The 72,089-nt window shown below is 37.6% G+C and overlaps 1 protein-coding gene across 3 annotated transcripts; it reads left to right on the top strand.

The window, feature by feature from the left end:
• The first annotated feature begins 20,813 nt into the window (after nt 1-20,813).
• Nucleotides 20,814-61,320, top strand: LOC107822498 (protein SABRE). 3 transcript variants are annotated; one of them, XR_012699963.1, is made up of 23 exons: nt 20,814-21,264; nt 23,025-23,136; nt 24,039-24,299; nt 25,160-25,419; nt 29,293-29,509; nt 33,911-34,081; nt 34,203-34,280; nt 36,797-37,048; nt 37,831-39,921; nt 41,317-43,180; nt 43,622-43,722; nt 46,752-47,108; nt 47,265-47,383; nt 47,583-47,832; nt 49,646-49,870; nt 51,005-51,144; nt 58,343-58,415; nt 58,657-58,758; nt 58,866-59,044; nt 59,237-59,578; nt 59,669-59,836; nt 60,010-60,391; nt 60,698-61,320. XR_012699963.1 is itself a non-coding variant. In XM_075232691.1 (23 exons), exons 5-23 carry the CDS (start codon nt 29,487-29,489, stop codon nt 60,805-60,807), a joined length of 7,026 nt encoding a protein of 2,341 aa, XP_075088792.1. In that variant the 5' UTR covers nt 20,814-21,264; nt 23,025-23,136; nt 24,039-24,299; nt 25,160-25,419; nt 29,293-29,486; the 3' UTR covers nt 60,808-61,320. The 3 variants fall into 3 exon arrangements, 2 of the variants coding, with proteins under 2 accessions (XP_075088792.1, XP_075088791.1); XM_075232691.1 differs by having other exon boundaries at nt 33,916-34,081; nt 58,862-59,044; XM_075232690.1 differs by having other exon boundaries at nt 58,862-59,044.
• The last annotated feature ends 10,769 nt before the right edge of the window (nt 61,321-72,089 follow it).

The raw sequence follows: 72,089 nt of genomic DNA, 5'->3' as shown, positions 1-72,089 counted from the left end.
ATTCGTGATAGAGCATAATTGGCTAGCTCGACAACAAATCTCTTAATAGGTTTCTTTGATACAATTTACTTGAATCCAATGAATATCAAATAATATTCGTTATAGAGTATAATTGGCTAGCTCGACAACAAATCTCTTAATAGGTTTCTTTAAGGATAATCTTCAAATATATTGTAGGAAAATAAAGGGTGTGTTTGGTACGAAGAAAAATAATTTTCGAAAAATGTTTTCCAATATTTTCATATTTGGCTAGCTTAAATATTTTGGAAAATATTTTTCTCGTGAACTCATTTTCCTCCAATCCGCCACACACCCACACCCACCCCACCCCTAATCCCGCCCTCTCCCCACCGTCCCAACCCCCAACCCCACTCTAAATAGAAATATTATTAATAGTGATTTCTTTTTATGTTATGGGTAGAGTACTTTTTTTTCTTTTCAACAAATGAGTATTTTCTTTTCATGATATAAAAAAGTATTTTTTTTATTTTAACCAAAAAAATAATAATTTCTTTTCATGATGTAGAAAATTTATTTTCTTTCATTTCAATAAAGTGATATAGTAAAAAGTATTTTCTTTCATTTCAACAAAGAGCGTATTTTCTTTTCATGGTGTAGTAAAAGTATTTTCTTTCATTTCAACAAAATAAGTATTCTCTTTTGAGAAATTTCACAAACCACTATTGTTTAGTGGTTATTAACTAGTTGTAGCTACTATTTACTACATTACTTCCTATAGCTATGTTTTCAGTTTTGCTAGAGTGTATTCGATGTATTTAAGTAATTGTATTCATGAATAAAGTAGCAAAACTTGGCGTGAAACGATGGAGTACAGCTAGGCAATTATTGTATTTGACTGTATTCACGATATGTATTTGTGAATACAGTAACGTAAATAGCGTAAATCGTGATCTATTCAGCTATTTTTAAACGGAAAGTGAATCAATTAACACAAATAGACTCCTAATATAACTCAACAAACTCAATTATACACTTGAATACATAAATTATATTAATTAAAAATATATATGAATATATTCATGGAATATAGCGAGATAGTGAATACAATGAAATACATGGAATACAGCAAGATACATTGAAATACAATGAAAAAAAAGATAATGAAATATATAGAATACAACGAGATACATTGAAATACAATGGGAAAAAAAGGTAACAGACTCTTCAAGTTGCTCAGCCGCAAACTCCGTCATCTTTGTTCAAGAATAACCCTAATGTCGTCTCATCGATAGCAGATTTCGAACCTCTAGAATAAAAGAAGATTTTTCAGCAATTTTCCAAACTTTCTCCCATCACCTCCGCGACGTCGCTTCTTTTCTCGCTCCGTCATCTCCAACTCAGTCGTCAGAGCAAGTTCCGTCTTCTGAAAAATTCAGTGGAATTAAAAACGACTTAGTTGAAATTGGAGATAGCTTTAAATCAGGACTCTCTTTGTTCTCTTCGAACAAAGTGTTTCAGAGATTTCAAAGTTAGCTTCTAAGTTTTTACAGTTTAGTGATGAGTCACCGAATGATCATGAAACTGACGATGATGATTACGAAGAGGAAATTGAGGTTGTAATCATGGAGAAAGACTGGCGTTGAGAGAGATGATGTAGAAAAATCTAAAAGAATGAGAGAGAAAAACAATACAAAGCGTATTTTATGGCTTAAGGGAAGGAGGTGACCATAAATAGGTATTTGGCTATAAAAAGGTAGCTATGGAATATAATTTTGTAAAAAGATATTTATTTAAAATAAATAAGGTATCAACCTTTGTTACATGAGGTAAAAAATTCTTCTCTTTTCACGATGTAGAAAAAGTATTTTCTTTCATTTCAAACAAAATGAGTGTTTCATTTTCATGTTGTAGAAATAGTACTTTCTTTTCAACCAAAAAAAGAGTATTTTCTTTTTAGTTATGGAGCACAAATTTCAACGTTGTTTTGTGCAAAAAAATAAAGCAACACATTAATTTCTTTGGGTTTATGGGAACTTTTAGAAGAATAATTAAATTCTTGAAGAAAATAAAGTCCTAAAAAATATTTAGTATTTTTTTTGGGGGGGGGGGGGGGCACAAGAAACATGGGGACTTGGGAGGGGGAGGGGACTGAGGAGAGTAGCGTAAAAAATTATTTTTAAAAAATAATTTTTACTCTTTAGCCAAACATTAAAAAATATTTTCCGAAAAAAGTTTTCCACTCACCGACCAAACAAGAGAAATAAATAATAAAACCATCCATTTTCCATGAAAACATTTTCCTTCGTACCAAACACATGCAAAAGTTTCTTGCTTTTTTTTTTGTGGTCAAAACTGAAATTTTATTTCAAACAAGTATAAAAATATACAGACGCTAATTACATTTGACTCTATAACTAGTCCTCCAGATTCTCACTACTTATTTGTTAAAGCATGATCTTTTGTTCTAGTACAATGTGATAGTGCCAACTACCTCTACACAAGATAACAATTTAACGACTCTAAGGATCTGTTCCATTTGAAAAAATATTGTCCTCTTGTGTGCAGTTGGATGGCTATCTCTTTCAATCTCTAGTTACTTTTCTTCTTAACATCTTGAAATCTCCTTGATTTCTTTCATTCCATACATTTTTTTTGGTCGAAAAGATAATTTGCATTAACTAAAACATATGCTTACAAAGTTGAGGGTGCTCAGGTCGCACCCTTTTACATTCATAAACTAAGCTATTACTAGTGCTAGCTACAGTGTTTGTGGGGTTCCTATTGGAACTATGATTACAACAAAAAAAGTGAGTAGGAAGTGATTTTGGTACACCAATGTTTTCCAAACTGGTTGCAGAGGTTGATGCCCATTGGTTGCTCAAAACTGGTACTGCATCATGATCTCCAACTGCTTGCTTTGTTGTGTGTGGGATTAGGTGCATAAGAGTTGTCCCATGCTTATCTGCTTCAAAATGTGGTGGCACTTCAAAAGGCCACATGGTCATATTACTTTCCAAAAAGCTGCCTGCTTTGGCTAGTTAACCCGCTAACCTATTTTGCTCTCCGTATGCATGTTGTATTTGAGGGCTATGGAGTTGCTGGAGTAGGTGCCACTGCCTGCAGTCAAACAACATGTTATTGTATATAATATTGTCATTATCTAGCATAGTGATTACTTCCTTTGCATCTAATTCCACTTTAAGAGGTGTTAGATTGAATTGAATAGCTATTTGAAGCCCTTGGATCAGTGCCTCAAGCTCTGCTGCCATAGGAGTTGAGCGAGGTTTGTTTCCCGAGAAACCAATGATCCAATCTCCCAAGTGATTACGAATCATTCCACCAATGCCGTCTAGATTAAGTGTTGTGGGTTGCGCTCCATTTATATTTAATTTATATATATTTGGTTTAGGAGGTATCCATTTAAGAACAATCTTAACTCGCAAAGGTTTTTTGAAAGATAAAGCCGCTAAATAATAAAACTCAATAGCTTGTTGGATTGTGTAAATGGCACTAACAGTGCCATTGGTTTGTTCATAAATGTTTTTATTGCGAGTTAACCAAATATTCCAAAGACTTAAAGAAAGAAAAATACGAGGATTGATCCCATAAGGTAAGGCAGGTGCTTTAGAATTAATTAAATGATGTAGCCATTGTTGTGGACTGTCCATATGTGTGAGTGTTTGTATGTGTCCCTGGAGTCATAGTGATGTCCAATATGTTTTGGCATTTTCGCAATTTATAAAGATATGTGTTGTAGACTCATCTGTTACTTGGCAGTATGGGCAAATTGCGTTTTGTATAATATTAATAGAGTGAAGGAACTGAAGTGTGGGCAGCCTATTGTGATTAAGGAGCCAAAGAAAAGTTTTAATTTTAGGGTTGATTGGTAAATCCCAAATCCACTTGAAAGCATTTGTGTGATAAGTATTTTGATTGGTATGATGTCCTAATGCTTTGTACATGGATTGGACAGAAAAATGTCCGGAGGATGTTAGTCCCCAGAATGTGTGATCTACTTCTTTTTTATACTTGGAGATGTAAGGTGTTTCTATAGTAGTTTTTATGTGTAAATGTAGGTCATACGGGATATTAGTCCAATCTCATTCTTGTTGGTGAAGAAGTGATATAATTTTAACTTGTTGATGTATTTTTGGTAATGGCCCGTGAATAAACGAGCGAAGAGGTGTGTCTGCTTTAATCCAAGGGTCATACCAAAAACTAATATGATCGCCCGTTCCTATTTTCCATTGTAGACCAAGCTGGCAGTGTTGCCAACCTTAGAGTATGTTCCGCCAAATTGAGGAATGATTGACTGTGAATGATATAGAAATGTATTTGTTGATTAATATCCTAACATATCCTAGCCCACAGTGTTTTAGGATATTGAAACAATCGCCATGCTAAGCTTGCAAGTAAAGCATTATTCTTTGGGCGAAGTTGTTGAATACCTAATCCGCCTAACTCATTAGGAGAAGTAATTCTGACCCATTTGATCAGATGCATTTTTTTTCTTGTGGCTGTAGTATCCCATAGAAAATTACGTTGATATTGTTCCATTTTATTAATAATGGATTGTGGAATGAAAATATATTGCATGACATGGTTCGGAAGAGAGTTAAGAGTTGATTTAATGAGAGTAGTGCTCCCTGCCATAGTCATACAACTAGTTTCCATCCAGCTAGTTTGTGTTTGAAGTTATTTAGTAGGAACTGAAAGTCCGTTTTTTTTTTGTCGTGAGGTAAAGAGAGTAAATCCTAGGTATTTACCAAAAGTATTTCTTTCCGACATTTGGAAAGAACTAAGTACGATATTCCTATTTGCTTGGCAGCAATTTTTTGAAAAAAATATCTTAGATTTTTGGAAGTTGATTTTTTTTGCCTGATTGCGCGATAAAGTAATTCAGTGTGTCTATAATGGCATGAGAACTTTTTTTACTAACTTTGGCTATTAAGATGATGTCGTCCGCGAAGAATAGGTGTGATAGAGTAGGTCCTGTTTAGATAAGTTTATTGGTTGCCATTGAAGGTAATCCACATATAGAGATATACTACGTGAAAGCATTTTCATACACATTATAAAGAGGTATGGTGACAAGGGGTCACCTTGACGAATTCCTCTAGATAGGTAAAACTATGGGTGCTTGTGCCATTGATTAGAATTGAGGTTGCAGGGGTTGTAATACAAGACATAATGAGCTTAATTAGGGGAGGAGGAAAATTGAAGAATAATAATATTTTCCGGACAAAGGACCATTCTATACGATCAAAAGCCTTTTCAAGGTCTAGTTTTTAATAGCATGTTGCTAACTTTCCCCTTCTTTTTTTGAAAATATGTAAGGGTTTCTTGAACGATGATGGCGTTATCAAAGGCTCGCTTACCTTGTTGGAAACTAGATTGTGTTGGTCCGATTATTTGATATAGGATGGGCTTAATCCTATTAGTAATGATTTTAGAGATAATCTTGTAGATAGTGTTACAAAGGCTAATGGGCCGATATTGATTAATAGTATGTGCATTTTTCACCTTTGGAATTAAACAAAGATAAGTTGTGTTAATTTCTGGCGGGATGGTCATGTTTTCAAATACTTGATGACAAAAAGTGCTAATCTTTGGTCCCACATCATGCTAGTAAGTTTGATAGAAGTAAAGATGTAGTCCATCCGGACCTGGTGCTTTAAGGGGTTTATATAAAAAGACTGAGTTAAGAATTTCTGAGTCATGCAATGGTTCTACCAAGGAGTTAAAGTCAGCATTACTGAAGGTGTAGGTGTTTGAGTCTTGATGTTGGTATACTGATTGAATGTGCTCTGTGGTGAACAATTGTTGGAAATGTTCCTCGATATAATTGTGTATATCAGGAGGGTTAAAACACCAATTGCCACCAGTATCTTTCAGTGCAGTTATCCTATTTCTCCGTCACCGTTAAATGGTTGACATATAGAAGAATTTAATGTTAGCATCTCCTTCGTTTAGCCAGGTGATACGGGACTTAAGTTTCCAAAATTCTTCCTCTAATCATAGTATATTGCTAAATTCATTTGTGAGTTGTTGTTCGAGGTTGTGGAGGAATAAACTAGTTGGATAGTGGATGAAGGATTGAATACCTACTAGTCTAGCTAATATTTTTTGTTTCTTTGCAAAGATGTTTCCAAAAGTATTCCTATTCCATTGCAGGACAACATGTTGAAAATTATTAGTAGTTTGGATAAGGGAAGAGTTTTCCTCCCAGACATTACGCACAAACTCCCTAAATTTTGGGTGTGTAGTCCAAATTGTTTCAAATCTAAATTTTTTTTGGAAAGGATGCCGCCTAGTTTCTAGAGTAAGTAGGAGGGGGCAATGATCTGAATATGTGCGTGGTAAGTGTTGTACTGTTGCTTCTGGATAACTGTTTAGCCAGTCGTAATTGGCTAGCATACGATCAAGCCTTTCTAATATAGTATGCACATTTCTACGCTTATTAGTCCATGTATAACGGTTACCTCTAAAGCCTAGATCAATTAAATTACAATAGTTAAGGCAACGACTAAAAGTGTCTCCTCTGTTGTTGCTTATAGGTCTGCCACCAAATTTTTCAGTTGATCTAAGTAGCTCATTAAAATCGCCCCCGACTAACCAAGGGCTCTTATAATTATCGTAAATACACGTTAAGTTATGCCATAAAATATTGCGATATTGTAAATTATTGCTGGCATAAATAGTAGAAAACAACCATTTAGAAGGGTTAGGCCATCCCTGGACAAGGTAGTGAATTTCCTGTCTAGACATGCATAATTCTTCCACATTGATTAAGTTATTGTTCCAAAAAACTATCAGCCCTCATACGAGGCCATTTGCTGCCATCTGAGACATGTTAGTAAATTGAAAGTCGTTTCGGAGGCAGGAATGTTCCTGCATGTGAGTTTCAAGTAGCACAACTAATACTGGCCTATTATTATCCAGAAGAGACCTAAAGTGACACATGAACTCTGCATTATGAGAGCCCCTACAATTCCATACAAGTAAATTCATAACAACACGGGGGGCGATGGCAGACTCAATTAAGTCCGGAGTGAGAAGTGGGGAATTCATTGGTGCCCTCTGTTCCTGTTGCATGACTGGGGGAGTCTGGCGAAGTGTCGGAATTATGACCATGGCATATTTTCCCGTTTCGCGATTGGTCATGACTCGAAAGTTTATGCTGCATGTTTCGAGTTCTGGTGGGCATTTCAGAATAATTTTTTTTATACTCATCTTTGAGGTTGTAAAGGCGGATTCCCTTTAGCCATAGAAATTTCGTCCTAGTTTCCCTCATCTCGGCTAATATCTCGGCAAGCTCCTACTGAGTGTGATTGTCTAGTTCGTTTGGAGAGGGAGAGGGAGTGGGTGGAGGACTGTCGAATGGATGGAGTGGGTCGTATGGGTTGTTGGGAGTTGCATAAGGGATTGCGGATTGAAATTGTTCATGGGTTGGAACCAAGGTGCATAAATTTTGCCCCAGTTGTGTGGAGGGTAGAAAGGAAGAAGACTTATGGTGGGATTCATCGGTGGAATTTGAGGATGCATTGGAAAGGTCCATGGTGATTGTTGTGAGCTTGACATATGGTGGTCTACCAGTAGAGGAGTTTGTGTGTTGTACCACTAGGTTTGAGCATAAGCTTCCATGCCAAACCTCATCCATTTTGTTACTATTTCTGCTAGGCGAGTCGGATTTTGGACTAAAAGAATCACCTCCTGATTATTGAATTCCAAAGTGAAGATGAGAGCATAGCCTTGGAGGCCCATCTCCAACCAGGGGTGAAGTGGCAGATCCATAGTTTGTAGCGGAGAGACATAAATCAACGGACTCGTTGCATGATGGGCTTATACTAAGCAATTTAGGCTAGATGAAGATGTAGAATTGTTTGAGAGTTTAGCTACTGGACTAGATGGAGTTTTATGGGAAGAGGGAAGTGATTGTGAGATTGATGAAGGTTGTGTTGGTATTTTAGTAGAGGTTTGGTTTGCATCATTAGAAGAAATTTCATGTGGGGAGTCATGATTATGCTTTACTGGTATTGGAGATTCAGTAAGATTGACTACTGTAGCATGCAATTTTATTGTGCTAAGATTTGGTAAATTCGGCTGATTGTGTATTGCGGTAGCTGATGTGTCCTGTGGTAATTGGGTGGAGTGAGTGGCTGGGTAGTGATGTGGTAAGGTAAAAATACGTGGCTGAGTAGTAAGAATTGTTGTGTGTTGGCTAGTATCTGAGAGCAAATTTTGGTGGCCTATGAATAGGCTATTATAATTATTAGATTCTTTGATGGGAGTTGTAAGTAAAGGCGGTTGGGAGGGGTGTAATTCCTTAGGTTAGGCCATATAAGAATGGACTCTATTATTATTTTGAAGATTATCAGAATTGGGCTTGTGCAATGGTTTGGGCTGTGTGGGCGAGGCAACTGGTAGTGGACTGATATTAAGTTGGTCCACATCGGTCAGAGTTGGGTCTATATCACTTAAAGAAGAGAATTGATTAATTAGTATAGTGTGAATTTGTTTAGGATTCTTACCCAATTTCTATTGGGCTTTTGAAAGCCCATTAGGGTGGAAAGGCGTACCGGGGGTGTTGTTCACCATTGTAGCTCCCACCGCCGTCTCCTATTCTAGACCCGATGACCTGGGTGACTAGTTTGTTGTGGGCAAGGCGACGTCAGCGTTGTGTTGCTTTCCATTGTTGTAGCGTGAATTGATTTTCTTGGGGAAAGTTACAACTTTCCATTCTGTCTCCTCTGGTGGCTTGTTCTGGTAAGATTGAGAGGAAGCTGTCGTTGTTGGTGATGTGGGAAGGTGTAGGTTGGTGTTTGTCTTTGGAGTGTAGGCACAGTTCCATGAATAATGTCCAAATATTCCGCACTTAGTGCAAAGTAAATTAAGACCCTCATATAGCAATATTTGTTTGTGGTTCCCTATATAAATATGGGTTTTGGGAGGCTTTTCTAGGGGAACTTCGATACAGATACGGGAATACCGGCCTCTAGTGGTAGAGGAGGTGCATGTGTCCACTTTCAATAGTTGCCCCAATTTTGAGCCAATTTTGTTTAGAATTTCTAGCTCATAAAACTCAATGGTAATTCTAGTACACGAACTCAGAGGGCGGAGTATGTTAGCTGTGTAGTGGAGGCGATAAATTTGGGTTCCCATTTTCGGACAGAAAGAAAATGGTTAAGTATGAACAAAGGACCTTCATGAAGCGCCTTATGCATATTTTCTTCTTTGGTGAATTTAATGAGAAAGAAAACGGACCCTAGATCAATCAATGGGAGATGTTCAGTAGGCTTCCAAAGAGAGATGCTTTTGTTACGAAGGATTTAGTGTCCTATTTTTTTCTCCAAAAACTTTGATAATGACTGAAAATTGCCTGGGCGAATAGAGTCTGGCTTTATCAATTGTTGTTAGGGGGAAGAAAATTTCATCATCGTATTCCTCATCTTTCTGCTTATCCATGCAATCTCCTCCTCCCATTTGCTAATTCTCCTATTTTTCCCTAGCTACATGAGTAATGCACTCCAAATTTGGGAGGAGTAGGAGCACTGGAAGTACAGGTGCTGTATAGTTTCCTCAGCTCCAGTGGTAAATAAGTTATACTCAGTTTGTGAGAATGCACGGGAAAAAAATCTATTATTAATACTAGTCTTAGGGTACGCGTGGTGCGTGTGTACTCTATCACAATGAATATAGAACTTTAAAAAACAAGTAAATATTATATTAAACTTTTTATTTTAGTTGTAAAATAAATGTTAACAAAAATATAATTTTCAAAAACTGATTATTGATGATCCTATTTAGCTAACTCAATAAAATAAAAAATTCCTTCTTATAAGTTCTTAATCATCTCATTCAAAAAACTAATGAAAGACAATCTTTTTTTTTCTCACGACCAAAATGAAATTGTTCTATTTCCTAAATCTATAATAAGTACAATAGAAACTATTTTCTATGGATTAGAACCGAATAAATTGATATTGCAAATGTATTGGATTCAACTGCTATACTTTGATTAATTTATTCTTTCTTCATTTTAAACGAAGCTTTCTTTCTTTAGCTAAGCACATAACTATGCATTTCAATATTTCTTTTTATGAAAATAAAAGCTTAAGATTGTAATAAAATTAATTATTGTTAATAGATTCTAAAAGGACTATGTTAAGCTATGAGCAAAATTATGGAGTTTATATTTAAATAAAAAAACTAATCCTGGCACGAGTTATTAGTTACACCATAACTTATTCGTAGTATTAATTACTCACTTAGATTTTATTATTTGATAACTAATATCTCCTAGACATTTACATGGCAAAGAGCGTGGACACACTCTCCTTTAAGCGAGTGAGAAAAAAAAATTATTTTCTATATAGGATATTTATCATTACTTGTCACAAAATCATATACAATAGTTTATTTATTAGAATTGTATATTTCTTATTGCTTCATCTTAATATACAATGCATACCTTACCCCAATTTTGTATTTTATAATTTTTATTTGGATATAATGGCTGGTCGGTTGTATTTTTTCATAATTAAATTTGTAAAAAAAATTTTTTAGCTAGAACTCCACCATTTTAGCCAAATCAATTATTTTAATAAAAATAATAGAATATTACTGGTGTATTTTTTTTTATTTCTTATATGCAACTGACTATTTATTTCAATTATGTATTTTTCTTTTTCAGTAAAAAAAAAAGAATGGCTAGAGCTCCATTATTTTTCTTAACTTATAAAAAAGGCATAGCCAAAAAATAGAGTTCAATTGTATGCTTTTTTTTTTCTTGGAGAAATGTATAAGCACCCCCCTCACTTATACCCGAATTTCCAACTACACGCTTTTTCTTTGCGGGAATTCTATTATCCCCCTAAACTTATTTTAAATGGAACTATTTGCACCCTTAACGCTGACAACCAAACTCTTGGCAAGTGGTGAGCTACACGCGTCCCCACATGTATTTTTAGTACTTTTTTTATTCTTTCTTCCTTTTCTTATCCTTTTTTCTTATTTCTTATTATTCCCTTTTTTTTGGTTATTTCATTCTCTTTCTTTTGTTTTGGTCACCGGCGGCATAAAATGGTGGTCGTCGGAATTTCACAAACACCATTTTTCCGACGATTTTTTTTTTCCGGTGACAGATTTTTATCCCGATCTAAGTGTGTTTTGTTTTTATATATATAAAAAAATTTCTTGAAAGTGTAATTTATGTGTGGGAGGAAGAACAAAAGAAATAGAAACGAATATAAGGTGAGAAAACTTTTTTCAGTTAAAATTTCAATACATCATTTTTTCGGTCTGGGAAGGTTTTCCGATGATGAATTTTTCCCCCCAAATATGAGTGTATTTTGCTTTGCTTATGAATAGATCTGTTTGAGAGTTTAATTTGTGTGTGAAAAGAAAAAATGGAAGAAAAACGGTTAGACAAAGTCGCTGGCGAATGAATATCCGCCAGAATTAGAGAAGGAACGAAAAAAAGGTAGAAAAAAATGGTAAAAAGGAATAAAAAATAATCTGAAAATCGTTTTTTTCTTGCTTCTCACTCTCCTTTGAGAGAGTGAAATACACACATTATGCCACGTAAGCGTTAAGGGTGTAAATAATTCCATTTAAAATAAGTTTAGGGGGGTAATAGAATTCCCGCAAAAAACAAAAAATGTGTATAGCCAAAATAATAGAGTTGCAATTGTATACTTTTTTTAATTTTTTCTTTAGATACAATGACTATTTAGTTTAACTATGTATTTTTTATTAAAAAAATATGAAAATATACTTGCTTAGAGCTCCATTATTTTTAGTCTAACAAAAAATTGTAAACAAAATGGTAATGAAGTTCAAATTATATACTTTTTTAAAATTTTTTTTTAGATTCAATGATTATTTATGTTAGTTGTATATTTATTCTTGTTTAGATAAATTTGTAGGAGTTTTAACTGAAATTTAATCATTTTAACTAATAAAATAGATATATTAATGACCATGTTTTTAAATGCATACTTATTGTTTGAAATTTTAAGATTATCAATAGTTTCTTTTGAAAGAAAATAAAGAGGAAAAATTGGTAAGAAGACAAAAATTACAAAACGTTTATCGTCGATTGAAAGAAAAAGAAACTTACCTTCTATGTAAGTATTTTTTAAAAAATATTTTTGGTTCTTATTAGGAAAAAGATATTTAACATAAATTTAAAATTTTTTAGAACTCCTAAATATTAGGGAATTAGGAAGGATTTAATTACTAAAACTATACTTGATATTAAAAGTCCTAAATATTAGGAAAAATAACTAACTTATAGTTTTGTCCCTTGTAAAATTTATTTTTAAAGGGCAAAAAAGGCGAACGACATTTCACTAAGGGCTTTCGTGCTTTTAGTTTAGTATATAAATTCTATGTTACAATGAGCCATATTTATATGTATACATAAAACATAACCTACTCCTATTACATAAGGGACTAGAACTAATTATATATATTCACATAACTATTCTAACACTCCCTCTAAAGCTAGTGCATATAAATCATATGTACCGAGCTTATTACATATGTAGCTAATACGAGGAGCAGTGAGGGACTTGGTGAAAATATCTGCAAGTTGATCATTCGATTTCACGAACTTTATAGCAATATCTCCCGAGAATATCCTCTTTGACAAAGTGACAGTCAATCTCAATGTGTTTAGTTCTCTCATTTAACACTGGATTTCACGAAATATGAATAGCAGCTTGATTATCACACACAAGTTTCATCTGGCTGATCTCACCAAATTTTAACTCCTTGAGCGACTGTTTAGTCCAAATTAGCTCACATGTCGCTATAGTTATTGCTCGATATTCTGGTTCTGCACTAGATCGAGCAACCACATTCTATTTCTTACTCTTCCATGATATCAAATTACCTCCTACTAAGATACAATATTCATACGTAGAACGTCTATCATAAGGTAATCCCGCCCAATCAGCATCTAAGTATCCAACGATCTGCTCATGGCCTCGATCCTCAAACCTTTGGATGTAGCTGATTTTACATATCGAAGCATGCGTATAACAGCATCCTAGTAACTATCACAGGGAGAATCCATAAATTGACTCACAACACTCATATGAAAGGAGATGTCAGGTCTAGTCACCGTGAGATAATTTAATTTACCAACCAACCACTTATATCTTGTAGTATCGCTAAGAGGCTCTCCCCTCCTGGCAGAAGTTTAGAATTCGGATCCGTCGGAGTGTCAACAAGTCTACAACCTGTCATTCCTGTCACCTCAAGAATGTCTAAGGCATACTTCTATTGTGAGATCACAATACATGAGCTAGATTGAGCGACCTCAATACCCAAAAAATACTTTAATATGCTCAGATCCTTAGTTTGAAAGTGCTGAAATAGATGTTGCTTCAACTTAGCATTACCATCCTGATCATTGCTAGTAATAACAATATCGTCAACATAAACGACCAGATAAATACAGAGATTTGAAGCAGAATGCCGATAAAACACAGAGTGATCAGTTTCACTACGAGTCATACCAAGCTCTCGAATAACTATGTTGAACTTACCAAATCGGGCTCGGGGAGTCTGCTTTAAACCATAGAAGGACCAGCACAACTGACATACAAGGCCGCTAGACTCCCCTTAAGCAACAAAACCAGGTGGTTGCTCCATATAAACCTCATCCTTAAGGTCACCGTGAAGAAAAACATTCTTAATGTCCAACTCATAGAGAAGCCAATGGCAAACAACAACCATGGATAGAAAAAGGCGAATTGATGCTATTTTAACTGCGGGAGAGAAAGTATCACTGTAATCGAGCTCAAATATATGAATATACCCTTTGGCAACAAGACGAGCCTTAAGTCGATCAACCTGGCCATCTAGCCAACTTTGACTGCATACACACAACGACAACCAACAGTCGATTTACTCAAAGGAAGAGGAACAAGCTCACAAGTACCACTCATGTGTAAAGTAGGTATCTCGTCAATCATAGTCTGTTACCACCCTGGATGAAAAAGTACTTCACATCTAGACTTAGGGGTGGACACAAAGGACAAAGATGATCATGAGAATTAGGATTAAGTGTGGATCGTATATCTTTTCGTAGTACAATAGGTTGATTAAGAGTAGACAAGTCCGTAGTATTAGTAGGGTCAGGCGCATGACGTGAATCAGCTAGGCCTGATACTAGGCGTGGACGACGATGATAAGTCAATAGTGGTGGAGTTGTAGAAGGTTAAACTGGACTAGGTGGTGGCACTTGAGCTATAGGTGGTGGCACTAGAGCTATAGGTAGTGCAACTGGAGCTATAAGTGGTGGAACTGGAGCTATAGGTGGTGGAATTGTAGTTGGTGGAGCTACAGCTGGAGCTATAAAGGAAGATAAATGGGCTGAATCTCCAAAAAATGGAACTGATAGCACTTCAGAAATATATAAGTGATCATCTAGACCTGTGAAGTATGATTGGGTTTAAATGAAGGTAACATCAGCAGACATAACGTACCACTGGAGGTCAGGAGAATAGCATCGATATCCCATTTGTGTTCTCGAGTAACCTAGAAATACGCACTTAGAGCACGAAGAGCTAACTTATATTTTCGTGGAGTAAGGTTATGAATAAAATACTACTCCAAAAGCCACGAGGTGGAAGAGAGAACAAAGATAAGTGGGGAAACAGGAAAGAGAATGGAACTTGATTCTGGATAGCTGAAGATGACATACGATTAATAAGATTGCAAGATGTAAGAATTGCATCCTAAAATAATGCAATGGAACATGAGGTTGTATGAGTAGGGTACGAGCAGTTTCAATAAGATGATTATTCTTTCTTTTAGCTATCCCATTTTGTTAGGATGTGTACGGGCAAGATATTTGATGAATAATCCCATGAGAGTTCATAAACTGCTGAAATGAGGAAAATAAATACTCAAGGGCATTATCACTATGAAATGTACAGATAGAAATCCCAAATTGATTTTGAATTTCAATGTGGAAGGTATGGATAATAGAAAATAACTTAGATCGATTTTTCATCAAAAATATCCAAGTGCACCTGGAATAATCATCAACTAACAAAGTAGCGGAATCCCAAGGTAGAACTGACCCGACTAGGACCTCAAATATCTGAATGGACTAAAGTAAAAGGTGACTCTGCTCGATTATCAAGACGCTGAGGAAAATATGAGCGGGTATGCTTACCGAACTGACATGACTCACACTCTAGAGTGAACAAGTAAGATAAGCCAGGTACCATTTTCTGAAGTTTTGACAAAGCTGGGATATCCTAACCGTTTATATAATAAATTTGGTGAATCAGTAACAAGACAAGTTATTGAAGGAACACAAGATGTGAATCCATGTAGTTTTGCAAGGATAAGGTAATAAAGTCCATCTGATTCACGTCCGGTACCAATGATCCGCCATGTACTGCCTTTCTGTATAAAAATAAGGTCATCAAGAAATAAAATATAGTATTTAAGTGATTTGGATAAACGACTAATGGCTATAAGATTAAAAGGACTACCACGAACATAAAGAACTGAATCTAAATGTAAGGAAGGAAGTGGACTTGTTTGACCTATTCCAGTTGCCATGGTTTGAGACCCATTGGTCATTGTGACCGTTGGGAAAGATTGAGAACATGAAATAGTAGTGAAAAGAGATTTGTTACCAGAAATATGACCAGATGCACCTGAATCAATGACCCAAGACTCAGAGATTGAATATTAGGAGACACAAGTCAAGCTACTATTTGTTTGAACAACGGAAGTTATCCCTGAAAATGTCTGTTTATATTTTATACTGAAGGAACTGAATATAATTTGGTTGAGAAACCATCCAACTGTTCATAGTATTGGATCCCATTTTTCTACAACCAATTTTCCAAATTCTCGATAAAATATTGTATCGTTAACCTTGGAATGCCAAACCATAACACTTTTTTTTTAAAAACACTGTTCACTCGCCGAAAAATAAAAAAGGTCATCAAAATCTGATGAAACTTGAATAAAAAAACTCGGAATAACCTCATGAGTAATCTGTCCAAAAGAAGCTTCGTCGAAAAAAATCACTGTAGCCGCCGGAAAATCGCAAATGATCGGAATAAAAAGAAAAAGGTATGGGTAGACTTAGAATTACTAGGCGATCAGACTGTTCAACAGAAAATTTTTCAAGATCTGACAAGAATAGGCCACACCCGCCGGCGCGTATGATGGACGCGCCGTCGGAAGCAGATCTCCGACAGGCACGTGGGGGCACATGGACGAGTATTTTTCGAAGAATCTTTCTGGGGTTTGGTCGGTACTCTCTTGCGGACTTTGTGGTGGTGTTGGTTTGTGCACAACACTGATAAATAGTGACTTTGACGCAAACAGTCACTTAGGTCACCGGAAAATTACATGGTGACTGAGTTCTTTCTTCCCGGATGTCGCTAGAATGACGCACAACGATCTTTTCTCACCGATGCTCTGATACCATATGAGAATGCACATGAGAAAAATCTATTATTGATATTCTATGTTACAATGAGCCGTATTTTTATGTGTGCATAACACATAACCTACTCTTATTACATAAGGGACTAGGACTAATTACATATATTCACATAAGGCTGAATACATTCGTGGACCCTTAAACTTGCCTCTTTTTTCCACCTAGACACTTCAACTGAATCTTATTCTGATTGAACACTTCAACTATGTTGAATGTGTGTCAATTGAACACATATTTTACATTTCTAAACTAAGTTCAGTGTGTGAGTTTCACTTACTATGAATAGCAAATTCGACAAATGAGTAAAAGGCACGTCAAAATAAAATAAAAATCTGGAAAAGAAATCAAAAACCTTCACTGGCAAAAAAAGAAACACTATCGGCCTAAATAATGTTTTCTTCGTTACCAAATCAGCAAAATTGATGAAAAATGTTTTCTTCATTACAACTGCGAGACAAATAGTACCGACTGAAAAAGGAAACAACACTGACTTTAAAAAAATAGTGTTGTATTGGAGAAATCGTAGCACGAGATCAAAATCAATGTCAGCGTTTAACGCAGGGCTTCAATCGATTTTATCTTCAAATGCCTCCTTCATCAATTTTTCCGAACTAGCCATTGCTGAACCGGTGGAGCGCCACCACCACCTCCGCTGCAAAATTTAATGAAGAAAATTACCAGTACTTCCGCCGGAATTTAAACCTTTGGAAAGGTGTAAATAGTTTACCTTGCTGTGATAAATGCTCTCACATGTCATAAGTTGAAACAACGGGTGGGTTAATCTTTGGGAGCAGATCTTGGTGGTGAATGTTCCTCAAGCGCCGGAACCGGCAGCATTCAACGGCATCGGAATTTCCCGATTTAAGCTTCAACGCGTGTTCCAAAGGTGCTAAAGTTTTCTCTAATACGATGCTTCACTATATAAGCTTCCCCATTTGATGATATGGATTTATTTGAGAATATGGATTTTACTCCTCCAGTGGCATTGTTAACATGACGTCATCTTGTTCATCTATCGGAGCTTATGAAGGAGAAAAATTGAAGTGAAGGTAAAAAGTGAACGAAAAATGGTGGAAGACGAAGTAGAACAAAAGTGACTGGAAAATTGAATCTTCCGACGATGCTTATATTTTTCGGCAAAACTATTTGTTGTAGCTTAAACGTAAAAAGAGAAAGAATATAAAGAAAATAATGGATTAACCGTTTTTTTAAATGTGAAGCGCTCACAGAGAGTGATAAATACACATTTTGCCATGTCAGCAAAATGTGTCTAATAGGTACATCTTTGAACTATTTTAAGTGTTTAATAGATACTACTTTGAGTTTAGATGTCTAAATAAAAAAAATGGGCAAGTTTAAGGGGCTGTGTATGTATTTGGCCTTCACATAACTATTCTAACAAGTTTGGACATATATGCCCCATCTTTGTAGTCGATCAACAGTGGCCAATCGACCCTGTAGTGCCAGCCAGAAGATGAACTTATGTTTTGGTGTAGTAGTTGGTCCCAACACTAGCCCTTCTCGTTGAACTTTTTGAAACCGTGGAAGAAAGAGCAAGTAAGCTTTTTTAATTCTAAACTTTCCTTTGTCACAACATCTATGTAATATCGCATTGTAGTCCATGTTCAGGAATCATTTCTTTGCATTCAATATATTCCTTACCAGCCAACATGCCTGAGTAGGAGTATTTAGTTGATGTAGTTCTTTCCCTTTGATGATAGAAGGCATGAATCCATTTTTATCCAGAGTGCATCTTTTTTGGTTGTTACAGCCCATAGTAGTTTACTGCTCTATTCCATGTATGAAACTGTATGAGATCCAGGCCACCTACTGAATGTTGTTTTGTACAATGTATCCCATGCCACTAAGGCTTTCCTTGAGCTCTCATGACCTCCTGTCTATAGGAAGATTCTGCAAACTCTGGTTATGAGTTGAATAACTTTTTTAGAAATTAGGAACATCTGATCCTAATAGGTTTGCATCTCAAATAACACATTTTTAATAAGTTGCACCCTTCCACTATATGATAATAACTTAGTGGACCAACACCTTATTCTTGCAACCATCCTCTCAAGCAGTGGTAGACATTGTTGAACTGTAATCTTCTTCGAGGATAATGGTACTCCCAAGTACTTGAAATGGATTTCTCCCTTTAAGAATTGCATTTCATTTGATAGTTGTTCCTTGAGTTATTGACTAATCCATGCCATATATAATGTACTTTTTTCCAAGTTTGCCTTAAGACCAGATACTGATGAGAAGTGATGGAACTGTTGAAGCATTCGCTTCCTAGATATTGGATCTGTTTTACAACATATTATTAGATCATCAATACATATATGGACTATCCTCATTTTGTTGCATCTTGGGTGGTAGTTAAAGTCTGAATTGTGTCTCAGTTGCTTGAGGGTTCTATTTAGATACTCCATCTCAAGAACAAACAAGTAGGGAGACAGGGTCTCCCTGCCTTAGACCTTTCTTAGCTTGAAATATGGGTGTAAGACCACCATTGAATAACAAAGAATAGCTCACTATGCTGACATACTCCATAATTAGGTTTACAAACTTCCCAGGCAACCCATATTCTAGAAGGACCATTATGAGAAAACTCCACTCCACTGAGTCATAGGTTTCTTAATGTCCACCTTTACTAGACATCTAAAGGATACTCATTTTTATGTATACCCCTTAACCATTTCATGTGCCACAATCACATCATCTAGAATATTTCTCTCCTCAATTAATGCTGATTGTGAAGGCCTCACTAAGTAGTCAACTATCAGTTTTAACCTAGCAGTTATGACTTTAGCTATCAATTTATCTAATGTAGTGCAGCAGGCTATGAGCCCGAATTCCTTCACAAAAGTGGGGTTTGTTTCTTTAGGAACTAAAGTCACAATAGTGCAATTTACTTCCTTAAGCAGTTTGCCAGTTTCAAAAAACTATATTGTAGCCTTAGTCACCTCCTCCCCTATCAAATGCCAATACTGTTTGAAGAATTCAGCTGGGAATCCATCAATGCCAAGAGCCTTATCAACTGAGAGGTCTTTCAAAGCCTAAAACACTTATGTTTCTGTGACTTCATGTACTAGGGTCATCTGTTGTTCATTAATGAGACAAGGTCCATCTCTTGCTATGGTTGGATCTAGGCATGGCATTTATGCGGCAACTATTCCTAGTAGGTTATGAAAGAAGCCTATGAACTCTTTTTGGATGAGAGCTGGTTCATGTAGTTGGATCCCTTTGCAAATAGAAGAAATTCTATTTCTGACTTGATTAGCCTTCAGTGCTGCACGAAAAAAATCTTGTGTTTGAGTCTCTGTAAGCTAGCCATGTTGCTCTAGATTTCTGTCGAAACACTCTTTCATGTATAGTTGTCCACTTTTCCTATTGTATCAAAGTGTCCTTTTTAGTTATGATGAGTTGTTCATTGAATAGATTTGCACTCAGTTCCATTTGTGTATGGTGCAACTTATCTTTCAGCTTACTGAGTTTTCTCTCCAATATTGACATTTCTCTATTCATTTGAGAGGTTTCCAATTCTATCAACTTGAGTTTCCTCCAAATTGCGTACATGGTATGTCCTTGTATGCTGTCCCCAAGCTGTGTGAACTGCCTCCTTGAAGTTCTCCCGAGCCAGAATTACATTGAGCATTCAAAATGGCCTAAGCAGTTTCTGTTTGGCCACCTCTGTTCTGATAATGATTGGTGAGTGATCTGAACATTCCGAATTATGGTATTTTTAATTATGCTTAAATTATGTTCAACACAAAAATTCTTTTAAAGGAAAAAAGACTCATTTTTTTTCTAACTAAAGTTTAATTCTTTAGAATATTTTTAATTTATTGTATATAATTTTAACATCGCATGGTACAAAAATTTATTCCACGATGAAAATATTTTTTCGAACAAAGACCAATTTGTCAAGAAAGTGGTATTTTTATTGTTAGTAAGAATTTCAATGGTTGAGCTATGAAACATATTGTATTACAATGAGTTTTTATAATTAATATTTGAAACATGTGTAATGATGTAAATTTTATAAAAAGCTAAAGCAAAAGAAATTTTGTACTCCATTTCATATTTCACCCTAAGAAGATACATGCATACATTAAAATTAAAGTTCAAATGTTTACCAACCAACTTTCTCTTATTTTTTGCTTTCCAAGTTTACAATTCCTATCATTTGAAAGCTAAAAAATCCAGAATTATTGGATTAAGGACGAGCTCAAATCCCAAAAGGGTTAGGTTAGTCAATTAACACAGAACAAAGACATTTCATGCACGTCCATCAAAGAAATCAATAAAATAATTATTATTAATTTTAAAAAAAATAAAATCACAAAGGTTTCCCGTACATCCAACCGCACCAGATCCAACTCAATAGTCTTCTCCGCTTCTCGGAGTAAAACACAGAAAGAGTGATACACCACTTTCTCCCGATTTCTCCTCTTAATTCCTTTAACTCAAATATCTTATTATTCCCCTGATCCAACCCATTCACTTCGTTTCAACTTATTGACCATTCTCACCTCCTTCTTCTCCATTCCCTTTTTCCTCTGCAAATTCAAATCTTCTCTGTCAAAATTCACCATTTGATCTTCACTTCCACGCCGTGAACATCATGTAAAACTGTAATTAACTATTTTCTCTTCGAGTAATTCAATTATTTAAGCAATGATAGAACAGTGAGACGCGAAATTTAAGAGGATCCACGCGATTGGGATTGCCGCCGGCCGCGGCGAAATGGATGCTTCACCGGCGAAGTTTCTATTCGGATTCCTCTTTGCTTCCATAATACTATGGAGTATTTTCGTGTAAGTCAATCTCAGTCAAACTACTACTGATTATCAGTTGACTGTTGCTATGTTATGTATATAGCTTGTGTTGTTTATAATGTAATAGAATTGATTGATCTGATATGTGCAATATGTTGTTTTGTTGAATTGTACAATGGAAATGAGGTGACATGATTTGTCTCAACCGCACTTTATAGGTTCTGTTTGAACTAGCATTTTTGGCTTTAACAGATTAGAGTAAGCAATTTCTTATTCTTCATGTTTTTCTATATTAGGAAAACAAAAGAATATGAAAGCATAAGCTACTATTCACATATGTCTAAGCCTTGGTGGGCAGAATTACCTGGTGCTTGTGCTGGTGGAAGGTAGCAAGTACACGATGGAATAGTCGAGTTGCGCGTAAGCTGGCCCATACACCACCGTTATAAAAAAAACAAAGAAGAGAATATCTTATGTGAAAGTATGATAATTAGTTGATGGTGAAGCCTTTGATCCATTTCCAGCATCTCCAGCTAAAAAATAAGATTAGGAAATGGACGAAATTAACAGTTTGCTTGAATTACTCTACAGGAAAAATCTAATTCATAGAACTGAGATAGAGAGGGCCATATGGGGAGGACAGAAGGATGATTGTCACAGTGTATTATTTCTATAAAATATATGGATTTTCCTCACTCCTCTTACGAGTCTCCAGAGCACAAAAGAAAGTGTTTTTTTATTTATTTATTTAAATTTTCTTATTTACATGGACAGCAATATGGGGAGCTACCTGAATAATGGAAAATCTGAGAAGAAAAATGAAAATTCACATTAGTTGGTGCTTCATGTTTAACTATTTGGGGAGGGGGGGGGGAGAGGACGTCAATTAACTTATGCTTTCCTTCCAATTACGTATAGGGTTGTATAGATGAGCCGGAGACTCTGGTGTTGGGTAGGCTTGAAACTTATAAGGAATATGTGGAGAAGCAGAGCATGAGAAGTAATTCCTCTAGTGCTCATGCAAACATATGGATAGAGAGAAATAAGAGTCTCTGAAGAAGTGGAAAATCACTATTGTACATGTCAGTCAGAACCTTTAAAAAAATATTTTTTGCAGCATATTTGATAACCTCATCAAGATAAGTGGATGCTCTTTATGGAGAGTTACATCTTCTCGTAAGTATTCTCTGGTTTGTGTATGCCTTGTATTTTGTGGTTTAACCAATCACATCAATGAATCATTGACTTCATAACCTCCCCCCAAAATAATCACATGTTGCAATGATATAATTATCTTCCTTGCTTGGCTTGGTGCATAATATGATACCTATTTATATCATTGACTATGATTGAGAAGCAATATTTTGTAAATCAAGCCATTTCTCTTACTATGAGCATTTAGAAGTCTAGTCCATTAAGTTTGCTAAGACAAAATAATGTCTAGTTCTGTATACAGAGTTGGTACGTAAAGTTGAGAATTTGGATTTAATCTCAATTTCACGATGTACTTTTTTTTTTTTTTTTTTTTTAAGAACGTCAAACATCCAAGTAGCAAAATACCGCACAATATATCCAATACATACAACATCATGCTCTACAGTCTCGGCTACTTTACTGCTTACCGTCTACTGGCTTATAATAAGTTCAAGCATAGCTCTTACATATTTCGCTACGGGCAAACATCAATAGTCCAAAAGCTAAATCCATTCAACTATTTAATAATTACTTCACTTTTTTTTTCTTTATCAAATTTATTGAGGTTTTGCAGTCTGGTTATTTTGTGCACTTTCCTGTCTCAGGTTTGCTTCCAGTATGCTGGCTTGGATTCTAAGCCGAGCCATGGGAGCATCTGTTTCCTTCCGTGTTGGAGGATGGAAATGCTTGAGAGATGTGGTGGTGAAGTTCAACAAGGTTGTTCTTTCTTTTTCAATTTTAGCTACAATTTAGATGTGGTTTTATCTGTTTTATGCTGTGTAGTTTAAGGAACAGTTCGATCATCGATGGTCCATTAAGTTTACGTTTTTTAGTTGTACATTATCGTTTGTCAACTGCATCTGATTAAGAGAATGCTTATAGGCATTGTATGACATATCCAATCATACACCTACGACTTACAACTTTGTTTCTCGAGGCACATTATATATAATATTTCATTCTTGAAGTGTATGTAAGGGAATGTGGAGGATCAGAAGAACCAGATAATACATAATAGCAAAAAGAGCAGTGTCAACTTGGATCCAGTTTGGTCAAATGTGGGGGTGGCCAATTTCAGAGTTTAATGCCACATGTTGGGGTGATGTCATCTCTTTTTCCCGTAATGTGAACTGACCTGAAAAGGAGTCCCAGTTAGGATAGATTTTGCAAAAGAAATAGCAACAAGCATATTTATATTAGAAATTTGGCATTCTAGAGTTCCACAGATTCTTTTTGGTATCCCTTCTCAAAAAAAGTTCCACAGATTCTTTTTGGTATCTCAGGATCAGGTCTTTGAGTTCCAGTATAGAAATTTGTGTGCATTGGGATCTTTTTGTTCTCTCTCTCTCTCTCTCTTATTTCTTTCTCTGTGTGTGTGTCTTGTCAAAAGTAAAACTGCCATTGTAGTTACACCAAGTACCGGAAGGCACAGTGACTTGGGAGGTCCCTCATTTAGTGAATTTGCTGAAGGGAATGACTAGGCTGCAGTCAGTTTATCTTAGATTCAACTTTTGACTACTGGCTTATAAGGAAATAATTTAGTTGCAAGATTTTCTCTTTGTTCTGGTTTCTCAATTTATGATATTTGTTCTCATGTCACTGGGAATAATAATTTGCAGGGTGCAGTTGAAAGTGTATCCATTGGCGAAATTAGACTCAGTATTCGTCAATCCTTGGTCAAGCTTGGGGTTGGTTTTATGTCCAGGGATCCAAAACTACAGGTGTTAATATGTGATTTAGAAGTTGTAATGAGGGCTCCCAGTAAAATCTCAAAAAAAGCAAGATCTCGTAAATCTCGCAAGTCAGGTAGAGGGAAGTGGATGGTTGTAGCTAATATGGCTAGATTTTTGTCAGTTTCAGTGACTGAGTTGGTTGTGAAGGTAACGATTGTTCTGGTCATTAAACTTGGTCTTATGAGCGCTCATGATTGGTTGAATGTCCTTGCATCACTTTACTCATGTACCCCAAAACACTACTGGTTGTTGCTTTCAGCTCTTCTTACATTTTATGACTGTTTTGTTGGGATAATTTTTCTTCACGTACAAGTTCATATGTCGAATAACGGAGTACTGCATTGCTTCTGCTTGTGGCAGTGGTCTAAGTTCTTTTAACTTATACATGTCAGAATTGTACTGAAGGTTGATGTGTATAACATTTCCATTAAAGTATGTATTGACTTGTTATAACATACGTATATCCATGTTAACTGATAATGACAAAAGATGCCAAACTAGTGATCTATCGCATATTAATGCTACTAAAATAAATACAAACAAGATCTAATTAGCTTTAAGATTCAGATTTTCAGATTTTAGAATGTTCTTGTGTGTTCTTTCTCTCTCCCTTAAATAATTTCATATTGAGAAAAATGGAAGGAGACACATTACACTCTTCTTCAACTGTTTTGTCTTGAATATTATGAAGAATCAACAACTGAATACTTTGGGAGACTCTTCTGATAGTGGTGTTGGCAAAAATTGTATATACATGCTTATTGCTTTAGGTGCATGAAAATTATTGCACATTGACTAAATGAACTTAATGGAGGAATTAATGTCCTGCAGTTGCTTATTATCTTTGTATAGTATCTCACTGCAATGGCTAAATGAAGTTGTTCCTTGGTGGATGCTGTGTTACATTCTTAATCGCTTTTTGGTGCATTTGTTTAACTTGCTTATCTTGTTTAGTTGTCTCTCCCAGGTTTAGCATCCTTGCTGATTATCTTTTATAAACTATGCAGACACCAAAAGCTACCGTTGAGGTCAAAGAGTTGACGCTTGATTTATCTAAAGATGGTGGATCCAAGCCAGAATTATTTGTTAAGTTGCTGCTTGCTCCTATTTTTGTTCACTTTGGTGAATCACGAGTCAGTTATGATCAGTCATCAATGCATGGTGGATCTTTACCTTCCAACCATACATTACTAGGCATGACAGAGAGGGTCTCTGCTCCTTTCAGCTGTGAAGAATTTTCCATCACGTGTGAGTTTGGCCATGATAGGTATACCCTCTTTTAAATGTTTCATTTTGTTTCAATTTTTTTATGTAATTGGATTGACTTCTTCGGTAATTGACAACTCGTCCTCTCTAGTTGTTCTAATTTGACTTCTACTGTAGTCCATATATGGTGTTTCTCATTGGTATGTATTTGCTGGTAGAATTTTGTCACTTGATTCTAGCTTTTGAAACACTTGTATATTCCACACCCAAACATAACAGCATGAATCTTTGACAAGCATTTGATTTTCTAAAGCATCAGAGTTTTTCCTTCTGGAATAATCAGATGGATCATGTCTACTTCTGCATGTTCTTTTCCACCATATTTCAACTCTAAATAGGCGTAATATATCCACATCTGAACATTCGTCAGTAGGTTTGATCATGCGCTATTACAGAATCCATTCCTATTCTGTAATGAAAGTTGTATGAATTTATTTTTCAATACCTTGATCAAGATTACAACAACTACGCCTAATCCTAAACAAGTTGGGTTCGGCTATATGAATCCTCACTTCTTTCTTTAAGCTCAACTTATATCATCATTGTGCCAAACTTGCATGGTCTTATGGGTAGCGCATCCATTTGCTCCAGAAGGATTGGTGGATCGAAACCTGCTCCTTACATTGACTCCGCCACTGTGGGCTTATGTTGTCAGTACCAAGCTCGGATAAAGGAGGCAGGTTGCAGTAGGCTCACAGCCAGCGTAAAACTTGCCAATTCATAATGAATCCTCACACACTCAACATTTCTAGAATGTAGCGTTTACACACTTTTTTTATGAAGTGACATGCGCGTGTAAGTGAGCGCGTTAAAGTTAAATAATTAGTCCAAATTTTATTTTTTCTTATTTTTCTTTTAAATAAAAAGAAGAAAAAAGTATCTAAACCCTTCCCTCCCCTTTCGTCCCTGCCGCAACCCTCCCCCTCCCTCCTTATCTTATCCAGATACCCCTTTGTTACACAAGTGACCCATTTAATTTCTTTTTCTCTTTCTTGCTTGCTTTCACACACCTTCCACCATAGAAGAACGAATTTTCAAGCTTGATTTCTTCTTCTTCTTCTTCTTCATTTTTTTTTTGTTAAATCTGGGGTTGATTTGGTGTTTGTGGAAGGTGTCAAGGACATTATATTGGTCTATGGAGGAGGCAACATAGGCCGGTATTATCTTCCTAAGCACCAACGGCTTAGAGTTAAGTATTTTCGACTTCAATTCCGACCAATTCGATTATTCCGATGAAAAGAAAGAGGACAAGTGATAAAATTCTTCAACTAGTTCTCTTTCTTAATCGAAGTGCCACCCTAATTTCTTCAGTGTTTATTGCTACTGGGAGGAAGATGCATTTGAAATTACCGTGGAAAATGACCGACGGATGTTAGGAAGAAGACAAAGAGAGGGTTAGGGAAAATGATTGTTTTTTCGTTTTGTTTTAATGCAAATTGAGGTGTATTTTTTAAGTATAATTTTTTCCCCTAAGACATAACACGTGTCACACATTGATTGGAGTGTGTAATGCAATCTCTAAGAAGAAGTGGTTAATCCCAAAAGTGGTGTGTTATAGGCACACTTTGGAAATGTTGAGTGTGTAAGGTAATTTTCCTCCACAAAAAGTGTGTAAGGGGGATTTGGTCCATAGTTCGAGTGGTAACTTATGTATTTTGCCTAATAATATTAATATTAGAAGCTTTTTAATAAGTCTAAAACCTATTCCCAACTAGTTTTCTTCCATCGTACCCCAATCAAGGATTTGTAGATCTTTTAAGACAGCTTCCTTCGATATGATTTTATGTCTACCCCGTCCCCTTTTAACACCTTTATTCATCATAGTTTCACACCCAAGGACAGTATATCCGTAGGTCGACGTAGGACGTTGACTAAACCATCTCAAGCAATCTTCTCTCAGTTTATCCTCAATACATGCTACTTGCACCTTTTGGCAAATACATCCATTTTTAATATTATCTAATCTTGTATGACCGCACATCCATCTTTTCGTATCCTTGCAACACTCATCTTGTGGATGTGTTGGACTTTAGCACCCCAACATTCACTATCATTTAACATTACCGGGCTCTGCATTTCCGCAACACTTTCTGTGTGAGCTTGGCACATTGTCGGTCCCAAGCCCGAACAAAGGAGGAGGATTGCGGTAGGTTGGCAACTAGTGTTAAAACTTGCCAATTCATGATGAATCCTCATAATACCTCGATCAAGATTAAAGACTTACTCAAAAAAAGAAAAGAAAATAAAATAGTATAGAAAGACAGAAAAAGCTTATACAAAGACCAGTATAAGCTATAATATATGTCTCCTCAAGTCATCAGCAGTCATTTATTGCAGATCTATATCAGCCTCTAAAACTTCAGCCTATAGAAATGCCAAAACAACCACTCTATCCCATAAGACACGACCAATGGCGTGGTTCTAAACTTATGGCAATGCTTGCATATTTATTATAACTTTTTTTCTTTTTCACATACACTGAGCTATAGCTGATAATGTATAAACAAGTAGAATCTCCCTTTATTAGAGTTCCCATAGCCCCAAAAATATTTGAAGAAAAATTCCCTTAAGTGTCTTTATAGGACTAAAATTTTCCCAAGAGGGGAAACGATTTTCATTGATAACTGCATGGAGGTGCCTTGATGTAGGCAAGATGAGTCTTGACTCTGAGTATACTGGGGATGAATGACAAAAACATCTTAAAATAGATCTTTTCCGTCCTCCTCTTGTAAAACACATCATCTTTGGTCAATCATATGAACGAATCTTGCCAAATTCTTTATTCGTAAAAAGGAGCAACAGTTGGAATCGCAACGTACATCGGAGTACTAGGTTTTCCAGCTTGCTGACCGTATTCAACTACGTTGAGGTAGAGAATGAAAGACAATTTGAAGCTTAAGAAGGCAGACTGAGTTAGGAAATTATTTGATCATGTCGAAGCTTAGCTACGACAATAACAACAACATACCCAGTATAATCCCACAAGTGGGGTCTGGGGAGGGGTAGTGTGTACGCAAACCTTACCCCTACCTTGCGAGGTAGAGCGGCTGTTTCCATGTCGAAGCTTGGCTCTTAGGGAAATAATGAGAGAACCTGAGAAGTGGCTGACTTTAGCAATCTTGATAGTTCTTTGGGAAACATTAAAGTTAGAAGCAAACTTTCATCAATGATCAGAAGAGCTTTATGATTGCAAAGATGGATCCGATAAATTTATTTTGGAAAAGGAGACTCTACAAATTCCAACTTTTAGCAACTAGGAGTTAGTCATATCGATGAAGAAATTGCTCGTAAGGATATAATATCCTTTCCATAAATCCTAGGAGTTGTAATAATGATAGATTTCTCATGTCAACTAGGAAGCATGATATGAAAATGTTAATATTTCTGCTAGAGCCGCTGTAGCATGACGAGTGGCTTCAATTGACCACTGCACATGAAAGTGACTTTGTCATCCGGCTTAGTTCTTTTGCTTAATTCCTCCTGCATCAATGGAACATGCATTCTTTAGCTTTGCTGGACGAAGAGCAGGTTGTGGTTAGAACAACCATATTTTTTTGTTTATGCTTTATAGAACAATTTTTTTGACCCACTAATATATAGCCTCAATTCTGTATTTTTAGATGAGCTAGAAAGTTTTATCTGATAAGACCTGTTTTTCTACTACTATTTTTCTTTGTACTGTTGGTATGTGCCTGTTGCAGATATTTTCTTCTGTAAACTAGATTGTGGCTTGCTTACTTCTCCCAATATGGGGAAAAAGGACTAGCTATTTGCAACCGTGACGTTCAATTGAAAGCAAGCAGATTTTGATATTTGATCTGAACTTGACTGTGCGTTGTTACTGCTCTGCTGTGTTCTGTTCCTTTTGGTTTAGGGAAGCAGGAGTGGTTGTTAGGAATATGGATATTGCCACCGGTGATGTGTCCATTAATCTGAATGAGGAGCTGTTACTTAAAAGGAAAGGTGAAGATGCCTTTTCTTCTACAGATGTAGCTGAAAAGGCGGTCAATGAATCTGGTACTGCTGTAAAGGCAGTGAAAAAACCAGCTAATTTGGCTGTTATGAAATATGCGTCAATGTTCCCTGAAAAGGTCAGTTATTTCTCTATCCTCCCCGTCTGCAACAAGCTTGACAATATGTTTTGTCCCTTTATAGCTTTGTGTTCGTCAAACTCACGTTTGACTTGTCTATTATTGAGTGTTTATTTGTTTTAAGTTTGAAATAATTGCATCTTAAGCTTTTCTGTAGAATGATTGAGGATAAAGAAGTTGGAAGTACAAGGATATGAAAGGGAAGAGGGTCTTAGATTATAAAAATGGTCTTCCTTTTGTCAGGAATAAATTAATGAAAATGCATCGAAATAGTGCATAATGGAGGAGGGAGGAAATAACCATTGTAGCCAGATCTGATATATAATGCATCAAAAGACGAGTGAGGGACGGGGAGAGGGAGGCTCTCAAAACCAAATGCGACTAGAAAGAACATGGGAATTAGCACCATTCATATGAGTGCTTTTGTCTCTTCAAGATAACAAAATGAAAGGACAACCCTCTCTATATCTCGGTCTCAGTTTAGCATCATATATTTTTCTAGAGAGCACTTGGTTTGCTCCTATTAGACTTCAATTACCATAGATGGTTACTTCCTCCAAATAATTTTTTTCCCGGGAACCACCATTGGTTCCATGTCTTTGAGTTATATAATAGATTGATCTAAAGTAAATTCCTCTATTACTTGTTTCAGAGGAAATAGGAACGCACTTCAACTTTTTACAATTTTCCAAAAAGATAGTAGCTAACCCTCATTTCTGAAAGACTGTTTAAGGTCATGGCATACTAGGATTCTCTATACTTAATTTGTTTTATCATTAATTTTTGTAATGTAAAGATGAAAACATGCTAAAACATATGGCAAAAGAAGTTGTTTGCAATTTTCCATGGAATGGTCCAATAATTTAGGGTGCCTGTAGTAAGTAGAAATTTATATTCAACTGTAATGGCTAATTTTTTTGTGCTATGCCCCAAAAGCAGTTTCCTATGAAGATCTATGGAGTCATCAAAGTAATTAAGGTAGCAGTAATATTTTAGAAAATGTGGTACTTGATAGTTCCAATTGATAAAAAAATTTAGTGCATCCTGAGATTATTAATTATTAAAAACCCCACTTTATATAATAGAGCGTGGAACAAATTAAAGTTATTATATAGTGCTAGGGCCGTTATTGATGAGGTGGTTGAGGCAAAAACATAGATAAAGTGCAGAGAATAGCAAAGAGTTTATCAGAGACCAAAGTCAACACAAAAAAGTAGTTTGATATATTTGTGAACAACAACAACAACAACAACCCAGTATAATCCCACAAGTGAGGTCTAGGGAGGGTAGGATGTATGCAGCCTTGCCCCTATCCTGGAAGGGCAGAGAGACTGTTTCCGATAGACCCTCGGCTAAAGAAGGTGAAAGAAGCCCTGATAGCAAGTAATAGCAAGACAAATAATTAAAAAACTAAATCGAAGATAGCAACATAGAATATGAAAGAGGTACAGATAACAAGTAATAGCAAGACAATATATTTAGAAAACTAAATCCAAACAGCAAACGAGAATCTGAACGAAGTACTGCTAGCAGACTACGGAATTACCGATGGCAAGTAATAACAGAACAAGACACTTCCCCAAAGAAGGTGTGGACTTGGAGTAAAAGATCTTAGGGTATTCAACAAAGCTTTGTTGGGGAAGTGGCTGTGGAGATTCAGGGTAGAAGAGCATGCTCTATGGAGGGAGGTCATAGTAGAAAAGTACGATTCCACAGGAGGGGGTTGGAGGACCAAGGCGATCTCAGCACCTTTCGGGTGTGGCATGTGGAGGAGCATCATGAAGAATTGGGAAGCCTTCAATGGCAACATCACCTACAGGGTGGGAGATGGAAGGAGAATCAACTTTTGGAATCATAGTTGGTGTGGAGAGGATACTCTGAGGGTCTCTTTCCCCCACGTCTTCAGAGTTTCAAACCAAAAGGAATTGATGGTTCAAAAGATTCGGAAGGAGCATGAATTCGCAAGGAGCATGGGTGGGGGATAGTATGAGACCTCTCATTTAGAAGGAACATGCAAGATTGGGAGATTGCAGAGCTCCAAGATTTGTTGGCACTGCTATATGGGCAAGACAGGCCCCAACCATCTTGTGATTCTTGGAGATGGGGGTTGTGTGGCGATGGTTTGTTCACCGTAATGTCCTTTTACCAGAGTATGTTAGTGAGAGAGGAAACCACTTTTCCATACTCCTCGATCTGGATTCCTAAGGCGCCCAAGAAGGTGTGCTTTTTTGCATGGCTAGCGACGAGAGGAGTGATCTTGACTGCGGAAAATCTGCGAAAGAGAGGAATTACACTTGTTAGTTAGTGCTACATGTGTAAAAGCTCAGAGGAAGAAGTTGATCATCTTTTGTTGCATTGTCCTGTGTCCTCGGGTTTGTGGAGGGCAATCATGAATCTTTTTGGTGTTCAATGGGTGATGCCAAGCACGGTAAAGGAAATGTTATATAGTTGGGCCGGTTTCCGTAGAAGAAGAAAGCAAAAGGCGTGGAAGTTCGCACCGTTAGCTCTCATGTGATAGTTTGGGGGGAGAGAAATAGGAGAGCTTTTGAGGGGATTGAGTCTCCTTTTTCACATCTTAAGAATAGTCTTTTATCTTTGATCGCTTTTTGGTGCACTCATATAGCCCCGACTTGTATAGAAGATTGGGCATCTTTTGTAGAGAATCATGTTCTGATATAAATTCTCTACTTTTTGGTATACTTGTACACGAGAGTTTTCTCTCTTTTGATTAATACAATTTACCTTATCAAAAAAAAAAAAACAGAACAAGACATACGAACATAGCAAACTAAGGAAAAAAGGGTATCGTACTAGCACTCATACTATCGAACTAGAGAAGACAAAGGGAAACACACGACTACCTACTAACCTTCTACCCTAATCTTCAACCTCCACACCCTTCGTTCAGATTTGTGAATATCTTGTAAATAAAGTGTATAACAATTAGGAATTAATTAGGATCTTTTGTATTAATTGGACTAAATTAGGATGATTACATGCATGCAATTATGTTTCTTTCCTACTTTAAAATATGTGTAAACATTACATAAAATCTAATGCCTGCGGAAATATCAAGCTGATGTATTCCCAAAAATTTTCCTTCTCTTTGACATCCTCTATTTTCTCTAAAATCAGAGTGGGAAGATCCTTTTCTTCTTAACCCCCCTCTCCGCCAATTACTGCTGTAAGGTTGTAGGACAGTAGTAATTATTGTCTCTTCTGCAGCTTTAGTAGAGTTATGGTTCATAGGCCAGAATATGATGCATTTGCTCAAGAACTCAACAAATTTTCCAGCCTGTTATCTAGTAGCGTGGATTGAGGTTGATGCGCAATCTGTTATGGAATTCAATCTTAAGCTACATAAGGGATTGATATATCTGCATCAAGCTAGGAACATAATGATATGTATGCTCCACCTGAATGTGGAGCTCTTGTTATTAAAGTGTACATCAATTAGGAATCAATAGATGATTTGCTTCGACTAGGAATCATTTAGGATGATACCATGCCCGTAAATATGATTCTTTTCCATTTTTAGGACTGTATAAACAGTATCCGAACCCTAATAACAAGCTGATATCTTCCTGAAAACGTCTCCCCTTATCTTTCTTATATCCCTTTCTCTTCCTTTCTACAGAGCGAATGCTGTTGCACAGTTTTTGTTTTGGAAAATCATGAGCAATTGCTAACTAAAAGTGACAATTGAATGCTCAATTTCCAGCTCTGTTAAGGTCCTTACGAGCTCCCCTTGCATGTGGAATACTCTGCCATTAATGGGGCTGAGTATATTGTGTTTAACATGGTCAAAGTTTTTTTGATAAGTAAAACATAGTCAAAACTCTCTGTTTCAAACTTTGTGATCTAATTTGGACTGGGTATTTCTATGATCAACTGATGATATACTCTGTTTACTGGTTCTTCCTCCTGTAGTTTGGGAAGAGTTGGTCTACTGTATCTATGATATCTCTCTTGCACAAGGCAATGAATCCCTTCTGTGGAAATTTTGCTTTTATTTGTTCCTTTTTTGATTGCTTAGATAACTGGAGATCATGGGAGAGCGAAGTTGGCACAATACCTATAAGGACAAAACTGCCTATGGGCTAATTGCTGTATATCGAGCTTTTAAACAGGACTGAATGTGAATATGCATCATTTGCTTAGACAAATCTTTTGATGCGCAACACCTGGAAATTAAATTACCACATAAATTTATGGTGTTGTTTTACTTTGCAAAATCCACTGATGATTGGTTCTACCTGTTTCATTTTACGTATGACACAAATTAAAGCTTTCAATTCTATAATTAATTCCTTTATGTTTCCCAGTTTTTTTTGCGCTTACTGCATAGCATAGTGTTAGGAAGTTAGTATAGTTTGATTGACATATGTATTTGTTTGATAGCTTAGTTTCGTGTTACCCAAACTGGATATGAAGTTTGTGCACCGTGAAGTGGGCCTTATGGTTGAGAATAACATTATGGGCATCCAACTGAAAGGCACAAAAACTCGATCATTTGAAGATGTTGGAGAAAGTACGCGGGTTGATGTTCAGATGGAGTTCAGTGAGATTCATGTATGTTTGTATTACTCAGTTCTTTCCAACTTTTTTTTGCTAAAATTTCTATTACTCAGATATTTCTCCTATTCTTGTACTCTTCTGTGCTAAATAAAAGTGCCTCTTTGTTATACCGTAGCTACTGAAAGATGGTGGCATATCAGTCGTGGAGATATTAAAACTTGATGTTGTCTCTTCAGTATATATTCCACTTCAGGTATGTGTTAAATTTACTTTGACCGCAGCATTTTCTATTCTCTCTCTCTCTCTCTCTCTCCCTTACCTTGTGCTATTTTCTGCGAACTGCTGCACCAGGAAATAAAATACAAAGTGGTACAATTGCTTCGTTCACTGTTTGAGAAGGCAAACTTGGACATGCTCTAGTCCTCTGAACCAAGATTCTTAAATTTTGAGACACTACAATCAGCATTATTGGATAATTAGCGCCCCCTCCCCCTAAACTTATTAGATAATACCTAGGTCAGGCTATTGGTTGCTGTATATACTTTTTCCTACAATTAGCATCATTTGAGAAGTAGCCCCAACCCCAACTTATTAAATTATACCTAGGATCGGGGTCTTGGTATATTTTCTTGTCTTTTCTACTTGCTCGATGACTTAACTTACATGCAAGGATTAGTGTCTATCCTGGGTGTTCTTCTAACTTATTGTAAAGACACTTTGGTGTAAAATAAAAAAGGGAAGCATGTAGAATTTAAACACATTCTATACTACTAACATTGTTTTTGATTAAGCGGTAAAACTTTTTTTATGATGGAGCAAAAAGACCTGTATACATGTAGTATACCAAAAAAGTAGAAAACCTAGAAAAAGATGTGGTTTTCTCAAAGGACACCCAATTTCTTAAACATATAGGTGCCTTATGGGTGCACTAAGAGGAAATAAGGGATTAGAGGCTATTTCTCAAATGTGTGAAATCATTCTCTGTTCCTTCAAAATCTCTCTTATTTCTATCTCTCCATACAACCCACTTAAGTGCTAGTGGAGCAACATCTCATGCCCTGTCTTCTCTTCCGTCTGCCAAAACTTCAGCTGAACATTGCTTCTTTCATAGTGCCTGACATCATCCAATGTAGTCCAAACCATCTCAGTATTTTCCACCATAACAGAAGCTACCCTACGATGTAGAAGGAGATGATCCATGTCTTCACTCGAGCACTTCAATAGGTGCAAGTAATCTTCCTTTTCTTCATATTCTTATCCATCAAGATCACCTCCTTGTTGCTAGCCAAGTGAGAAAACACACCTTTCTCGGTAACTTAGGATCCAGATGAAGAGACATGGAAAGGCTGCCTCCTTCCATGGTCACAAGCTTCTCATAATATGGCTTTAGAAAACACACACTATTATTGGCCGCCTACCTCCGTACATCATGGCTATCGGCGGTGTTTTGTTTTTGAATCAATTCAACAAGGCTTCAGAATTCTGCCACTCTCACTCTTGAAAGTTTCTCCCGAACCTCAAGTCCTGAATGATTCCTCCACCTTGTAGTCTCCAGAGCCTGTTGGACTGTTGTCTCCTTTTGACATGAATTCTATAAATGTTTGAAAATAGAATTCTCAGTGTATTGTTCCCGTATGCTAGCAACGTTAAAATTTCTAATTGAAATAGCTGCTGACAATCAATAGGTCGAGAATCAACATTAAATAATCTAATTTATCTAATTTTAATGAATGGTGAATGGATTAAAATGGACTTGAATGGAGAAGGAAGGATACATAGGGTTGACTTAGTTGAAAACAAAGGTATCCTTACCAAAACTTCGTATTTCTCAAATTATTGCTCAACAATTTAATCTATCTGTCTCTCAACTATAAGTACAACTCTCTTCCCCTCTTTTCTTTTAGTTTTTTCTACTGTCTCTTCTCCTGTTCCTCTTTGGAGTAACAAAGTGCATCACAGAATCACAAGCTCTTTGAATCAATTAATATCTCGTGAATAAACCGACAATGAATTCCAAATCATTGTCAAGATAATCTTCAGAGTTCTGTATGTAGTTCTATGTTTCTCTTCTTGATTTTATTCTGACTTTCTCCACTAGTATATTATGTTTTCTTGTGCTTTAAACTACTATATTTTTTTGTTTTATGTTTTATGTTTAATATTTAATTAAATAAAAAAAACTCTTTCTTAAGAAAAAAAATAATTATAGTTTTTCACAATATTAAATTTAAACTAGTTCTCTGTATAAATAATACAATTGTAAAATGAACCTTGATATTGTCTTTTTTTTTTTTGGTAATTTACACGCAGAAACACATGGACAAACATAATCTGTTTATCAAATAATTAAAAAGGCACATCTCAAATGAATTGGCCAAACACAAATTGTTACTCTCCAAAAATACTTCTCTGAAAAGCTATTTCGACAAAAGTGCTTCTGAACATGAGCATGTTTTTTTTTGCTGTTGAAAATTTGGCCAAACAGGCTCTTATTGTTGGTTCTATCCATAGTAAGAAAAACTGCTGTGAGCAATAAATTTTTTTAAAAATGTACAAGTTATTGCATATAAGTATATCTCTAGTTTACACATGTGACAAAATCTTTTTGGTTCCCAGACTGCTATTTGAACTGGTTCTTTTCATGGCATGTTCTCATTTGAGTTTGTATCATCTTTGATGCTTTCCCCATAGCATTCATTTTTTTCTTCAAGTTTTATATTATTCTCTCTCTTTTACCTATTCAATTGCTGAGGATTCTTTGCTTTACAGCCTGCTTCACCCATCAGATCAGAAGTTGATGTCAAGCTTGGGGGTACTCAGTGCAACCTGGTGATAACTAGATTACATCCGTGGATGCAACTTCATGCTTTGAGGAAAAGGAAAATGGTTCTTCGAGGAGAAAGTTCTACTCGTGAAAAATCACACTCTTCTGATCATAAAGCATTCATGTGGACCTCCACTATTTCGGCGCCAGAAATGACTGTAGTGCTCTATGATTTGGATGGCTCACCACTCTATCATGTAAGACCCTTTGAAATCAGATCCACATCTTTTACTCTTGTTAAAGGCATCTTTTTTTTGGTTTCTGACTTAAAAGGATGCTCTTATCCGTTTCAAAACCATCTGTATCTTTGTGTACTGAGGAAAAATGTTTTCTAAGCTCAGATTTAACCCTTTGTTTTTGCACGTAATCTATGTTTCAAACTTGTTCCTTTTAGCCTGAGAGCAATGCTGGGTATCTGAGGTAGTACATTTTGCCAAATGTGTGGGGCGAGTTTTTTTTTAGTTTCGCTATTGTCTAAAGCTATGATCTTTTGTGTCTTCGCACAGAAAATCGTAAAGTGATCCGAGCTCAACTAAGAAAGAAAATTCTTTTCATGAGCTTTCTAATCTGGCTATTTGGATAGTTTAGCTTGAGAGCAGTGTAGGATTTCTGAAACAGTATATTACCTCTGAGTATGTGGGGTAAGTTCGTGTTTTGACTTAACCATTGTGTAAAGCTATTTGTTTTTGAACTCTTTCTAACAATTTATGTCTTCTTAACGTACAAGGAAGGAGGTGGACTTTCTTGATTCGATTCTTTGTGGGCCTTTTCTATGTAATTTAGGGCATGTTGCCCTTTAATTTCATTCTTTCCTTTTAATGACAATTTCTATTCCATGCGAACTACTAAAAGTTAGACATCATAATAAACAGAGATAGTCAACTGTTCAGCTTGTGTCTGTAAAATCCTTGTTTACCAGAACCATGTTACTTCAACTTTTGTTTTAAATTGTGATGTCATGTTCCTTTGTAAATTGCAGGGTTGTTCACAGTCCTCACATGTCTTTGCCAATAATATATCAAGTACAGGTACAGTGGTGCACATGGAACTTGGTGAATTTAATCTGAACATGTCAGATGAGTATCGGGAATGCTTAAAAGAGAGCCTCTTTGGGGTTGAAACAAACATGGGTTCACTTATTTATATAGCAAAAATCAGTCTTGACTGGGGCAAGAAAGATATGGATTCACCTGAAGATTGTCTCAAGAATAAAACAGTTCTCTCTGTTGATGTTACTGGGATGGGTGTTCACTTAACCTTCCAGCGCATTGGGTCTCTGATGTCTACAGCTCTGTCTTTCAAGCGTTTACTGAAGAGTCTCTCTGGTTCTGGTAAGAAACCACATAACCAGGTGACGAAATCGTCCAAGCCATCTGGGAAAGGGATTCAACTCATCAAATTCAATCTAGAAAGATGTTCTTTAAATGTTTGTGGAGAAGTGGGTTTGGAAAATTCTGTTGTTCCTGATTACAAACGTGCCAACTATGGATCTCAGGGAGGTCGAATTGTAATTAGTGTTTCAGCTGATGGTACACCCCGCACTGCAACTATAAGATCTACGGCTCCAGTTGAGCTTAAAAAACTCAAGTATTCTGTGTCCCTTGATATTTTCCACCTAAGTCTATCCATGAACAAGGAGAAAAAATCTACACAAATGGAGCTTGAAAGAGCCAGATCAATCTATCAAGAACATTTGGAAGACAGTAACCTCCATGGAGCAAGAGTTACATTGCTTGACATGCAGAATGCAAAGTTTGTGAGGCGATCTGGTGGTCTTAAAGAGATTGCAGTGTGCTCACTCTTTAGCGCCACTGATATATCGGTCAGATGGGAGCCTGATGTACATATAGCTTTGGTTGAACTTGGGCTGCACTTGAAATTACTTCTGCACAATCAGAAGCTTCAGGAACTTGCTAAAGGTGACCGTAAAGATAATGGGCAGGGCACTGAGACTTCAATGGAGTCAGTACCATTGGAGAAACACAAGAAAAGAGAATCCATCTTTGCTATTGATGTGGAAATGCTTCATATAGCTGCAGAAGTTGGAGATGGTGTTGAGACAACTGTCCAGGTGCAGTCAATCTTTTCCGAAAATGCTCGGATAGGTGTGCTTCTTGAAGGGTTAATGCTCAACTTTAATAATGCAAGAGTGTTTAGAAGCAGTAGAATGCAAGTCTCTCGCATTCCAAAGGCCTCTGGAAGTGCATCAACTGCAAAACACGAGATAGGCACAGCATGGGATTGGGTCATTCAAGCCCTTGATGTCCACATATGCATGCCATACAGGTTGGAATTGCGGGCCATCGATGATTCTGTTGAGGAAATGCTTCGAGCTTTAAAGCTTGTTACTGCTGCAAAAACTAAACTTTTGTTTCCCAATAAGGAAGAGAAACCAAAAGCTAAAGCAACTAGCGCATCAAAAATTGGACGAGTTCGATTTTGCATAAAGAAACTCACTGCTGATATTGAAGAACAACCAATACAGGGATGGCTTGATGAACATTATCAGTTGTTGAAGAAGGAGGCTTGTGAATTAGCTGTCAGATTAAACTTTATTGATGAGCTTATTGCGAAAGGTACCAAATCTCTTGGTGTTGCGGAGAAAAATGATTCTCTTGAAGATGGTAAGATCCACTTCAATGGAGAAGACATTGACGTGGATGACGCTTCAGCCATTCAGAAACTGCGAGAGGAGATCTATAAGCAGTCATTCCGGTCATACTACCAGGCATGCCAAAATCTTGTGCAATCGGAAGGATCTGGAGCCTGTAGTGAAGGGTTTCAAGGGGGTTTCAAGCCTAGCACTGCCAGAAGTTCTCTCTTTTCAATTTCTGCTACAGAGCTGGATGTAAGTTTGACAAGAATTGAAGGAGGTGATTTCGGGATGATAGAGATTCTGCAAAAGCTTGATCCAGTATGCCGTGCACATAGCATCCCATTTTCACGATTATATGGTAGTAATATCAATTTGCAGACGGGTTCCCTTGCTGTTCAGATAAGAAATTACACGTGCCCACTATTTGCTGCAACTTCTGGCAGATGTGAAGGACGTGTTATATTAGCTCAGCAGGTCTGATCGTTGCTCTTTTCCTGTTTTCTTCATCTTTAAACTATTAAACAAATCTTTTGGCGAAAATATTTCCACAAGAACTATTTGCAATTATGTGAAACCTATACAAATGATTTCTTTCTGAAGGATGTGACAGCCAAATTGGCGCCCATCATAAAAAAGAAGCAGGTAGATGCACCATCTAGTATCTTGTAATAAGACCCACTGAATTACCAATGCTAAGATATGGATCAATTCAAACAATTCTTTTTTAATTTTTAATTTTTAATTTGGGAAAAGGTTCAAATTTGCCTTCGTTAATAGTTGAGGTGAGATCTACCATTGCAGTTGCAAAAATGGGCTAGATTTACCCTTGTTGAATAATGGTCAATTATTATGACTAATCACCATTAACCCATAGTTTAGGGGAAAATCTAGGCCATTTCGCATAGTTTATGCGCAAATTTGGATCTTTTCCCAACTTCTAAATCATAAATCCTAAACCATCGCATTACCTCCTGCATGCACAGCCGCCAGGAGACCCTTCTTCGACCAGCTGTCTCCACCATTGACACCCACTTACAGACGTCCCATTCATCATAAAATCCCTCCACTTCTCCTCCGCTTCGCCACACTGCACCAAACCTCCTTTCATGCCTGACTGCGTAAAAATTTGCTCAATAGCTCCTTCCATTCACAAGAAAATAGCCACATTTTCCATTTTATCTCCACTGACTCACCTCTCGGCCATACTCATTCCATTGTCGATACCACCTTCAATTCAAAAAATTCATGACTGAACAGTATCACCTTGGTTTCATCTCCTCCAGTACCAAAGCAGACATCCGTATCTTCCTAGTTTCCCATTCTCCCTACACAACTCAAAGCTCTGTTATCTCTAGTTTTTAAAAACTCCTGAAACTTTCAGTAATTTTTTGCCTCGGATTGTTTGAATATGATTATTTTGAGTTGATCTAGATTGATCAGGTGTGGTTTGATTCAATTCGATTTGATTGTCATAATTATGTACAGGTTAGGGATGTAATGTTTTCTAGAATCAGTTGCTTAACAAAGTTGTAAATGTAATCACTACAATTTCCTAGCCAAACTCCATACTCGAGGGAACTTTCAAGTTTTTCCATTGTTTCCAATCTTTTCTTCCTATTCTACAATCAAGTGACTGAAATGCTACCTTGTGCAAGTTAGCATTGGCAGCAAGACTTTATTGGAGATAGCATTATGTTTAACTTTGCTTCTTTGCATTGGAGTATCGTGTTAAAGTGGCAAGCTATATTATATTCCTCATTCTACAGTATTTTATTCTTGAGAAGTATATTAGTTTGTTTTAGAATGTTTTGAATTTTGACGACAGACTTGTTAACACAAAATCAACCTTTTTATCCATGTTGCGTGCAGGCAACATGTTTTCAGCCTCAAATCCACCAAAATGTGTACATTGGGAGATGGAGGAAGGTCCATTTGCTCCGTTCTGCTAGTGGGACAACACCACCAATGAAAACATACTCTGATTTGCCCTTACATTTTCAGAAAGCAGAAATTTCCTATGGAGTTGGTTTCGAACCAGCTCTTGCTGATATTAGCTATGCTTTTACAGTGGCGCTGCGTAGGGCCAATTTGAGCATCAGAAATCCAAGTCCAGATCCTCCGCAGCCGAAAAAGGAAAAGAGCTTGCCATGGTGGGATGAAATGAGAAACTACATTCATGGAAACACCTCCTTATATTTTTCTGAGTCCCAATGGAATATTCTTGCCAGTACTGATCCTTATGAAAAGTCTGACAAGCTTCAGATAAGATCTGGGTATATGGAACTCCAGCAGTCAGATGGCCGCGTTTATTGTTTTGCAAAGAAGTTCAAGATTCTAGTGAGCAGCTTGGATAGCTTGTTGAAGAACTCCAACTTAAAGCGTCCATCTGGCTTTTCCTGTACTTTCATAGAGGCCCCGGCCTTTAGTCTTGAAGTGATAATGGAGTGGGAATGTGATTCTGGAAACCCTCTAAACCATTATTTATTTGCATTTCCCAGTGAAGGAGTGCCTCGTGAAAAAGTTTATGATCCATTTAGATCAACTTCTCTGTCACTACGGTGGAATTTGTTGCTTAGGCCCTCTCTTCCCAGTCATGATAATCAGTCAAGCTTATGTGCAGTGGGTGATCAGGGTGCCTTGGATGCAGCTGGTTGTGGTGCAACGAAGCCAGATAGCTTGTCAGTTTCTCCAACACTAAAACTTGGTCCTCATGATTTGGCATGGATACTGAAATTCTGGAGCTTAAATTATAATCCGCCTCACAAATTGCGGTCTTTTTCTAGGTGGCCACGTTTTGGAATACCGAGAGTTCCTAGATCTGGCAATCTTTCATTAGACAAGGTGATGACAGAATTTATGTTCAGAGTTGATGCCACACCAGCATGCATAAGGCATATGCCTTTAGACGATGATGACCCAGCAAAGGGGCTGACATTTTCTATGACTAAATTAAAATATGAACTTTATTATGGCCGAGGAAAGCAAAAATACACCTTTGAGAGCAAGCGTGACACTCTTGATCTTGTGTACCAGGGTCTTGACCTCCACATGCCTAAGGCATTTATAAATAGAGATGATGATAGCAGTGTTGCAAAAGTAGTTAAAATGACTAGGAAAACATCACAATCTGCATCAACAGAAAGGTCTTCTAACGATAAAACTAGCAGTGTGAGCAGCAGCATGGAGAGACAGCGTGATGATGGGTTTCTTTTATCATCTGAGTATTTTACAATCAGAAGGCAAGCCCCAAAAGCTGACCCAGATAGGTTGTTGGCGTGGCAAGAAGCTGGTAGGAGAAATCTGGAGATGACATATGTGAGATCTGAGTTTGAAAATGGGAGTGAAAGTGATGACCATACAAGATCTGACCCAAGTGACGATGATGGATATAATGTAGTGATCGCTGATAATTGTCAGCGAATCTTTGTCTATGGTCTAAAGCTTTTGTGGACACTTGAGAATAGAGATGCAGTTTGGTCTTGGGTAGGTGGAATATCTAAGGCTTTTGAATCTCCAAAACCATCTCCTTCTAGGCAATATGCCCAAAGAAAGTTGCTGGAGGATAGTGAGGTAATTGATAGAACTGAATTACCTCAAGATGATATCCAGAAGTCTCCAGTTAGTCATTGTGCAAGCTCCTCTTCTCCACAACACGCGAGGCCATCAAAAGCACAAGTAGAATCACCTCCATCAAGTGAAGTTAAAGTAGAAACTCTTCCATCCAGTTCCGCTGGTAAGCTCTAATTGGACCTTGACTCTCTATCTTGACTTAGAGCATTAGATATGTGTATTCTTCTTTGAGAATTAGTGAAACTTCAAAGCCAAAAAAAATAAAATAACAATAATTAAAGAAAGAATTAGTGAAATGTAGCATAGTTCTAAAAACGCTGCATCTTGGATAGTTGTTAGTTATTATACATAAGGAGTTTACTTTATGATCTAATACATAAGCACTAAAAGTCAATATTTCTAGTTCGCATATTTGGCATATCCAATCTACCTTCTGGACTAGCCCTCTTTTTTGACAATCGATTAATTGTAGCAGCTTGACATGGCTGCATTTGCTTGTGATCTATATAAATGTTTGTATAATATTTGAGATATGGGTCATAATCTTTTGTTATCGTTCTCACTACTTAAACTCCTCACCGCAATACGTTATCTCTATTACCAGCAAAGCTTGCCAACATTGAAGACTGTGAGGGGGAGGGCACTCGCCATTTCATGGTCAATGTCATTGAACCACAATTCAATCTTCACTCAGAAGATGCAAATGTAAGTTAATTATCTGTTGATATTTCAGAGCTTAACTAATTGGATTGGTTCTCGGTCACAGCTTTTCTAGTTTACTGTATCCTTATTCACTGTCATGTCATTGATATTTGTTTCTTTTTCCTTTTGGATTGAAATCCTCTGAACCTTATGCTTGCTTGTAATATTCATTTGTAATGTCAACTGTTTACATAAGTCATCTCTGTACCTTATTGTAAGCTTCTAGCTACATGAAATATTTTCCTTCATTGACAAAATAAATAGTTACCATACGCGGCAAAAGGTGCAAGTAGCAGTGTAGCACACATTGAGGATAGGATGAGAGGTCACTTTAGGTTTGTCATATCCTGCATTGGCCTCTGATGCTTCGGTGCTTAGGTGTAAAACCATGAGCGAAGGTGTTAAAACAGGACGAGGTAGACCTAATATCACATGGAAGGAAGTTGCCAGAAATGATCTACAATCTCTTGGAATCCTTGCAGATCTAGTGAAAAATAGGGATCTATATAGGCGATACCAATTAGTTGTATTAATGTTAGTACATTTATTTTAGGTCCTATTCAACTGTTTACAGAAGTCATCTCCCTGTATTGCTTTGTTCAATGTTATGTTTAGTCATTCTTATTCTCTACTCCTTTGTTGAACAATCTGGACTAGTCTTGACCTTTTTTTTTTGCAACTTAAGATATTAACAATTTCCGCTTTCCTATCTCAAACTTTTTTTAAAATTAAACTGAAATAAGTAGATAGTGCATATATAGGAAGCACTATAGCATTATACGTAGGAAAAAAACTCCTTTTCTCTATCTTTTCTTGCATAAATAATTCTTGAATATCAATGAAAGGAAAATAATTTAACCTTAAGAATTCTCTCCTGGAGAAATGCTTTTCATAAGTCCCTTGTTGTGTCCTCAAGTGTTAGGCATGTGAAAGAATTTGAGCATCCAACCCAAAACCTTATAGGCAATGGGTGGAGTAGCCCGGGATATTATAAACCCCTTTGAAACCCTTATATAACCTATGAGGGACAAGTATATTCTTTAACAATAACACCCTCTTACACGTGTAACCCAGTTCAAGGGTACACAGATTTGATTTTCTCTTTTTATTTGGGCCTTTTCCTTGTAAAGTAGACAGAGAGGGGTCAGCAGGCTCACTCCTGGAGTAGAGGGAAATGGATTAGGCTCAATAAGCTAATGAGTGGGCTTAGAGCAATGTTAGTGGCTTGATAGGCTGAATTGATAAAGAGAAGTCTAGAACAGCTCAGTGGGGTGAGTTGAGAGTGAAATTCAGAGTGACAAAAAATGAAAATGAAAAGAGAAAGCAGTTATGAAGACAGATTCACCAAAGTTTGGCTTTGGTATCATGTGAAAGAATCTGAGCATCCAACTTAAACATTAAGTCAGTGGGTGGAGTAGCCAAAGCATTATAAATCCCTTTGCTGTTTCCTTGATCTCTGTCAGACTTATGCATCCCATGTTTACGAAGGTTGATTGACTTTTTCCATTAGTACGACAACTTCTGTTAAAGCAGTTCTCATAACTTTTTCAAAACCAAGATGTGTTTGCAAGTCATATAATTGATTGGATTTTGTGTACTTCTCTCTACACTTTCACTGTCCTTCCAGAAGGTTAATGGGAGACTAGGAGAGAAAATTGAACAGTTTACAAGTAAAATTGTATTCTTTATTCTCCTTTTTCTGGTGCGAAGGGTACAATTTATACACACTGTAATATTGTGTCGTGTATGCTTGTTAGACTGGGTGCTCTTGGTGAATGTTAGATCCCCTTCTCTTGAAGCTTCTGGATATAATTTTCATGGATAAAACAAAATCAAGATGTGCCGTAAGAAACATGAATATATCTTATTTGACTCCGCTGCTGAGGCCTCGTCTGCAGAAACATGTTTCAGTCTGGAGGAACATGGACCATCTCTTTCATCTTTCTGCGTGCAGTAAATGTATCTTGTAGATCTCAACTAACTTTTGGAACTTTTCTCTTTCTCGTGTTGCAACTCTAACTAATATTTTACATTACCATTATGCATACACTTATTGTATTCTGCTGATTCAAGTTTAAGCATGGAGCTAGACCCCATAAAATGTGTTGAAATTTTGGTAAGTTGAGTCTGTTTGACAGAGAATCACCCCAGGGAATATGTGAGATGCATTTCATGCCTAAGGTTTTGGAATCATCTGCTTTGCTAATTAAGAAAAAGGAGGAAACAACTTGCGGAAGTGTGAACATCACCAGATGAGGACATTATTTTCAGGGAAAAAGCATCTTGATTTTGGGATTTTAATATGAAGAATAATACTGGTTTAAGAGTGCTAACTGTTTTTATGCAGCACCAGTAAAGGAGAAGGAGAAAGTCAACAGAAATAAATCTGAAGGGGAGAAAGAAGAGAAGAACAAAGAGAGAGAGAGAGAGAGAGAGCAAAGAAGAAAAGAGAAGAACAAGAGGGAGGAGAGGGGGGGGGGAGTAGGATTTTAATACCAAATCGATATATCGGATGTTATTCATCAAGTTTCCTGTACAGAGTACATGAAGGTCCTACTTATATGAGATCGAGTTCTTAACAATTTTGAACTCTCAAAGAACTCTATATTTAACGGAAAACATAAGATTTCATTAAACCTTATCTCTAAGATTAGATATCTCTATTTCAACTAATTGATAAAGATAAAACAATGTTTTTTTGATTAGTAAAGGAAAATGGAAGGTTGTGATAAAAAGATACACAATATTGAGGGACAACACTATCTTCATGACCACATCATGTTTACCAAGTGCCTCTAAGTTATTTTTATCCTGCAGCATTGACTGCTTGAAGGTGTGAAGTACCTTAGTCTTGTAAGACTAAATGTCTCTTAACTTCTTAGCCATGTCAAATTGAAAGTGGTAATCCAAGATCATGTCTACCAGTAATCCTAAATGCAGAAGAAAGCGGACAACTAATTGTCTCAACTTTATTGAAAAGCTTTACTTTTTCGTTGATGCTAATGCATTGGCACCTTTCTTTGTTTTGACAGGGTAGATTTCTGTTAGCTGCTGTCAGTGGCCGTGTTTTAGCTCGTTCATTCCATTCAGTTCTTTCCATTGGCTATGAAGTGATTGAACAAGCTCTAGGTGGAGGAAATGTTCAAATTCGTGAATCTCAACCTGAAATGACATGGAATCGCATGGAGTACTCTGTGATGTTAGAACATGTGCAGGCACATGTTGCCCCAACTGACGTAGATCCAGGGGCTGGACTGCAGTGGCTTCCTAAAATTCGGAGAAGCTCACCGAAAGTGAAGCGCACTGGAGCTTTACTGGAGAGAGTTTTTATGCCTTGTGATATGTACTTCCGCTATACTAGGCATAAAGGTGCAACCGCAGACTTGAAGGTATGTATGCGTTGTTTCTGAATTTGTGATAACCTGATCATGTTGGTTTATGTTGTGAGAACTCTGTCTTATTAGACCAATTCTTTGTTGCATCATATGTTTTGATAATGATGTTTTCATCGCTTGATTCTCAATCGTGATTATGTATTATCACAGGTGAAACCTTTGAAGGAGCTTTCATTCAATTCACATAATATAACAGCAACAATGACATCCCGCCAGTTCCAAGTTATGCTAGATGTGTTGACCAATCTTCTATTTGCCCGGCTTCCAAAGTAAGCACAGTTTTTAAGATCTCTAATTACTAAAATTACTATAAACCTATTATTGTGCTTAACATGCTTTTGGATAAGTGCAACCCATCCCTCATTTTGTTCCTCAGAAGCCTCTATTATTATACTTGGATGTGATGAGTTGCATCTCCATAGCTTTATCTTAAATCTTTGAGGGAATTAATTGAGATTCCTAAATCAGGCCTCGAAAAGTTAGCCTGTCATATCCGGCAGGTGACGATGAAGATGTTGAAGAGGAGGCTGATGAAGTTGTACCTGATGGTGTTGAAGAAGTAGAACTGGCAAGAGTGAACCTTGAACAGAAAGAAAGAGCGCAGAAGTTGATCCAGGATGATATTAGGAAATTATCTCTTTATAATGATGCATCTGTGGACAGGAACCCAGTAAAGGAAGGCGATCTTTGGATTATTAGTGGGGGAAGGTCCATTTTGGTAAGACAGCACTTTCTGAAGTACTTTAAGATTGTTAGATGTGAAATATGACATAAGTCCTTTTCCTGTTTGACAAGTTGATTCTGAAATGATTGCATAAGCCTTAGCCTATGATATGTACTCTTGACTAATTGTTTCTACCTGGCACGGTTGCCACTATAGCATGGAATATCATTCAATGCCATCGACTGGTAAAATGACATTGGACTTCTGTAGGAAAGCTACGATTTTTAATTTGGCAAGATTTTGAGATCCATGCCCATGGTTTAGCTTGAAATGAAAAGTTGAGATCCCGTGTTGGAAGCTATTGAGAATTAGGGCCCAGAAAGGGCTAACTAACTGTCCTCCTCGACATACCTTGGTTCTCACATCGTGTCCGTTTTGTTGGGCCTGGAGTGTCAATCGGGTGATCCTGAGGCAGAGTTCAATACTTATTGTTCACCTAGGCTGATTCCTTTATTGTCTTCCATGGTCATTAGTCAGAACAGGCAAATAGGTCACAAATTCTCTTGCAATAGTAACTCAGTCCCATCACTACGTGATTCTACCAATTTCCAATGTTCTTCCAGTTGAATCAAGGGGTTTTTCCCGAGCACTATCATTTTTCGGACTTATTTAAGTAATATGAGGGGCGATTATTGATAACAATCACGACCTCATCCGATCATATGCCTTGCCTGGTCCAACTGCCTATAAAATACATAATGTGTGCATATAGGCTAAAAACGATTTGTCTGAGTTGGATATTAATGATGATGGATCGTGAAAACCTGCCGAAAAAAGAAAAAATAAACATGAATGGTGGACTTTTCTTATCGTACTTTCTCCACATATCATAAGCAATTCAACTTCAATTTACCGAATTTTGTGAGTACCATGCCATGAAATAAGCTTGCTTCACCTCTCTCATTCAAGTTTCTGGTTGCTTTGAGATTTCTCTTCTCCCTTTAGAGGGTTTTAAAGCAATCTTCCTATGTGCTATAGTGATGCAAATGTGGTTTTGTGTAATAAGCCCAAGAAATACCTTGATGTCAAGGCTTTTCTTCTCTTGATTTCAGTTTTACTGTTACGTTTTCACTGAAAAGTTATAGTTGAGTTGCATATGCTTATCATTTTCTTCTCAAATTTTTGATGATTCACATGGATTATTTCCAGGTGAAAAGTGACTGGGTATGACCTTTTGTTTGCTTTGGAGTGCTGTCATTCTCATTCGTCTATGTTTTAAATGCTGGCAGTGTGTCAAGCCATTTCTTGAATGGTGTTTAGAGAGCTCTATTATAGTTATTTGCCTTATTTTCCTTTTGTTTTTCAGGAGTTCAATTAACAGTGTAATTTAAAAGAAAGTAATTACGTAAAGATGGTAAAGAATTTTGACAGTTTTACTGTCTTTTTGGTGAAATAGAAGTCTTTGTGGTGCAAAGGTAAGAGATTCTTCTTTTTTTTTTTGGGTGAAAATAGTAACTTCCACTGATACCAAAAAAAGGTATTTGCAAGTAGCTCCAAGCAGATGTTGACCACCTACCCACCTGAACCTAACCTGTCCAAGCCTAAACAGAAGTGGGTGTGTTTTGCTTAGACTCCATGTTCTAAAACCCCTATATGCCCCAGTATGCAGCCCAACCGCCCATTCATTTTGACACACACAACCTACTTCTGATAGTTTGCACATGGTAACTTGTGTCACTTTGGTAGTGGAGACCATGAAGTTAACAGATTTCTTGGAGTTTTGCTTTGAAATGTATAGATTTCATTACAATAATAGGGATAAAAGGTGTATCAAGTTTGAGGGCTTATTAAAAGCAACTTTCTGCAGGTGCAAAGACTGAAGAAAGAGCTACTAAATGCTCAAAAATCCAGAAAAGTAGCATCTGCATCTCTGAGGATGGCTCTACAGAAAGCTGCACAGCTCCGATTGATGGAGAAGGAAAAGAACAAAAGTCCTTCTTGTGCTATGCGCATCTCTTTGCAAATTAATAAAGTAGTTTGGAGCATGCTTGTGGACGGAAGATCATTTGCTGAAGCTGAGATAAATGATATGGTGAGTCTCTACATGGCTTCAGTATTTTTGGTATATCCTTGCTTGGCTAAATTCCTGTAAAGAATTCTTGATGGGTAACACCTGTTGAAGGATAATGGTTATCAGTTATCAGTAGGATTTTATATCAAGCTGCTGCAATATTCCTGACATTCTTCCAGGAAACAAATATAAACATACATGTATTAATGGCTTTTAGGTCTTACATAAGTTAAAGTTCATGTTTTTTTGTAAGCTGTCCCTTTGTGATCTCATATTGGTTATGGTACAGCTTTATTCTCTCCAACAAAAAAAAAGAAGCAATTAAAGAAAAACAAGAGTCAGAATAGTTAGCAGTCGAAGGTATACATAACTAGAAAATTATACTGGAGTAAACTGCAGCCAAAGTTTCATCTATTTGAAGGGGTTAAAATTGAAAACAATATGGTAATAATTCCCTAAGTTAGAGAACTTTTATTGCAGGGTGAACCCTCTGAAATAGATCAGCTGTAAAATCCATGAATTTCGCATCTTTCGAATTTGGTTTCATCCCAAAGATTTTTTTTGTGTGTCAGAGTTGGGGTTTGATGAGATAATGTGTTGCTGGTTCTAGTCATTTTAAATGGAAATGGATTCCAATAACACAGTGTCAGGCTGTCAGCTTTTTCTACAGTTTTGTCTAAGACCATTACATGGTAAAACTAAAGTCATGTCATAAACTTCAGTAAAGGACACTGACACTTGAACTGTAAAGTACTGTGTTCCTTTTTATGCAATCCCTTTTAAACAAGTATCTTGCCTACAGAAACTGTTTCATTGTTTAGGAACTGTAAAGTACCATGCTTTGTTGGACAATGGAAAGGATGTATTTTTTTTTTTTTTTTGTAAATATGGTTTCCAGCACAATCTTTGAGCTGATGAATATCCTGTTACCTTTCTCAAAAAGAAAAAAAGGTACCCATGTCTTTGTTCATGCAATCCCAGAGGTCCTTAATAAGTTATCTTGCGATCAGAAAACTGTTTTATTGTTTAATAACTTTCGGAATTCCCCTTAACCGTCCTACTTCTTTTTTGTTTTTAGAAATTTATTTTTCCTATTTAAAATTGGAATCCCTTGAGTCAGAAGGAAAGAATATAATCTGCTGTTTCTTAATGCAGATATATGATTTTGACCGTGATTACAAAGATGTTGGGGTTGCTAAATTCACAACAAAATATTTTGTTGTGAGAAACTGCTTACCAAATGCCAAGTCTGATATGCTTCTATCAGCATGGAATCCTCCTACTGAATGGGGAAAGTATGCAACAATTTCAGTTTATTTCTTGCTCCGTCTCTTGCTCCTTTTTACACATCTAAACTGTATAGTGTTTATGCTTCCATTTATATGGGTTGGGGGCCATGGTGGGGTCCCATTTTTACTTCGTATCCATGTTTGTCCTTTAAAGTTTTGTATTGGTATTCTCTCTTAACTGGCAATAGAGATGATTATATCTCTACATATCTTTGGCAACCATAAGTGTTGGTACTTCTACTGGCTCCTCTAATGTACATCTACAAACTGCAAAAATTGAATTTGATTGTGTTGGAGACAACCTTGCATCTGCGACGATTTCTGAGTACCTTGACACAGCTTGCTATACCAGACTCTCTTTCTCTGGTCCACTTAGCTAGCTCCTTTCTTTTTAAAAGTGGCCTTCTGCACTTAAACCCATCTTTTTAGTAAACTGCTTGTCTCTACTATCTCAGACATAAAATAAATAAAAATATCATCTTTCTAAAAGTTAAAGCTTTTAGATGAGATAATTCACACAATTCAATATGGTATCTTACAATCTAGTCATAGAGGTCCTTGGCCCAAGTCTTAACCCCATCCATCAACATAAAATTTCCACGTGCATGGTCATAAAAGAATCTAGCCCCCACGTTAGGGGACGTGTTACAAACTTAAAATAAATAAAGTAATCCCTGTCTAAGAGTCCAAGTTTTTAGATGAAACGGGTCACACATTTTAACATCTGCTTTGTTATTGATTTCTCTCTCCTAATTATCATGTGAAACAAAGAAAATGCTCCCAAGCACGCTCCCCGAGGCGCCTGAGAACCATGAATCCTAGGATTTCACCACCACCATCCGAGAGCCAACCCTGCCGCGACACTACCCCAGAAAAAATCGCCGGAATCCGACTCCCCACGCGCCGCCACGCACGGCAGAGCTCCGGCGACCCCAACCCACGCGCCGGCGCGTGAGGCCTTTCCAGGCTAGATTTGTTTTTCTTTTCTTCAGACAGCCTCTTCGCGAAGCTGTTCCGACCCTACCTATCCACCAACCTCCAGATTCCGACCACTTTTACTATTTTCCGGCGACGGAGGTGGCTTTTTCTGGTCAGATTTCACTTCCTATCACTTCCTCTTCTTCAGTCAGCTCCCTAGCAAGGCTTTTGGTTTAGTTATGATGGACTCTACAGAGAGAAACTGCTACTTCTCCGTAGAATCTAGAAAATTGGAAAACATGTCTTTCATAAAAGCTACCTCTTGACCAGCCCTAGAACTTTGGGGAAGATGCCATCGAAAGCTTGACGTAGGGCAGGAGCCGCACTTCTCGTTGTCCGAGGAGCACACTCTAAGGCGTAAGGGTTTCTTGGAATCTTGTTTGATTGGGTCTTTCTCCAAATGGGTTGGTTCTCCCGAGGTTGTTAGGAACTGGGCAGCAGAGGCATGGAACGTCAAAGACGGGCTAAAATATCACAACTGGGGTACACACAATATCTCTTTCTATTTGTTGATAAGTCTCAAGCTTCAGAAATTCTTGTCAGAGGAAACAGGTGGTTCGATGGGAACTTCTTAAAACTAGACAGATGGGTGGAGCACGATGGGTGTCTCGATCCTCGTTTCACTGGCGCAATATTGGTGGTCAACATGGTGGGTTTCCTGGTGCATCTTTGGTGTCTTGACCTATTCAAGAAGATTGGGAAATCTGTGTGGGTTTTATCGATGTCACTTGCAGCATACACGATCTCTCGCGAGTGAGGATTGTGGTGAGGAAAGGGGGCAGAATCCCTGTCTCCACTGTGGTGGAGGATGGCTACTTGAGTTATAGGGTTTGGTTGAGCCCTGAATTTCGCCTTATCTTTATGCTTTGTGATAGTGGCGGAAGAAAATGGAAGGTCAAATAGAAGGGAGGGGAGGAGAAATCAGTCTCTGAGGGGAAAGGAGGGCTCACTGGATCACCGGACTAAGCCGGAATCAGACGTTAGATCGAGAAGAGATGGGATGTTTGAATTTAAGAGAGGAAGACAAAATTTCAACAGAAGGAAAAGACGTGAATGGGTTAGTGATGTAGGTCGGAAAGGCAGAATGAGTCGATCCTCTTCTAATTATCATAGGGCCGGGCAAGTTTTTAGCAGGTATCCCACATGGGCCCAGCAACTTTTTCCAATTCTATTAGAATTGATCCTAAGGGGCCCAGATTATTTCAAGCCGCGCCTGCTAAGGCTCTTATGCATATGGGAACAGTCATTACTCCTTCTGCCAATGGTGCTTCTCACAGTGGCATTCCACCGAGCCTAGTGACCTGCGCCCCTCTTCGATGACCGCTGCTTCAGGGGCAACACCGGCTAAAGATGGTGCTGTTATTCCACGGCCTCCCACCTCTAATGGACCAAGCTCCATTGCCCCCTGACCTGAGGTTACACTTCAAGCTTTTTCTTCTTCTGGGGAGATTGTTGAGCATGCTCCAATTGATGTTAGTGCCGGACCAGTATCTCCGGTTAATATGCCGCCGAGGGTTCCATGCTCTCTTCCTTCCGGCTACCCTACTGGCATTTCTGGACATCCCTATAGCAGTGGAGTGTTAATTTCAGAGGTTGTTGCCCCTCAAGGAAATGGTGAGATCCTTTCGGCACCTAAAGTTCCTATTGCTAGCAATGCTATGGTCTTGTATTTCTCCGGTAGGAGCAAGGAAGGGGTACATATAGAAGACGTCTGCCCAATTTCGTCACGGATTGGAGGAGGGGATATGTCTTTCTGGATGGAGGATAAACTATTAAACTTTGGGAAGTTTTTAGGCGTTTCTTTTGAAGGGAAGGAAGATAGGGTGTTAGAACTATTGAGGGAGATTGATCAACAATCCCTTTATGATGGTGCAGGGAGGGAGTTGGGTCAATGTGTTAAGCAAAATAATTCAGAGGATGTAGTGGTGTACCAGAGAAGGGGTTGGGTGTGTGACAAGGAGGGGGAGAGCTCGGCTAGGGGGTGGGGAAAAGGGGGGTATTGTTTCTTATGAAAGTTAAGATTCTTTCATGGAATGTGAGGGGGATGAATGACCCAAACAAAAGGGCCATCATCAAAGCGGGAGTTAGAGAGTGGGGTGCTTATCTAGTTTGTTTTTAGGAGACAAAAATGGAAGTCTTGTCAGATGTGATTGTGAGGAGTGTCTGAGGAGGTAGTTGGGTAAAATATGACTGGGTCCCAGCAGTGGGAAGTGCCGGGGGCATTCTTCTAATGTGGGATGATAGAAGCTTGGAGGTAAAGGAGATTAAGAAGGGAGCTTTTTCTTTAGCAGCTCTTGTCAAAGATAGAGTAAGTGGGGTGGAGTGGGGATTTGAGGGAGCGTACGGACCGGTAGGAGAAGGGTCCAATGTGTCTTTCTGGGAGGAACTGACCACTGTGATGGGGGAATGGGACATTCCATGGGTTCTAGGGGGAGACTTTAACACCATTAGATTCCCGGAGGAGAGATTACGGTGTAATCTGATTTCAAGGGCCATGGAAGAGTTTTCTGACTTCATCAATGATCACTTTCTCATTGACCTTCCTCTGTCAGGGGAAAGGTTTACTTGGGCCAGGGCGGAGGATTCCAACTCAAGGTCTAGACTCGATAGATTCCTGATATCGCCATCATGGGATGAGTTGGTGCCGAATGTGCTGCAGATTCCTTTACCTAGGCTGACTTCGGATCATTTGCCTATTTTGCTAGATGGATGCAGAGGGAGGGGGTACGTGCTCCCTTCCGATTCGAGAACATGTGGTTAAAAGTGCCAGGATTCGGTGACTAGGTGAAAGAATGGTGGACTAGCTACGGGGTATCAGGGACACCTTCATTCCGTCTTATGAAGAAACTTAAATTGCTCAAGGGAGATATTATTAGGTGGAATAAGGAAGTTTTTGGGAGGGTAGAGGTTAAAATGAGGGAGCTTATGCATGAATTGGGGGAATTAGAAAGAGGGGAAGAGGAGAGGGAGTTACATGAATCTGAGAAAGCGACATTGGGGGAGGTTAAGAGGGAAATAGTCGAGTTAGCAATAGCTCAGGAGACTAGTTGGCGGCAAAAATCGAGGGCGCTTTGGTTAAAGGAGGGAGATTCGAATACCAAGTTTTTCCACAGGGTGGCGGTTGCAAATCGAAGGAGAAACTTCATAGAGTCCTTAGTTGTGGATGAGGTGAGGATTGAGGGAGAGAAGGAGGTAAAAGGGGTGATAGTGGGTTTTTTTGAGAACTTATACAAAGAGGAAGTTAGTTGGAGGCCGACTTTGGGGGGAATAGAGTTCAACCACATAGGGGAGGGAGATAGTGAGTGGCTAGAAAGGGCTTTTGAGGAGGAGGAGGTGCACAAGGCTGTGTCGAGTTGTGCTGGTGATAAGGCCCCCGGGCCTGATGGTTTCTCCTTGGCCTTCTTCCAGCTCTGTTGGGATACCATCAAGGGGGAGTTGATGGAAGCCATTGAATACTTCCATGTGAATGGTGTTTTCAAGAGAAGTATCAATGCTTCTTTTATTACTATTGTGCCTAAGAAAGAAGGTGCATCTTGTATTAGAGACTACATGCCTATTAGTCTCAAGGGGAGCATCTACAAGATTATTTCCAAAGTGCTTTCCAGCAGACTTAAGAAGGTCCTTGACGTGACTGTTTCGTCCTCCCAAAATGCGTTTGTGGAAGGTAGGCAGATCCTGGATGCTGCTTTGGTGGCAACTGAACTTGTAGACTCCAGAAGGAAAAATAGAGAACCCGGCTTACTATGCAAGTTGGACCTTGAGAAGGCTTTCGACCATGTCAATTGGAAGTTCCTGGATTTCATTATGATGCGGATGGGGTTTGGGGAAAGATGGAGGGGATGGATCAAGTTTTGCATTTCCTCAGTCAGATTCTCTGTCTTGGTTAATGGCAGCTCATGTGGTTTCTTTGACAGCCCTAGGGGTCTCAGGCAAGGTGACCCCCTATCCCCATGCTATTCATTCTAGTGATGGATGCTCCGAGTAAAATGATGGATCGTGCGGCGGGCGGAGGCTTCTTGAGAGGATTCTTAGCTCCGATCGGGGTGCTCAGTGCCCGAAAAGTCTCTCATTTGCTCTTTGCGGATGACACCCTGGTTTTCTATAATGCCGATATGGATCAGTTGACCTACCTGAAACAGGTCTTGCAGTGGTTTCAGATAGTATCAGGACTCAAAATCAACCTCGACAAGTGTGAGATTTTCCCAATGGGTGAGGTTGCTAATCATGCTTTGTCTTATGTTCTCGGATGTAAGGTGGACTCCCTCCCCTCTACTTACCTGAGTCTCCCGTTGGGTGCGTCGCATAAGGATACTACGGTTTGGAATCCAGTGATCGAAAGGGTTGAAAAAAGATTAGCAGGCTGGCAGAAACGATATTTGTCAAAAGGTGGTAAGGAAGTGCTTATTAAAAGCACTTTATTGAGTATGCCCACCTATTACTTGTCCCTGTTGCAAGCGCCGGTGAGCATCACAGAAAAACTGGAGCGGCTTCAAAGGAATTTTCTTTGGGATGCGGCGGATGGAACTAGAAAGTTTCATCTAGTGAATTGGCAGATAGTCACTTCCCCAAAGAAGTGGGGTGGACTTGGAGTAAAAGATCTTAGGGTATTCAACAGAGCTTTATTGGGAAAGTGGCTGTGGAGATTGGGGTAGAAAAGCATGCCCTATGGAGGGAGGTCATAGTAGAAAAGTACGATTCCGCGGGAGGGGGTTGGAGGACCAAGGCACAACACCTTTCGGGCATGTGGAGGAGCATCATGAAGAATTGGGAAGCATTCAGTGGCAACATCACTTACATGGTGGGAGATGGGAGGAGAATCAACTTTTGGAATCATAGGTGGTGTGGAGAGGATACTCTGAGGGTCTCCTTCCCTCACGTCTTCAGAGTTTCAAACCAGAAGGAATTGATGGTCCAACAGATTCGTAAGGAGCATGGAGGGGGTAGTATGAGACCTCTCATTTAGAAGGAACATGCAAGATTGGGAGATTGCGGAGCTCCAAGATTTGTTGACACTGCTATATGGGCAAGACAGGCCCCGACCATCTTGTGATTCTTGGAGATGGGGTTTGCGTGGTGATGGTTTGTTTACAATAAAGTCCTTTTACCAGAGTATGTTGGTGAGAGAGGAGGCCACTTTTCCACACTCCTCGATCTGGATTCCTAAAGCACCCACGAAGGTGTGCTTTTTTGCATGGCTAGCTGCAAGGGGAGTGATCTTGACTGCTGAAAATCTTCGAAAGAGAGGAATTACACTTATTAGTTGGTTCTACATGTGTAAAAGCTCAAGGGAAGAAGTTGATTATCTTTTGTTGCATTGCTCTGTGTCCTCGGCTTTGTGGAGGGCAATCCTAAATCTTTTTGGTGTTCAATGGGTGATGCCAAGCACTGTAAAGGAGATGTTATATAGCTGAGCCGGTTTCCGTAGAAGAAGAAAGCAAAAGGCGTGGAAGTTCGCCCCTTTAGCTCTCATGTGGATAGTTTGGGGGGAGAGAAATAGGAGAGCTTTTGAGGGGATTGAGTCTCCTTTTTCACATTTTAAAAATAGTCTTTTATCTTTGATCGCTTTTTGGTGCACTCATATAGCCCCTACTTGTATAGAAGATCGGGCTTCTTTTGTAGAGAATCATGTTTTGATGTAAATTCTCTACTCTTTGGTATACTTCCTATACACGGGAGTTTCTCTCCCTTTTGATTAATACAATTTACCTTATCAAAAAAAAATTATCATGTGATCTCATTCAAGTACTCAGTTCTGCATATTTAGGCAATTGGGTTTGGTCAAACTACACATGTTAATAATGTATGTCTCTGTAGACAATTTCCTAGTCACACACTCAATATTACATACTTGAGTATTAGAACTTCACTTTGAAATGGTTTTCTTTAAGGTACCCAACTGAAACTTATGAGTGAGTGAAACATAGTATGTTGTAGTCCTAATCCAGTGAGTTAGGGGCATGAATAAGGCAATTACGAAAATGATCGAACCCGATGAAATCAATTTTTTGGAGAAGACCCATAAGAAGGCAGCCACTCATGGGACTGTACACCGCATGACCAGGGTAGAAAATGTGCTATGATGCAGCTTTACCTCTACCTCCATAGTTTACCAATTGATTTCTTTAGCATGATCACTGAAATTTTTGAATTGTCAGTTATTCACTTCTTAAATATTTACTTAAGTGGCTAGTTCTGACCATATAGTCTCACTTTGTCATGGCTACAGAAAAGTGATGCTTCGAGTAGATGCTAAGCAGGGGGCTCCAAAAGATGGAAACTATCCTCTTGAACTATTCCAGGTAGTATGCTTCTTTTGATAAGTACTTTGAACCTTTAGGTTTTTTCTTCCTTTTGAGAAGGATAACTTGTCAGATTCGGGAACTTTACACATCTGAGCACTGTGCTGGTCATTGCATTCTTCACACTGAATAACATGCCAAAAATATTTTCTGGCAGTTGAGTGGGAGATTAACCCTTTTCTCAATTTTGCCTTTTCTATTATCATACTTCATAACCTGTTTAAATTCCTTCATTGCACAGGTGGAGATTTACCCCTTGAAGATACATTTGACTGAGACAATGTACAGAATGATGTGGGAGTACTTTTTCCCAGAAGAAGAGCAAGACTCCCAGCGCAGGCAGGTGTGTCTAATGTCCATTTATCAGAAATACGTGCTAATAAGTTTTTCCTCAGAAAATAAACCATTTGACCAGATATTGTTGCTAAATGTTTTGTTGCTTAAAGGAAGTGTGGAAGTTTTCAACTACTGCTGGTTCGAGGCGTGCCAAGAAAGGCTCATCAATTCAAGAAGCACCAGTGTCAAGTAACCATCTAACAAAAGATCCTCAGGTCTGCGCCAAATCAAGCAACTCCGCTTTACCAGTTACATCTGCAAGTCAGTTTCCCTCTTCTGGCGATTCCTCCCAAGTGAGTCCCGTATCCTCCATTAACTGACCACTTCTTAGCTAGATATGTGAAGGGTGGCTTTATATTCCTTTGGGCTAAAGTTTATCTTACCGATTGGCAAATTCTCCAGCATTGATGCTTAATTTTCTTTTATCAAAATTCTCACATTTTTCTCTTAATTAAACATGTGTTTATCTTGCCTGAATATTGCAGGTGTCAAAGTTGCAGAACTTAAAAGCTAATATTGTTTGTGGTTCAACCCCTGAGCTAAGACGAACATCATCCTTTGATAGAACATGGGAAGAAAATGTTGCTGAATCTGTTACTGATGAACTTATGCTGCAAATGCACTCCTCAAGTGTTACTTCTTCAACAAGTGAGCCGTTTGCCGGTATTGAGCAGCCAGATGAAGGTAACAGAAACAAATCCAAGGAATCAAAACTAATTAAGTCTGGCCGCTCCTCTCATGAAGAGAAAAAGGTGGGCAAGGCACAGGATGAGAAAAAATCTAGGCCTCGAAGAATGAGAGAGTTCCATAATATCAAGATTAGTCAGGTCAGTCCATTATGTGGGCTAATAACTTATTGTAGCTTCGTCAGTTCGTTTGTTTTCGGAACTAATACATGTTTAATATGCATGAACTAGGTTGAGTTACTTGTTACATATGAAGGATCAAGATTTGCTGTGAGTGATTTAAGATTGCTGATGGATACATTCCATCGAGTTGAATTTACTGGAACCTGGCGGAGGCTATTCTCAAGAGTTAAGAAACACATCATATGGGGAGTCCTAAAATCAGTAACAGGAATGCAGGTTAGTTCCTTTGTAATTATCTTTTTCCAATTTCCATTATCTGTAATCACTCAATATTTGACCACATTAAATATCCGTTGCTGTATGATAATCGGTAATTAAGTATCTCCAGACTCATCGACTACCTCAAGAGGACTAAGACTTCAGTGACCATGTCTTTTATACTAATGCAGGACAAGAAGTTTAAAGATAAAGCACATAATCAAAGGGAAGCTGGTGCTGCTGGTGTCCCCGATATTGATCTTAATCTCAGTGATAGTGATGGTGGTTCAGCCGGAAAATCCGAGCAGAACCCTTTATCCTGGCCTAAGCGCCCCCCTGAGGGTGCAGGCGATGGTTTTGTCACCTCTATAAAAGGCCTTTTCAATTCTCAGCGCAGAAAGGCCAAGGCTTTCGTGCTTTGGACAATGAGGGGTGAAGCAGAAAATGAGATACCTGGTGACTGGAGTGAAAGTGAGGCAGAGTTCTCTCCCTTTGCCAGACAACTAACCATAACAAAAGCCAAGAAGCTGATTAGACGGCATACAAAGAAGTTCCGTTCAAGAGGACCAAAAGGTTGGCAGAGCTTTTTCCATGTTGAAAGTATCCTGTTCTCTCTTTTATGGTCCTATTGTTTTCCTTTTGGAAGAACTAATGTAGGATGCCATTCTGCGCTCTCTTTTGTGCTAAAGCCAGCAGAACCCAGCATTAATAGCTTTTTAATAGGCCCAGCATTTTATGATGTCTAGATTGCTTAGTCACAGTTGATATTTTAGTCCTTTGGTTTTGGGCCAGTTTGGGCTGACAGTGTGGTCGTTCATTTTTAAGCTATGCTACAAAGTATCAGTAATATTGGTTAGTGACACAAGTCTTTCTTTCCAGGTTTATCTTCTCAACAAAGAGAATCACTTCCTTCATCACCAAGAGAGATCACCCCATTTGAAAGTGATTCATCAAGTGAATCTTCGCCTTATGAGGATTTCCACGAGTAGATGAACTTGAAGACATTGAAAGAACGTATTTTATGGGATCCAAAGTGGATTGGAACAATCCTCGGTTATATGCAACATTCTGCTATTATAGCAATTCCAATTGATTAGGATTTGCTGAGATCCTTGTCTCCTGCTTAGACAGTATGAGATGCCTACATGTTGTTCCAAAATAAGAACAGGCAAGAATTGCGAGAATATGCAGAAGTCTACAATTATTAACATTTCAATGCCTTCTTAGAGCTCTGGATTCATCCTGGAAATAGAGCAAAGGTGAGTCCCTTCAGTTATAGTCATTCTTTTCTTCTTTAACCTTGTATGTATTTATAGATTATTATAGCACCCAACACAAACGACATTAGGACTCGTAAGAGTCCATAATTTTTGTAATCAATAGTTGCTACTACATGTACAGTAGACACAGAATAGAGTTAGAATATGTGTTCCCTGAAAAAAGTTTTCTGCATTGTAATAGTGGAAATAGAATGGAAATGAAATTCCAACTCTTCAGTCTCATCATCCGAACAAAGAAATAGTGTATGATTCCTACTTTGCTTGCTTTGCTTACATTATTAACAGACTTCTGTGTGCTGATTCAAGTTCTTCATTTGAAAGGTTTCCCTCTTTCACGAGTCGAAAGAAAATAACACTAATACAAGCTATCAGTCATTATTTAAACTAAAACGTGGGAAACTCCACTTTGATGTTAAGAGAGAATTAAATCATAGCTTGTGGTTACAGCTTCTAAGAAACATTTACTATGGACATGGCAGAAGCTTTTTTTGATTTTTTTGATAGGTGAAATGATCTTGTAAATGAGTTACTCTGTTGATGTGAAGTTGCCATGTTTCCCCATTTTGATTTTGTTCGTTACTATCTTAATTTGCTCAATGAGGAGCTTATCAATTGTCATTTTGAACTGTCAAGTTGAAATATACCATCGTGTTCAGGAAGAAGGAAAACGGAAGTGCCTGTTACGTCCCACCACCTGCTTCTGTTTCGTCTAGGACACAAACTCTGGTCTATACTTTGTCTTCATAATCATTTCCTTTATCTGCTAACAATCTACCTCTGGGTACTTTTCTTTTCTTTGGAGTATAAACTACAGTTTTGATAAAACCAATTTTGGTTGCTTTGTAGTTCTGCGGGCTGATATTCTTCTATTATTAAGTTTCTCAGTTTGGGCTGGCATGCACAATCCAATGATCGAAAGGTCACAATTCTAGGTAAAAATTGCACGGGGCGCCCTATTTGTTCGCCCCCATTTAACCTATACCCATTTTTTTAAAAAGATTTAACTTGTACCCACTTTTTAAACAACTTCAGCCCCCTTTCTCCTCCTCCTTTCGCTCCTTCGTTTTCTTCTTCTGCTGCTGTTGGTGCTGCTATGAAACTTCAATTCATGGGATGATTGCCATAAATATGTTTATCAGATTATTTTAAAACAAATTATAAATAATTACGTAAGTTAGTAGACAATAATTTGTGAATACTTCCACGTACGTAAGTTAGTAGTAGACAATGATAATTCTGTTATTTTCACGTTTATTGTTTCCAAAATTTATGATTTAGATACTGTTGGCAATCTAATTATTTATCTAGTACGTTATAAAGCTTTTTCAAAAACTTCAGCTTATATAGTGTTGAAGTTTTTACAAATGAACTAAATAACTTCAACATCTTCTGCTGAAGTTTTTGAAAAAGCTTTATGACAAAATTAATGAATTCAGGACAAAAAAACTTCAGCTTTTAGTGCTGAAGTTTTTACAAATGAACTAAATAACTTAAGCATCTTCTGCTGAAGTTTTTGAAAAAGCTTAATGACAAAACTAATGAATCCAGGACAAAAAGCCTTCAGCTTATTTAGTGCAATTACAAACAAAAACTTCAGCAAATTTAGCTACTATGCTTAAGTTTAGCAATTACAAACAAAAACTTCAGCAAATAGAGAACAAAACTTCAGCTACTATGCTTAAGTTCAGCAATTGCAAACAAAAACTTCAGCACACTTGCTACTTCAGGCCCGTCTGCTAAAATGCTGAAGTTTTTTCGTGATTGCCTTTGCTACTTCAGCCCCGTATGCTGAAGTTACGCGAAAAGTGGGTATGTTTGCAATTTTTTTTGCAAAGCGGGCACAAGTTAAAACGTGACCCAAAAAGCGGGTATAGATGCAAATGTAGAGTGACAAGTTGAAATTTGAGTGGCCTTTTGCCTGGTTGGTATTGTTACTGCTTTAACAAAACAGTAAGGCTGGTCCCGCTTCACTTGGGTTCTTTGTTCTGCACGATTGTATAGTTATTCGTTTCCAACGAATTACCTTTTTAAGAGCCCGTTTGGACATAAGAATTTTCACTTTTTTTCCGAAATTTTTTCACTTTTTTTCCGAAATCGGTGTTTGGCCATAAAATTTTTAATTTTCACTTGAAGATGAATTTTGGAATTTTTTAAAAATTTGAAAAATTTCAATTTTTTTTTTTAAAATTTCACTCAGATCACTCACAAAACTTAAAAAATAACCCAAAATTATATTCATGTCCAAATACAGTTCTAATTTTTAAATACCATTTTCACTTAAATTTTTTTTTTCACTTTTTTGAAATTTTACAATTCTTATGTCCAAACGCCTACTAAATCATTAGCCCGTTAGCTGTCTATTTGGTAATACTTAATTATGGCTGGTTATAATTGGCCGTTCAATTGAACTTTTAGCGTTTCTTTGACCTGGTACAATATAAAACAGGCTAAAGTCTAACAACAGATACAAAAAATGCCTAGCCTATTCTGCAGAATAATAGTCTAGCATTTAGTAGACTAAGATCATATCTAACCCTAACACCAAATTTCACACCAAAATAGTGTAACACCAAATTTATTCCAACTATTACACTATTTTTACACCAAAAAAGAATATTTCTTCTCTCTCTTCTATATTATATTATTATCTTCTATTTAAATTTTATTTTTTATTTCCTTCAAATAAATTCTATCTTTTTTCTTTTTTCCATATTCATCATATATAATTCATTTTTAAATAATGGTTATATTTCTTTTTATACAATTATAATAATAATAAAATTAACTTATAATTTAATATAAATATAATATATACAAAAATTAATATATCAAAAAAATAGGATATAAAATTAAAATTATAAAGATCTTAATATAAAAATTAATTATACACAATATATGATAAATTAAAAGTCCAAAAAAATAAAAAGATAAATAAAATAATAATAAATCAAATTTGGTGTTGATGAATTGTGTTGCACCAAATTTGGTGCAATACTATTCATGCACTATAATGGTGCAAGATTTGGTGTTTCATTGGAGCAAAAAAATATCAAAATTTACACCAAATTTAGATTTGGTGCAAAAAATAGTGTGTAACGACCTGACCAGTCCTTTTGAGCTCTAGTGCGTCGTTCGGCAGTTTGAGGCCATGAGCAGCTTCACTTCAGGTATTATGACTTGTACGCATGATCGAAATTGAATTTCGGGGAATTCACAGTTGATTTGGAAAGGGAATTCTCATTTCGGAAGCCTTAAGTTGAAAGAATTGACTAAGATTGGATTTCAAAGTAAACGACCTCGGAATCGGGATCTGAAGGTTCCAATAGGTTCGTATGATGATTTCGGACTTGGGCGTATGCCCAGATCGGGTTTTGGATGATCCGGGAGCGTTTTGGCGCCTATTGTGGAAGTTAGCATTTTGGAAGAAATTTCATAAGTTTGGGTTGAAGTGCATTTCAGTGTTATCGATGTCAGTTTGGGAATCCGAGTCTAGGAATAGCTCCGTATGGTGATTCTGGTATTGGGAGTGCGATCGGAAGTGAATTCGGAGGTCTGTAACTCATTTTGGAGTCATTTGGCTAAGGATAAATTTTTTAAGGTTTTTGAGAAGTTTTACCGAGAGTTGACTTTTTGATATCGGGGTCGGATTTCGATTCCGGAAGTTGGAGTAGGTCCGTAATGTCGAATATGACTTGTGTGCAATATTTGAGGTCAATCAGACATGATTTGATGAGTTTAAACATCAGAAGTAGAAGTTTGAAATCTTAAAGTTAATTAAGCTTGAATTGGAGTGTGATTCATGGTTTTAGCGTTATTTGATGTGATTTGAGGTTTCGAGCAAGTCCGTGTTATATTTTTAGACTTGTGCGGGTGTTTGATTTGGAGCCCCGGGGGCTCGGGTAAGATTCGGGATAGCTTCGGAGTGATTTGCTAAGAAATGGGACTGCTGGTACTGGTATGAAACACATTTGCGGTATTTTGGTCGCAAATGCGACATCGCATTTGCGAGGGGAGGGGGGCTCGCATTTGCGAACCTGGGAAAGCTGAGTGGGGATTGCATTTGCGAGGGGGCCATCGCTTTTGCGATGTTGTCCTCTTCGCATTTGCGAGGATTCTGTTGCAAATGCGACCATGTCAGGGGAGGCTGGGCTTCGTATTTGCGGTGCTTTTGTCGCAAATGCAACATCGCAATTGCGAGCTTGGAGTTGCAAATGCGACTTCTGCGTCTGGTGCAGTGGCTTTTTATTCCGAAACTTAACCCATTTCCCTCATTTCCCACTTGGCCTTAGGTGATATTTGAGAGCATTTGAGGAGGGATTTCATCATCATCAAAGAGGTAAGTAATTTCTACCCATCATAAGTTAAATATATGGTTTATGGGTAGATTAACGTGTGAAAATTAGGGAAAATCAAGGGTTGTAGATGAAAAACCTAGAATTTGGTAAAAAACAAGATTTGACCACGAAATTTGATTAGGGAATGGAGTAAAAATCATATATTCTTAATCCTTAGGTTATGGGTAACAATTTTCTTCAAATATTTCCAGAATCCGGGCACGTGGGCCCGAGGATGAATTTTAGGAACCTTGCATTTAGGGTTGAGAAATTGGTTTAATAACTAGAATATGAACTTTTGAGCATGTATTGACTAGTTCTTACCATATTTGAATAGTTTTGGATCGTTCGGCTCCAAATTGGAGGTTTGAGCGCGTTCTTGAATCGGAATAGAGGCTTCGGAGCGAGGTGAGTCTCCTTTCTAACCTTGTAAGAGGGAATTGTCCCCATAAGTGAGTTAATTGGTTATGTGCTCCTATTTGCGGGGGCATGCTTTCTTTTAATACTTGCAACCTTGTTGACAAACTTAAAATGCTTAAAACATATCAAACGTGTAAATGAAATTCTAAAAACAAGGCTAGATATCATTTTTTTGACTTTTAAAAGAGAAATTTGCCTTTTCCTAAATATTTTCTCCTTGATGAATTATTGATTTGATTGTTTAAATGTGTTTATCTATTGTGGAACGGGACGAATGCCTCGGTAGATTAAATAAATGCATCTATGGTTTGGGCCGCTCGACTCTTGGCAGTGCACATTTTACATTTTCTGTTGGATCGGGCCGTACGACCTCGACAGGATTTGCACATGCTGGTATTGCTTGCCTTGAAGTTATTGATATCGATATTTCCCCTCCTAGCCTTGAGATAATTGAAAATTAATAGATTATGAATCCAGAGACTTTTAATATAAAAAGGAACTTTTACCTGTTCGGGACTTATTTGAAATTTCTGCTGTTCTTAATAAATCCATGATTATTCGCATTAATAATATATTACCATTGGACCACTAGTAAATGTCGAAGTCGACCTCTCGTCTCTACCTCTTCGAGATTAGATGGGATACTCATTGGGTACACGTTATTTTCGTACTCATACTACACTTTCTGTGCATTTTTATTGCACAGGTTTATGTGTGGCTAGTGGCATAGCGACATTGTTGATACAGACTCATGTGAGTTGCATTTATCGAGACGACCGTAGCCAACAGAGTCTCCTTCAGAGTATTGTACTGTATTTTCATTTATGTCCACTTGTATTTCGGACAGTTACTGTATTTTATTTCATTCCTAGTAAATGTTCATGCACTTGTGACACCGGGTTCTGGGATGATTATGTGGTATCTTGTATTAACTTCTTAACATTTATATTTGATTTGAAACGATTATCTTTTACTGGTAAAATTGAAGGAAAATCATAGTTTTCAAAAATTATTAGAACGAGAATTTAATTAAGTATCTTGGTTGGCTTGCCTGACAGCGGTGTTCGTACCATCACGACCCTTAGTAGATTTTGGGTCGTGACATAGTTGTTTAACCAAAAATCTGAGTCTTTGGTCAAGGCTAGAAAGAAATTCGGGTTACTGATAATCAAGAGACGAAAAATAAAATATTTTTGAGAATAATGGTAAAACAGTAAATAGTTTTGTATTTCAGTAAGATCTCAATCGTATTTCGTGTCCTTAAGATGTTGAGTCTTTCCCCTTTTATAGTTGATTCTAGGAGAAGATAATTAGCTTTTGTCTTAATGAGACAATTATGAGCAATAAATGATATTAAAAAGAAACGTTACACAATCATTTCTATTTAATTCAGATTCTCTAACGTATTTGACATTTAATGCTGTATTTGGATTCTTTTACGTCATCAGATTCGTATCTTCAATTTCTTCTGATCTTTAATCTTTAAACGACTCGAATAGGTACGAGACTCGTACCTATTTTAGTAACGGTCCACACCTATGTTGCTTTCTTTTCCCCCTATTTGTTGTCGCCCGTGTCTCTTGGCTATTCATTGCGTTTTGACCTTTTGACCAGTCCACGTGTCATGACACGTCATCTTCAATATTCAGACTCAATTTTTTCCCAATACAGATAGTCCCCCCACTTTCCATTTATTTATCCATTAAATATTTGGGAAGTGGACCTTCACAAAAAGGGAAATTTTTTGCTGTAATCAATGCTATGACAGTACTGACGCCCCAGTTGTCTTTTCTATTTAATGCTCTGCACACGTGTCACCTTCCGATTGGTTTTGTAATTCTGCAGCCTTTTTCCAAGGTTTATTCATCCCTTATATTCACGAAGCGATAGTTGCCTTTATTATAGGCTTTCCATTATTACACTTCTTTGCTTGACGGTTGCTATTATATTATATATCCTTTTCCCTTTGTCCTTCTCTTCATAAACCCTTAACAGATCCTTTACTCTTTATTTCTACTCCTTTCTCCTTGAGTTCATCCTTTTCTCTGCAATGGCATCTCCGAATCCTAACCCTAAAAGAATCCCAATTCTTGATAGCTTCCCCAATGCCCCTGTATGACATAAAAGAGGAAGAGGAGACAGGCTTCGTAGCCTAGGATCCGTTCGTGGTGGTGCCTCTGGTTCTGTCATGCCTTCTTCTAGCTCCGGTACTATTTCCAGAAGTTCTATCACTAAGAAATCTTCCTCTAAAGGTAAAGAACTTCCGGAGTCTCTTCAAGAGCCTTTAGTTGAGGAAATAGTACCCAACGACCTATCTTTTGAGAATGATAGGAAATCTCTTCTTGAGCAAGTTGTCAATTTAGAGAAAGCTGACACTTTTCCTTCTTTAATCACTGAACCTTTGGTTTCTATTGTTCGAAAAGATTGCAACTGAAGAAGTGATTTCGTATACTAATCCCTAATCCAAATCAAAGAATATCTTCTTTTAGGATTGGATTTTCTTTTGTTTATACTTACCCCTTCACTTTGGGATTTATTCCTGCTATTGACCCAGTCATACTTGATTTCTGACGTTTTTTCAAAATTTATTTGGGACAAATTAGTCCCCTTGTATGGAGAATAGTGGCTTGTTTGAGGTATTTATCTGTTAAAGCCGATGTTGATTTTTTCTTTCCCCGCCTTATTCATCTTTACCACCCCAAGTTATTTCGCAATGGAGTTTTTACTCTAACTGCAAGAAGTAAAAGGGTCTTAGTAAGCCCTGAAGATGACAAGGTCCGCGAGTGGTACACTCGTTATGTTGCGGTACGCACAGTTGATTTGGTGGGTGAAACAAATATCCCCTTCCCTGAGAAGTGGAACTTTGCACGTAAGTTTTTTTTTACTTACCGTTCTTACCTCTTAAGAATTTCAACTTCTTTTCTAATTTCATCCTTTTTTGCTCTTCTATAGCAACCATGGGAGATGTGGAACCCGTTCCTAATTTCCGTGGTTGGGTAGATTTAATCATGAGAGTCGTGCCTATGGAGGCGAGAACGTGGAAATTCATTTCCAATTTACATGGTTGGAAAGTGAAAACTCACGGTATGCATCTCTTTATCATTTTTCGTATGACAAGTCCTTTATTTTTTTTCTAACTTTTTTTTTAAAATCCTTCTTTTTGTTAGGATTTGCTATTCGAGGAATGACAACCGAAGTGGCTACTGCCCCTCGAGCCTCTTCTGGTACTTCTCTTTCTGTGGAGAGAAATCAAGCTAGGCTGTCAAAGAGGAAAGTTGTAGAAGAAGATTCTGAGGACGATGAAGACGAAGACACCTCTTTGATAGCTAGACCAAGAGCCAGGAGACGCATAGTTTCCGAGAATGAAGTTGAAGTTACCCCTGTCTGTGCCTCTCTTACTGAACCTGTTCACATTCCCTCTGAAGATGAAACCACTCCGAGGGACACCAACGAATCTATTCATCGTCTCTTCGTTGGTGGTTTTGAAAGTGGAGAACTAGGTCCAGTTTTAGATGAAGTTCCTCTTTCTTCCTCTGTTCCCATTCCTTCTTTTCCTGCTTCTTTACCTACTTCTGCTCCCTTACCTGCTTCGAGTCCTATGACTCCTGTTATTTTCACTTCTTCTACCACTCTTCCTTCTATAGCTCCCCCTTCCTCTGTTCAATATGCAGAGGCGGGTTCTAGTAGCAGAAGCTTGGCTATGAGGAGCGTTACGCTTGAAGTTCCTGCTAACAACAGCCTTTTAAGGAAGTCTGGTGGAGCAGATGACTGGCTTAGGCCTTTGATTGGAGATATTGAGAAGAAGAAGATGGACAACCATAGCTGCTTAACTTTGATGAATGACATTGTTCATTCTACTTTGAAGGTATTCTTCCTTTACTTACTAACAAGTTTTTTTTAAAAAAAAATTCTTATTTCTATAAATTGTCACTGCAGGCTAACCTCATTGGTACAGAATTGATGGGAAGAATTTTCATTCTGGAAAAGAAAGCCCGTGAGTCTGAAAAGTCTATCCACGAGGCTGAGGAAATAGCCAGGGGAGCACAGCTAAAAGCAGCCAATTGGAAAGAGCAGTTTGAGAATGCTCAGGGAACTATAGAAGAATTGCTAGAGAGTAGAAATCTCCTGGAGCAACAAAAGCGAGGTCTGACTTCTGAGCTAGCAGTTGCCAAGGCTTCTTCAAGCCAATTTGAGAAAGATAAGGAGCGCCTTGAGTGTTCATTTTCAGAACAACTATCAAATTGTAGTGAAGAGATCAGAGAACTTAAGGTACTCTTGGCCAAGAAAGAAGAGTATGCAGGGGAGTTAGTGCAAAGCTTGACTCAAGCTCAAGCTGATTTAAAAATCTCTTCTGATAAGGTACGTACCTTAGAGAGTTCTCATGCCTCCCTTGAAGCATCCTTTGAATCCTCTTTAGCTGAAAATCAAGTGTTAAAGAATGATCTTGCTATGTAGGAAAGAGAGTATGAACTTCTTGAGGAGAATTTTAACATAGAGGTGAGTTGGGCTTTTCTAAACTCTCGTCGTGATGCTTTAATAGAGGCCAGTCAAGAAAACTTTGATTTAAACTCAGAGTTGGCCAAAGTTTTAGAGACCATTGAGAGAACCCAACAACACTTGACTTTCCCTCTCCGTCAATTGAAGCTCCCGTGGCTGGAGAACCTTTAAATGAAGAAGCCGTTGTTATGGCAGTTGAAGTTGAAAATGTTACAATTCCAGCTTCAGAGGGTGAAACTTCTATGGCTCAGTCTGTGGAAGTTGATGCTTCCGTGACTCTTGCTTCCCTCGTTGATCCTAACATTTCAAGCTCAGCTGAAACCGTTCTTGTTGCTGCTTCTTCAGAAGTTGCCACCGTGCCTGTGGCTGAAAGTGAAATTAATATTGCAACTTCTAATGTGCTAACCCCTTCAATTGGATGATGGTTTTATCCCTTAGTTTTTAAAGGATTTTTGGTGAAAGTCCCCAGTTGTCATAATGGGGCACTTGTATAAACTTTTATTGACTAAGTTTCTACTTAGTCTTTTTAATTATATTAAGAAGTTTTGTTAGTACTTCAATATGTTCTATTCTTGCCTTTTCCTTACTTATTTAGGACTTATAGAATAGTTTAGCATTTTTATCCTTTGAAAATGCTTTATGATTCTTCTCATGACTTATTAACATGAGGTTTATAAAAGAGGGCCCTTTTATTTTATCGACACTTAATGAAGAAGACGTCTTAACTTCACAATGATGTTATAATACGATGAAAGAAATAGGAATATACATGTTTTGTATGAAACAACTTTGACAAGTTTTATTTATGAACTTTAACAAGTTTTTTTTGACTATTACATGTATTAAAATCCATCTATGACTTTCTCATAACTGTTTTTCTTGTAACAGATTTTTACATAATATAAAATAAACAAGGTTTTTCTTCATAACCTGTTTTAGTACATAGCCAAGACCCTATCTTTATATATTAAGAAGGATTTGAGAGGTGACTTCGTTTATGAGTTTGAGAGATGGCTCTGTTGTTCTCATGGGAAAAACATTATGATGAATGTCCTGTGTTTGTTGAACACGATGATGAATGCTGAAGACTTCGTAACTTTTTCTCAAAACTTGTCTCTTTGTGGCCGACTTTTGTTCGATATTCGTATCTGTTTATCTACACATATCTGTGTATAATATGTAGTCCCCCAAGTGTTTGAATGGTGAAGTATGAAATCTCGAGCACTTGTTTATTTCTTTCTATTTGGTCCTTTTCCTGAAATAGAAAAAGATACAGGACTCGGAGGTGTGATTATAGATGAAGACTGCCTAACTCGTGTGTATTTTCATCAGATTAATTGTAACCCTGGGCTGGGAATTTTAGAACACTCCATTTTGCCTTGCAGGTCGTGACTCATCATTTGGCACGAGTTAGGGTTTTTGCCTAGCATCTAAAATCGTTAGTAAAACTTTAATAATTCAAAAGAAAAAATTTTAACATGACGATACCTGACCGTGGGTACTTTCTCAAAAGTAATACCTCTTTAAATGGACGGCATTCCAATGTGAGGGTAAAACTTTGCCGTCCATTGTCTCCAACTCGTATGCTCCTTTTCCCGCAATGTCACGAACTTTGTATGGTCCTTCCCACGTTGGACTTAGCTTTCCTGAATTAGCAGTCTTTGCAGATTGGAACACCTTTTTAAGCACGAAGTCCCCAATTTTGAAAAATCTGAGGCGTGTTTTCCTATTGTAATATCG

This window comes from Nicotiana tabacum, chromosome 16, assembly GCF_000715075.1.
Source record: "Nicotiana tabacum cultivar K326 chromosome 16, ASM71507v2, whole genome shotgun sequence".
In the NCBI taxonomy this organism is placed as follows: domain Eukaryota; kingdom Viridiplantae; phylum Streptophyta; class Magnoliopsida; order Solanales; family Solanaceae; genus Nicotiana; species Nicotiana tabacum.
This window is presented reverse-complemented; position numbering and strand designations above follow the sequence as displayed.

What these genes read in the sequence shown, in the direction of transcription:
- LOC107822498 (XM_075232690.1), top strand. Translation starts at nt 21,194, where the DNA reads ATGGATGCTTCACCGGCGAAGTTTCTATTCGGATTCCTCTTTGCTTCC. An exon ending in CAGTATATATTCCACTTCAG is followed by an intron (nt 34,281 to 36,796) that starts GTATGTGTTAAA and finishes TTTGCTTTACAG; the next exon opens with CCTGCTTCACCCATCAGATC. An exon ending in AATCAGTAACAGGAATGCAG is followed by an intron (nt 59,837 to 60,009) that starts GTTAGTTCCTTT and finishes ATACTAATGCAG; the next exon opens with GACAAGAAGTTTAAAGATAA.